Raw genomic sequence first — 68,823 nt, forward strand, 5'->3', positions numbered from 1 at the left:
TTGCATACCCATGGCTCCTCCTTATATGGACTCTGACCTATGAGCTGATGTCCCTGTCCCTGTGGAGGTGCCTGATGCCCTGGGCTGAGAGCACTGGGAAGGGCTGTAGAGGCTGTGCCCTGCCCACCTGCAGAGCTCTTCCGGGAAAGTTCAGATAAAGCTGGGAAGATCAAGGTCTGACTTCAAGATCTCAGCTATTTCAGAGCTCAGAGCAAGCTTCCTCAGCAGCTGCTGGGAATGACAGGGATATGCAAGAGCCTAGGGGATGGTAACGCCTTCAGTGAATAAAATATTGAAGTTTGGGTTTCTGCACAGCTGCTTTGATGTCTGCTCAGTGCAGCTGCAGGGATGACAGATGTGCTAAAGTAGGTCTGGCACCCCTGAAAAATCTCACCCTGCTGAATAAAAGAATGCAGAAAAGGAGGGGAGAAAAGGAGAAGAAAATTATTAATCAAATGGCTTTCATACAGTTTGTGATTCCCTGTTTGCTTTCAGAAATGCTATTTTTGTATCTCTTAAAACTCTAATAAACCCTTCCTATCTTCATGTAGGTTACTGGAAAATGCATCAGCATTATTTTGTTTGTCAATTAAGTGTGCAGTATCCTCCTTAAGTGTGGAGTGATTAATGTTAATACTCTGACTATTGCATTTTTATAGACATATGTTCCTAGAAATCATACGTTATCTTGTTTACACAACAATTAGACCCTTTTGAGCCTACCTGATTATGAAAATAAGAGAATACTGTCAGCAGCGTGCAATTAATTTTATTAGTATGAAAATCTATTGTAAGGACACCTGAACTTTCATAAACCCAACTTTATTTCTTACTCCATCAGGGACACTACCACAAAACATACATGTCAGCTTCCCAAGGAAGTGCAATCGAGCTACAGAGGTGAGTTTGACCTCAACTTTGAGTTCAGGTTCCATATAAAATGGTATCTCCTTAGTAAACTTACAAGACAATGTGTGTAACTGAAAAAAACTTGGCCCATACTTGAGTAGTTTTGGCACCAGTCTTTATACTGAACAATAGATTGAATGAAATGGTTGATAGGCAAACATTTGCCTTAAAAGTATACCAAATGTCCTATTAGATCCATTTGATCATGCTAGTCGGATTAATCTGTTTTTGTTGGTCTGTGTACTTTGCCAGACTGTTTAGTGTACAGAGAACCTCTGGCATGAAGTCATGCTAAAAACACCCTCCTGCTGCTGCCTGGCACTGGATGTGTTGGCAGAGAAGGACTTACTCAAGTCTTCCTTCATTGTAGAGACTTCCAGCAGCCATAATAGCTCTTTAAAGACACTGACAGGCAGCATAATGCTGAGCAGCCCCCAGGATGCCCTAAGTTACACCAGAGAGGCAGCCTGGCTGTGGGCCAGGCAAGGAGCAGGCATTTCAGTGCTGGTTTTTTTCCTCCATGTCTCTCTACTGCTTGGCCTTTTCTCAAAACTCCAGCTGTACCACACAAGCAGTCTTCAGACACTTCACCCATACACAAAATTTCTGCACAGTTCTCTTTGACAGAACCATTGCTAATTAAATCTATGACTCTCAGCACTCCTCCTGTGTCTTGGAAAAGCCTGCCTTGTTAGAGACCTGCTCGGTGGAAATACAGAGCAGTGTTTTGGGCAGACATCCCCAGCTGTGCACTAAGAAAGTGCTCTGATGAGGTCTGTTGAGCAGCATGCGGCCCGAGCTTCTTGTCTTGGGATGAAGAAAGGTTATACTGCAACACAGATCAATTCTGCAGTGTCCTCAAGAGTTCTCTTTAGAGGAATATTTGTTATCAGTGTTGTGGTGATACAATACTCTTGTATCGTCCTTAAACTGGACTTAGCCCATAATGTGCTTCATGAACTTGAGAACTGCACATGATACCTAACAGCATTCTCAGTTTTGAAGAAACTAATTTAATTGTCTTCATTTTCTGGTGATTTGTTTAATCTTACCTACTGTCATCATATGTTTAGCTAGACTGTAATTTGAATGGCCAACAATAGTGTTACAAAGCAAACAGTTTGAAAAAATGCACAAGACCAAAAGCCTTTTGTTGTGATCTCACAATTCCTTTTGTAAAATATTCCTGACAATTGTATTTGCAAAGGACTCATACTGCAGATAAAGATATGCACTATTGCTAGCCATACATTTTGTAAAATATTATCAGAGAACAAGAGATGTTAAAAGTTGTCTAAATAATATTAAGGGAACTAATAAGAACAGCTGTTTTTTCCTAGGCAGAATATGAATCCCATTCAAGTTCCATTCCATTTAAAATGTAATGTATGTATATGTGTCCTAGTCCTGTTTCACCCGTGGACAGTTTAACCCTAGCAATTAATAAATACCTTGCAGGGTAAAGGCAGCCCAGTGCAGAGATGGGCTGTGAGAAAACTGAACTCCATCTTTTTGGCATGCCCGTGTAAGCACCCCTCAAAAAGGTCTGACCTTCTGAAATGCAAAGCCCAAGGGACAGTGAAATTCTGCTTTTAGTTTCCCTTGAAAACCCATCTGAAAGCACATCCTTCTCTGCACTGCAATGAGAGGGCCCAGCACCTAGAGATCTGCTATGAAGCCTTTAAAATCCAGGGAAGCTAGGGAGCTTTCCATGGCATGGAGCAAGAATTACCAGAAAGAAGTTTGTTAATGGCAAGGCCATCTGAAGAAACAATTCACGTGCAGATTGTGCAGGAAGCCAGGCTCGAGGGAATGATGCATTTCCTTGGAAAGCTGGAGGAGAGAGGCCTATTGAATAAAGTTGAAGGTGGGGATGCAGTTAGTTTCATTGCTCCCATCTATTGTCCTTGGAGATCTCCCTGCAGGATTTCCTACAAGGTACTCTGCTAAAACAGTCCTTTCAGTGGGAGCACAGAGGAGGACTGGGAATGTGGAAACAAAACTACTGCCCCAATCTCCTGTCCCAGAGACAGAAGCCTGAGCATCTGTGTTCCGCCACTTGTTGGAGGCATGGCCTAAGCACCACTCAGTTTTCCTCCTGTTTTGGCTAATTGTTTGGATTTGGCAGCAGATTTCTGCTGATATTTATTTGTTCATACTTGCTAGACAACTTCCTAATTTTTGTTCCTTGATTTAGTTTACAACATCCACCTCCATTTCTGCAGATAACTTCTTTGCATCAAACTGAGCTCTACAAAGAAACATTTTTTAATTGGCTGCTAATATATGGATTTGGCTTAGCTTATCCCTAATTCAAACTCAGTCTTTTGCCCCATGGCTTGTTTTTTAGCATTCTAAGTACAGCTGGTGATGAAAGGACTCAAATAGCACAAACCAGCTTAATTTAGAATCTTGCAATCTTTTAATACAAAGCTACTCAGCTTCTCAAGACTTCTCAGAGTTTATGTAATTTCAATGGTATTCAACTTACAGCTGTAATTAGAAATTAAGCTTTCATCAGCATTTAAGGATAATCAGCTCTCTTCCACATCACTGTCCTCAGACCATTGTTCCAATATATCTACTGGCTCTTCTGTTGCTACTGCTCTAATAGCATGCTTCCACTACCACGTGAAGAATAAACTCAATATATTCATGTGAAGAATGATTCAATAGTGTCACCAGAGGGGTTTCACATTACTTTACAAACATGAATACATGTTTATATGCCATGTCTTCTGTACATAAAATATTTTAAGATTTTGCAAGATCGAAATGTTGTGCTGTCCTTCACAGTAGAGTAAGTCATACTTGATAAAATGAGGTATTCTAATTCTTATTAAAGTATGGCTAAAGAAATGAGGATCACAAGGGACTGCAAGATAATGGAACAAGTAATTCACATATCCTTTATCTTCTCTGCAATCAACATACTGGGTATGTAATTTTATAGCATTTTCCAACACTTAAGTAGTCTTAGTATTATAGAATTAAGACCAAGAAATTTATGGCTGCTTAGAGGCAAGGTGTACATTCCAAAAAGCAGGGTTTGTCTTCTGGGATTAAGACTCCCGCTTTGGGACGAAGAAAAGGCGGCTGTACCCTTTGGATCTAACCCATAATCCCCGAGACGCTTCGGGAAGCCTTTGGGATTTCCGTTCCCTTGTGTCTAAGGGCGCAGGGGCTGAGCGGGCAGTGCCCAGCCGGGAGTTCCCGGGGGTTTGCCCTCCGGCTGGGACAACAGAGGGGAGCGGCTGTCGCTCCCAGACCGCGGTGCTGGCAAATTCCCCTCGGAGCACCGCTGCTCCGCACCCACGCCCGCCAGGCCCCGGCGGCGTGCCGCGGGCGGGGGAGCGGCGGGCCCCGCCCCGGCCCCGGATGCAGTCGCTGCCCCTCCGGCCGCACGGCGCCCAGTTCCTGTGCGTGCCCTCGGCCTCCCGACATGTCGCTGGTGGCCGAGGCCTTCGTGACTCAGCTGGCCGGTGAGGGGCGGGGGCGGGCGGGACGCCGGGGCCGTGCCGGGCAGCGCGCTCCGAGCCGCGGGGTGAGGGCGGCGGCGGCGGCGGCGGCGCCGAATTCCAGGCCTCAGTCCCCGGGGTGACCCCTCGGGATGGGGCCGCGGGGAGGGAGGAGGCTGTGGTGGGCTGAGGGCGGGCCGCGGTGCCGGACGGAGCCCGGTCCCGCAGGACGGGGACAGGTCACTCCGCACGGCTCCTCAGCCAGCACTGCCGTGTGCCGCCACCAGGTCCCCTCCTCCGTGGGCTCCCTAACCCTGTGCCGGGCCGTGTCGTTACTTTCACTTAATAACTTCTTCTTTGAAACGACTTAATTTTCTTCAGTGGTCCAAAAACCCGCGTCGTGTTTATAATTCTGGCGGCTAGCGAGCTCGGTGCCGTGCCCGTGGGCCGCAGGTGTGCTGTGGCCCCGGAGTCCCCGCGGGGAGGCCCGGGACCTTTGCTACCTGCCAGTGCTCCCTGAGCCGCTGCAGCTGCGCCGTCTGCGCTGGCCGTGACCTTGAGATAAAACACAAGTGTGCGTCATGTGGAGTTATTTAGCAAAAAATGGTACTAGTATGCTGTTAAGGAAAAACAAAACAAACCAAAACGTGGATCTTAGATAATGCCTGGCTAGGAAGTTCAAGGCACAGTTTGAAATGCTTGAAATAAACACATTGGTCAATTTCTTCTTTCTTAGTCCCTGTTCTTGATGCAAACTCCCGGACAATAAATACTGCAGGGGAGCAGCATGTTGATGATGATTAATACTGACCTGTTGAGGAGGATGCCAGAGTTTTGTCTCAGGATCTGGGTCTTCAGCCACTTGGTAGACGCCTCAGCATAAGAATCTGGGTTGGATTCTGTATTATGAATGTACCCTGACTTGTAGGTCATGTGAAGGTGATGGGTCTTCAGTCGGGGTCTGTAGAGGTACCCACAGACAAGCTTCAAAGTTGTGCTGGCCTCTTGAGTTGGCAGTTGCTAATACATAGATTTTAGCACAAGCCATGCTTATGTTCTGAGGGCCAGAGCCCTGGATCCTTGGGATGTGGAGAATATGGTGCCATTTACTTTATGCCTTTATTATCTCTTTAGTATATTTTATTTATATTGTGAAATACAAGGATACTGACATACCTGAGTAGATCTTGATCTCAGTGCTCTGTAACCTTTATGAGTATTCTAGACTGACAGCTTGCTAATACTTGTTTTTTCTGGGATTACAAGTACAAACTCAAGACTATACTGGATGTAGGCATCTCATTGCTCTCTTATTCAAACAGCTGTTGTTTCACAGCTTCAAAAGCAGTTATGTGCCTTAAAAATAAAAGATACCTTTACCAGTGGGTCATGACCTTTGTAGCTTGTCTGTATTAAGCACCAGGTCCAGACTGAAAGTAATGTCAAAATTGCTCAATTTGTTCATATGAGGGATTTTTCAAATTAAAAGAAGGTTAACCAGGATCTTGACCCATACCCGCCACACATCTAGATTTCCTGAGATGCTAACACATACATAACACAGACATAGGGAGTATTTCTTTCTGGTACTAAGAAGATATAAATATCCTCCAAATCTAGGAATATTTGTGAGGAAGAAAAATGGTGTATCTGCAAGGAAAGAATACTGCTTAACAATGACACTTTTTTTAATAGCATCTTATCCCATATCTGTGGTTGTGAATGGTTGAGAATTTTTTCCATGCTCCTAAAAATGAAATTTCATTGGCTTTTCATTGGGAGTCCTGTTCATGAAGGTGTTCCTTTCTCATAGCAGTTGCAATGAGCTTCTGTTGCTCTTACCATACAACAGCTATAATGCATGGGTCCTTACGTACAAGTATTTAAGACAATCAGCTCAGCATAATTTGTTTTCTAGAAATGTTTTAAAAGCTGAAAACAGGATTTTAGTAGAGGAGAGGATGATAACTTTCTTTTACACACCAACTTTTTGTGTATGTATTTGGATATTTTTTTTAAAGTACTACCTATCTTCACCTTACCTGTGCCTAATGCATTCACTTTCATTGTCTCAGCACAAACTGAAACACAGAAAACACCATCTGAATGTAAGAATAACTTTTTTCAGTGTGAGGATGATTTGACACTGAAGCAGGTTGCTCAGTGCAGTTGTGGAGTCTCCATCCCTGTAGGAGAGTGGAGGTGGGCAACCTGCTGCAGCTTACCGTGGACATCCCAGAAGTGCCTTCCAACCCCAGTGGTTCTGTGCCCATCAGTTCTCAGCCTGCTTGTGGTGCTGCAGTAATTCAGCATCCTCTCTGTGCAACAATGTGGGGCACAGCCTGCTGCTCTGATGCATTAGTGATTAAATACAAAGTGATCACTGAGTTACCTGTGTGCAGTGTAATGCTTGCATTAGTGACATTCAGCCATTTGTTCATTCAGAAATGTAAAGAGGTTGATGTTACGTCTCAAGGAATAATAAACAAATATTTTCACAGCTTCATGAATTGCAAGCATTCATGAAAAAGAAGCATCACAGTTTAAATCATCCATTTCTAAACTGTAGAAAATATTAATTGAATAATATGGTAGAGAATTTATTTAGAGTAGTTCAGCATCAATCACATATTAACAGGATAGGAAATGAATGTTTATACTGTGAGAAGAATTAGAGCGCCAGCTTTCAAGTGGTCTACAACATTAATCTTTCTAGCACTAGTAGTTTTGAGAAGCTGACTACTCAAATAGTCTCTAAATGACTTGAAAATACATTTAATTGATCACTAAATTACTCAATATGCTTTATTCCCCCCCCCTCCCCCCAATACTTTAGATTTAGGTCAGTGATCAAAAGAGAGAAAATAATAAATGTTTGTCTTTTGAACTCTGGAAAACTACTTTTGTTTACTGCTGTCATGTCCAAGGGTCTTAGGCTGGTTTAATACTAAGGGCAGTGAATGCAGTGTGAGAGGCAGGTGCCCTTCTGCCATGAGGTATTTGATGTTCATAGTGAGTCTCCCTCCAGTGCGGCGTGCCAGAGTACAAATAAATCTTTGACGTGCATGTTTTATGTACTGAGACAAGCTTCAGTCTGGCTGATAAAAAATTCATAGGCCACCCAATTCTGACCACCTAAATTGTTCCCATACATAAAGATGCGATATTTAAACTGAGTGTGCATTTTGTGCATGAAAATGCACATAGGTAAATGTTAGCGCTTCCTCCATGTGTAAGATGAACAAAATAGTTATTCTTGCTTGCAGTAGGTTGTTGGCAGCAGAGATTGTTTAAGCCTGCTGCAGAAGTTCTTGTAGTGAAAAATTTCAGTTTATTTGAAAATACCAAATTTGTCAGGCTATATGATTTTATCTTACAGTGCTTTTTACATGTGTGCTTTTCATTTTCAGTAATCAAGCTGAAAGGAATGCCTTTTAACTCCTGTTCAGTTTCAATATGCAAGTTTCTTATGTTGCTCCTGCCAATTTATGCTCAGACATGTTTCATGACTTGATTTGGACAATCCTTTGAGTGGATGGCTTATCCAGTTTATCTTTTTAGGTCGGGGAAAACATTACTTTCACAATTATTGTAGTATAGTACATATTTCATTTTGAAATATTGTTATTTCTTGTTTTTAAGCAGCAGCATAATTACAGTTTATAATAGAGCATGCTTCTGTAATTGTTTCTGTCTCCATTAAGACAGAAAGACTGTAAAGCAGTCTTTCTTTAATCAGCATTTTATTGTTGCATGTTTTCTGCTAAAGTGATGTCTTCTTTTCTCATTACAGAAATGAGATTGCTCTAGAAATAACATTAACAAAATTAGTAAACCAAATGTAGCACCTATTTTGATATTGTCCAGTCTGAATTTCAAGTAAACTTTCATTGGCTGATGAAACCATGACGAGTGGTTTGGATGAGAGTGCTGTTTTGGAGCCTCAGTTCAAGAGGTCATAGAAAAAAATAGCAAATCATGAGAACGACTTTGGAAAGGAATCAGATTTTTCTTCTCTTTCTCACTCCTTTTTTCTCCCTGGTCCTTGAATGCTCTGTTCTCTGACTGTCCTCAGGCATTGATCTGGTCTGTTCCTGTAGGTTTGGACCAAGCGAGTTACTTTTTTTCAAAACAAGAATAAATGCAAGAGCTTGATTGCTGTTCTTTGCTCTGGTTGAACAGGCATCACATGTTGTACACTGCTGGGCATTTTCAGCTGTCTGTTTTGAAAGTCAGTGAGAAACTGCAGCTGCATGCAAGCCATGGTGAGGACAGAGAGAAAGTACACACCATACTCTCAAATTTTTATTACCTTTAAATTCTAGTCTTTAGTTATTAAGAAGATGACATAGATATCACATGAACATAGATGTTTTAATACAAACTGGAAGAAGTTATATGTAGTAATAAAACGCATTAAATGCTCAGGAGGTATTGGAAACATCAAAGGAAAAAATTCCAATGATGCTGCAAAGAATGCAGGAAAAGTCTCATTGGGGTGGATGGGAGCTCAGCTAAAAAAATTGGTTTGTACATACTGAATTAGAAAGTAAAAATGCTGAGAGATGGGAATTTTTACAGTTCTGTCTTCTAGCTGTGGTGTAATGACAGTGAAGCCAATGTAATGTTTGCATTCCTAGCAAGAACTTTCAAAGCTCAAATGTGTGTGTGTTTCTTTTTGCATGTGAATACCATGTTGGAGAAACTCCAGATACATTGAAGTGTTCTCACTGAAAGCCTTTGAAAGGAAATGAGGGAGACTGTGAGGGTATGATGAAGAGAACAGGATAAATGTTTTCAGGTTTTGAAGCAGGCAGTCTGCAGTGTTTCCCAGAGGTGAGGGAGAGCGTGAGAGGTGCTATGGCAAATACCACGGTCTGTTTTGGGCTGACTTAAACACTTGGAGCCCTAAAGCAACATCTTCCCCCTTGCTAGCAGCAACACTTGTCCAGCTGCACCAGTGCTGTTTGTATTTCTACCCTGCAGAACTCTCTTGCCTGGAGATCTCAGCTCATCTTGCACCTTTGCAAGACTGGTGCTGCTGTGCTTAGGGCTGTGGGCAGGATAGGGAATGAGACAATGAAGGGGAGCCTTAATGGAAGGCCAGAGGGGCCAGGGCTGGGTGAGCTGGAATTGTGTGTGGGAAGCAGCTTTTGGAGTAGGTATGGGATACTGAGGTCCTGTCTGGTGGGACAGATGTGTAGGATTTCTGTTCTGGACCAGAGCAGGGATGCTGTGGATGAGAAGGCAGGGAGCTCCTTGGGGCACTCTACAGAAGTGATGGCCAGATTGCCTGCCAAACATCTTTAGGGGAGAAGGAGTTCAGACTGCCACAGAAAAGAAGAGTCTCAATCTAGGAGAGCTTTCAAAGGAATGATTTAAAAATGTACATATCTACAAATGTAGATGTCATGGCTAAGAAATGCCTCAGTCCAATAAGGTATTAATAAGTCCTGTTCTTCACAGCTCCTGTGCTTGAAATTTGACTTACTGGGTTAGGGCCAAAGAGGAGCAAGGGAGTTAAGCAGCACAAAGGGAAGGGATTGATTTAGAGACCTACAAAAAGCTAATTTTAAGAATTACAGAGCTTTTTTGAGATGGAGCATTTATGCTGAATATCAGAAATAAGTAAAATAACTCCAGCTTGTCAGGACTTTATAAATAAATCTTTTGAGATCATTTAGCTGGCACACGCTTTGATTTTTCTGAAGATATCCAGATGTTGATTTAGGAACAACTTTTATTTATGGATTTGATTTTGTTGAGATTTTTTGGCCTCATCTCCTGTGGCCTGCCCTAGCAGCAAGAGTGCTAAGCACCCTAGAGGACTGAACCACAGATGTGTACACTCTTGAAAGTCAACTCAAAGACAGTAACAGAATTGGGCTAATGCTTAAATACATGCAATTAATAGCTTTATTGTGGGGTGAAGAATCAGATTATGTCATGTTAAATGGCTGCTGCAGTAATGTCTCATGCTGACTCTTTTAGTGGTACAGCTACAGGAAACTCAAGATTGAGAATTGCTGCTGAGATTGAGTCTTTACATTGACTATCTGCTCAGTCAATAATTACTGAACAGTCATGTTTTATCTGAATTGTAATATCTCTACAGAGGAGGCCAGGGACAGATTTAAGCAAATGATATGATTATTTGATGCATGATTTAATGCATAGTGTTTAACCAGTGTGAAAGTTGGTTTTCATTTGGCAAGGCACAATGAAACATGTTTTGGTCCTTTGTCAGCAGAGTAAGGGAGTTGCTGATGCTTTCATTTTTTCTTGGCCCTTGTTAGTTTACAGGATCAGCCAATTACATGAAATTGATGTGTACTCAGTGTGGGTGGGTTGAACTGGTGGGTCTTAAGGAAGCTAATTCACAACTTTCTCATACTTCCTTTATTGATCACTCTTAATGTATGAGATACAGACATTTAACTGCTTTGGTTCCAAAGTGGCTGTAGCTTCACTGTATTAATCAAAATGTACTGCTCCACTTATTTCCTGAACACTAGAAACGCATCAGTTCTTGGCGTCTTCTTTTTAAACAATGTATTGCTACTTGACAGTACAGATTTGTGTATTAAAATAGTATGAACTGCTTCTTTTTTGATACATTTTAACATTGTTTTATAATCCTCCTTCCTTCTACAGTCTGGGGAATAGCTTTCCATGTGTTTTTCTTTTGGTTACTACATTTAGGACATTGTGGTCCCTTCCAACTCAGAATATTCTGTGATTCTCTGATAGTGAGCAGCAGGTCCCCACCATATCAGCAGTCTTTGGAAACCAAAAAGGGTAACTTTTCCTTCTGGTTGTTGTGATATTTGCTTCATGATGTTCAGAGACATGTAAGTAATATTACTGGATATAGATGTTGCCCACATGTAAGACTGAAATTCTTTTTAGTGTTTACTCTTGTGAGAAAGCAGTTTTGAGAATCCTCATTATATTTTAATCAAATCTGTACCTAGGGAGAGGCTAAAGGAAACTATGTGAAAATAATGTGTAAGTTAATCTCTTCAGCTGTAATACTGCAATCAGTGATTCAGATTAATGCCAAGTATTTTAGTTTGCTTGTTTTTAATGGAATATATCTTGCCTCTTGGCTTCTGTAGCAGGCCTTTAATGCCATGTGAACCAAACTGGTAAATACAGATGTTTTAGCTTTCCTCCTTTTTTATGTAAGTTTAATATCATAGTATTTAAGAAAAATGTAACAAAAAGGAAAGTGATCCATGGAAATGTGTTGATTTTAGAGAAGGATTAGTCTTTATTTTTCTATGATCCATAACAACTTCATAACATTTCATGAAATTGCTGTGTCTAAGAAGGTCAAATATTCCCAGGTCCTAGCCTTGCCTACACAATAGCGCACAGTGAACTGTATGGAAGAGATCATTACTCAACTGAATACTGCACTTACAGAAACAGAAAGTATCAAGGAATAAACTGGTGGCAAACTGAGAATACAGTAAATTTCAGTTTAGAGGCAATTAGGGGCAGAAATTATCTTGATTTACTATTTATTAGCCTTGATTCCTATTAGGCATAGTCTACTTTTATAACAGAAAAATATTTCCCTCTGCATTGCCTTCCAAAAATCTTGTCCCAACAGAATTCTGTAGTATTGCTGAGAGCTGGGAACAGTCTGATTTCAAGTTGAGTGTTTTCCTAAAACACTTTTAACTTGTTGATGACTTCATTTCTCATTCAGGAGTGAGTATCTTGATGCCTGGGTCTAGAGGTCTCTGGCTTTTGTAAGTGGCTGGTATTCAAGAATGCCACAGCTTGCCAGCAAGCTGAACTAGTGGCAGACTACAGGGCAGATCACACTGCCTACCCTACTGCTGAAACTGGCTGTTCATACTAGACCACTGAAGTGGCTAAATTGTTGCTTAGCATTTTTTTAGCACAATTTAACATGCAAAGTATTTTGTCTTCTCACTTTGACAGTCAGTGTCTTACTTTTTAAGTAAGAGGATTAAAGAATAACTGCGAACCATTTATTTCATTACATCTCTTTCATCGTCATGAAGCTGCTTGGGGAAGGTGGATAAAAATTTCCCCTGTACATCCTGACAGCACTGACACAGGATGAAGAGTTTCCCAGTAATTCAGAGTGAATTCTGAGTGTAGAAGTTGAAACCAAGTTTTGTGCACTCAGATTCTGAGCAGCCCAGACAAGGAATTTCTGGAGCTGAGGCACTGTAGAGTGTCTTGGCAATGTGGTGCTTCCTCTTGCACAGAGTTTACTGGGGGAATGTTATGCAGCCTCTCATTCTTTGAATTAAAATTCACCAATGTGCAAATGTAGTTATGTCCTATTTTGAGAGCTTTAGTTCAAAGTGAGATGTGTAGGCTTCAGGTGAGCTGCTGATACCCTGCTGATAGTGGGATTCAATACTCTTGAGTGTGTCTTCTTACAGCATATATGTGTTCTTTTCTCTTACTGTCCCAAAAGTATTTGGGTAGATAAAGTCTTACTGAAATGTCAGTCTGAAACATCTGGAAGCATTGAAATCAAATTGCTGATTGAATGTCTCTCTCTGGTCTTAATGTTGATCAAGTATAATATTTCACACAATGTGAAAATCTGAAAAGTGCACCTAATGCAGTACACCTTTAGTGGCAAAGAATTTGATGTGGCTGTCATGACTCATTCCGTGCTTTGGAAAGGTTTTTTTAAGAGCAAAGATTATGTTTTTTCTAAACAAAAACATAATTTTCTCATATGACATTTTTCTAAACAAAAACATTTTCTCATATGACAGGTGAAGAGTTAGGAATCTGTTTCAGTACTTACAAACCTGAGTACTTAAAACTCTACTGGGAACATGCAGCACACCAGTTCACAGAATTTTCCTCTAATTTGACAATTAAGAACCCTGTTATCACTTTGAAATCTTTAGCATTTTCTATGCTAAACTGTTAATAAGTAAAACACTTAGACTAACAAATACATTTAGCTTAGTGAAATTTTCATGCATTTTTAGTCATCCACAAAACCAAAGAAGATCTGGTGTAGGTTTGCTTGTTGTTTGGCTTCCCCACTTGTTGGGGTGCTGTGTCTGCTGAATTCTCAGTGCCCAGGAAAATAAGGCTTATGTGTGGTGATGTTGTCTGTGTCCATGTCCTTTTAATTCTCATTTTGCTGTTACTTTTGAATTCAAGCCCTTTTCAGACAATGTTAATGGAGGGGGGGTACAGAGGGGGAATAATCCCACAAATTGTTTCCCATAGGCTGTTTCCTATAACTGGCATTATTGTTTTAATCAACAAGCAGTGTGGTAGAGGAGAAGCAGGGAAAGACAATAGTATGAGATTTGATTGTCCTGAACAGCAGACAATCCACATGAAAGACTAAATATTTGAATTTGTTAATCATGGGAAAAGTTTCGGTAGGGTGGGAAAACAATTTTTACTAAAGACTGCAAGCCTGAGAGACAGACCCATTGAAAACCACACAATAGTAATTCCTCTGATTATGGAGGCAGAAGGAAGAATGAAATAGTTGCTTATTCCTAAGAAATGTAGAGAAGTTCTTCCTGTAAGGCATGCTTCCAGGCAGTTATTTCATCGTGTGAGCAGCTAATGATAAAAATGTCTGTTGCGTAGGATCTAACACATAAATGTGATTCTGTGTTGAAAGCTTCTGAAGCTGAATTGACATCACATTTGTTAATTTTCTCTTTATATACCAAGTGCCACAGTAGCCGTGGTTAGCAGGGAAATGAACATCTACAGACCAGAAGATTATAGTTGCCGAAGGATAAACTGGATTTGACTTCATTAGTGCACAAATGATAAGTTTGTGAGGAGTTATTATAGCATTAATCAACTTGATGGATTGGAAATATGACAGAACTGAAGCAGCGTGTAATATTAGTGCCTATTATTCTACAAATTATGTCTTCACCTACATTCATAAGGCAAGAGTCATTGCTGCACATTAAGGATGTTACACACTTTCTCCTCTTGTGGAGACATGTGACAACCCTTCAGTGATTCCTCCTCCTCTTTTCCCCAGCAGGGCTCTGGTCTCTCTTAGCTGCATGTTTCCATCTTGGAACTAATGGAAGGCAGCATGGGAGCTCGTGCTTGAATTTAGCTTGTGTCTCATGAACCTGGACCTCTTATGTAGCAGTGTGTATTTAAACTTCTTGCTTCATCAGAAATAAATGTTTCATATTCTAGACGTCTTGGAATAGGGAGTATGAGTAGCAATTCTAAAGTATGGGACAGATAGTGAATGGGTATTTAATTATTTGATTTCCAGTGTATTGCACATGTATTTGTAACTCTGGTATTGCTGAACACGATCTGCATTCAGTTCTGAATGCATACTGCAGAATTTGTTTATTTTCTAGGATATGGATAATAACATGTGAATATTAATGGGAAACTGATAGTTTTAAAAGCCAGTCTGTATAGAAATAGTGAAATCATTTACCTTTGATCTGCTTTGCATGCAAAGAACTGAAGACTGGTAAGGCTTGTGAGCATGTGTCTACCTTATCCAAACATGGTCAGAATTGTGACCTCTCTCTGGAGACTGTCAGGTGCCAAGTGCAGGGTGTATTATTAATTTTCTTAAAACTGCTGAAATTTGGAGTTTAAGGTGTACTCATAATGAAGGGTGAGATTGTCATTTGGCTGCTTGTCCTTGTTTCACTTACTCATCACAAACACATATTAGTGCACAGGTATACTGTGAATGAGTGAATGCAAAGGCTTTAAAGTACCCTTGTCCTTTCCTTCCTTCCTTCAAGTTGGGTGTCTGCTCTTGTGTACTAGGACTGTGGGATAAAGACTTGGTGTCATCACTAATAAAATTAGGGTCCACAGATACGGTTCATGAAAATACGTATGTGTTAAGTGGATTGTGGAAGTAAGATTTAAGCTGAAAAGGGCAAAAAAAGATACAAACAATCTTCTACTTGTATTGTAGTTTATAGCATGGATATGGCATGCCTTAGCAGCAGTTTTGGATTTGGTTTTGGATTCTGTGTGCCAAGAAGCTGGTGTGTATGTGATTATATCTCTCTATCATCCATGGCTGCATATAGCTTAGTGCTATATGCACTAAAATCAGACTGGAATTAGAATCTGAATTTCTTGAAACGCACCTATCTCTGTTGTTGGAGAAGGAAAAGCTTGCTTGATTTTCGTGGTCCAGAAATATTTCAGCCATGTGCTTGTGTAAAAAAATAGGCGATTTCCAGTTTAGGCTGGAATCCAAGAATTAGTTTTAAATCTGACATTTCAGTCAGTAGAGGATCAGGCAAAAAGTTTCAGTAGGAATGGGCTCATGCAATTGAAGCTCTCTGTACCCTTTTGGGCATGTAGAAAGGATGTTTTCACTGTCTAGCTGGAGCATTTACAAGATCACTGTAACTTTGTCACTTAGTTGCTTCTGTAAGTATCTCAGAGTCCAGAACCGGTAAGTTTGCTAAAATATAGTAATAGTAATAACATTCTTAATTTCCTCATTCCATTTGCTCCTGCAAGACTTCAGTGGACTTGAAGAAATGTATATTAGATAAATTATTTTAAATGCTTAAGATTGTAGTACTGCAGACACTATCTTAGTTTCTTTTTATTTAAAGATGTAAATGTACGTCCTCAAGAATTTTTACTCCAGGGCAAAACTTCAATGGCGGGGTGTAAAACCAATAGCTGCTACAATAAAACATAAAACATTTTTTCATGACACTTAAATGTGATTAGTTGCTTTCTCATGCCCATACTAGTATCACTGTGATGGGCTCTATGCCTTAATGTTAGAGGCAGTGACCTTCACAAAATGTGTACAGTGTTTTAAGCCTTACATTCTGTGTGACTTCCATAAAGTTAATACTTCATGAGTATCCAAAAGGAATGATAGTTAGAAAATCATGCACTTTTTTAGTTTGAGTTCTAAAGGCAAAGATGCAAAACCTTACTTAAGCCAGTGACATACTTATGCTTGATCCATGCATGGCTATTTATAGACATTATTGTTTTAAAAAAATAATTTACATGATTAGCACCTAAATTTTGTTCACAAATGGTAATTTTGGTAGAAAGCAAGGTTTGAACTGATATTTAAAAGCAGATTTTTAATCAGACATTAACAAGGTATGTAATGGATACAAAAAATGTGATGAACAGTACACTAATGCTACCATTAACAGTAAATTGGTACTGATTATTATTTTTGCCTTCCCTCACATTCAAATGGTGTATGATTGATTACATACAATGGTTCTCAACTGGAGGATGTGATTGTCTTTTATTTCCTTGCCTCATTTTTTTAACAACTGCTCAGCTGTTTTGAGCTGATGATTCAGTTTGTTGAATGCGTATTGACATTCCCATTTTAGGGTTGAGCAGTGCATAACTTCAAGCAATAGGCAGCTCTGGTCATCCTGGTGGGCAGAGTTCTGACATGTCCTGGCTCTGTGCGTGTTACATAGGACCTTGAGGACACAACTTTAAAAGGCAAAAAGCTTTTCCATTTCCCCAAAGCATTCTTCACACTTTGTTTGGAGGTTTGTGCCTCTCTTCCTGTGTCTTGCTCTGTTCTCTCCGGAATATTTTGTGTAGTACCTTAATAAATAGTTGTTCTTGGGAGTTGCCAGAATTAGGATGGGAATGTATGCAAGGATATCTTTATGGTGGAGGGAAAATAGCTTCATCAGTTGCTTCGGAATTACAAGGCCACTCTGTAAAATAGCTTGAATTTTAGCTCTTCTCCCAGCATTGCATACTGGGACTTTTTTCTCAGTGATGTCTCCCTGTGAGCAGGAGAGAAGTACAGGAGGAGAGAGTGTCAGTGGGACATTTTTAGGGCAGGTTAAATATTGCATCAGCACCTTTGCTGTCTGAATTCTTGCTCTGGGTAACATTTGTGTTCAGTTAGCATTTGCAAGCAAATTGGTATTCAGCTTGCTTAATTAATTTCTTCTCTTTCCACAGCCGCAGAGCCTTGGCCTGAAAATGCTGCGTTGTACCAGCAACTGAAGGGTAGGTACACCGGTTTTGGCAATTAATAATTACTTTATTTTTAGAAAACACATTAAATATGCACTAAGATAATTAACTGCAAGGAAGCACAGAAACTGTTAAAATAATCTTTTGTGTTTTTTGTTTGGTCAGAGGTTTTAGTTATGCTTGCATCTGCCAATATAAACCAGCTATTCGTGGCCTATAAGGTCCTTGGTTTATTATTGACTCATTATATTGGCTGCTGTAGCCAGTGTAAAATGATGTGGTTGCAGGCACAGTTGGCAGATTTACTGCACCAATAGCTGAGGCAGCAGATTTTTGAAGTCTTGTGGTAAAGTGGGCTCTCAGTAAAAAGGAACTGTTAAAATGTATAGGCTAGGATGGTTCACTCTCCCTTTAGCAGCTCTTCATATATCATCAGATCACATTATGGCCCCCATTTGGGGCTCAGCAGCCTGCTACAGTTGTCAGAAGACTGCAAAGTAATGAAGACTAATAGGTAGCAGCTCTAGTCTTCTAAGCATGGAATTTTTATTGCAGTGAACTTGTCATCTTTCTTTTGTGTGACAGACCTAGACACAGTGTGCAATATTAGCTGCAAGCTGCTTTTATAGGTTTCTGAATACTTTTACTTTTTAGCCAGAGGAGGTATGAAGATACGATTTTATTTAACTTTGATTAGAAGGAGAGTAATTGGCATAAAAGGCTTTTTTTTTTTTTTTTTTGTAGTGTTTTTTATTGAACATTGGTGGTAATATATGATAAGTGCAATTGCATTTGCAGGAGAAAAATTCCTAGTATTTTTTTTACTGTTTTTTAATATTAATATCATAGATTTTCTAGTCCAGCTGCATAATAATTATATATTTGGTCCTTGTTTTATGCTTAAGAAATGCAACCCAGAATGGTTTACAGTTACAGGTCAGTTGCTAAATGGGCACTGTATTTTTTGTAATTGTGTTGTTTATTTGTTTCTTCTTTTTTTTTTTTCTTTCAACAGAGGAACAAATTTTGCTTTCTGACAATGCATCTTCCCTTGCTGTTCAGGTAAAATACCATATTTTCTAAACTAAAGATGTTAATGCAGTTTTATTTTTTGAATTATTATCTAGCTAACGTAACTATATTTAGTGAAAAGATTAATTTAAGAATTATTTCTGCCAAAACCAGTGACTTACTTCCTGCCTATCATTTGCTTTACATTGTTATTGAAGTGCCAGAGCCTAAAGGATTTTAGGGTTTTGAATGTAGAGTGCTGCTCCTTGTATTCCTCTTTATGTTGGTCTCTGTACAGTATCTGCTTGCCTTCCTACTCTGGGAGCTGTGCATGGTTCATAACTTTTGTCACTTGCTATGCATGTTTGTCTCGTAGCATCTTGCATGATGTTTGCCAATCATTTAATTCTCATAGCTAATATTTCCCCAAACTCAGGGCTTATTTGCTTCATGCTGTGAGCATCACCTCTTTCTATGTCTCTGGTAGGTTTTTTTCAGTTTCGTCATGTGTACAGTCTGGAGCTCCAATGTGGTTTTTAGAAATAGTCCATATAATTGACAAACTTGCACTTCTAATTGACTTAATAGCACCTCTGTGGCTGTGAAGTCCATGTAATCTCCATTAACCTGTTAGGTTCAGTAACCCCAAATCTCAAGGGGACGTTTTCCCCATTAGTAGCGAAGGCCTGGCTGTCAGAGTGGTGGGGAGCAGGATGTCTGAAAGATTCCTGTCCTTCAAAGCAATTTTGTGGCTGATTTGCTTAGCAGCGAGTTGCACTGTTCTCCTGCTTCTTGCTTTTTGTGTGTGGTCCAGCTCAGAGAAGCTTCAGCAAGCAGTCTTTGAGGACTGTCCAAAGAGGTCACATCTCATTTACCAAAAATAGGACACTTGGAGATTGTAACTAATGTTACTGGTAGAAAGGTTAGGATCATTTAGTCATGGTAGCTACTTCCAGGATCTCTTAACTTTTTTCCTTACTGTCTGGCACTCTAGGAGATAGCTCTAAGTGTAAATTTGATCACAGCAAGAAGATAGTTTTGTCCTTTGCTGGAAAGAGGAATCATCTCTGATACACCTAAGAAATGGGACAGTGTTTGTTTGTTTGAGTAGTATGCTTTATATTGTGCTTCACAGCAATATTTTTTTCTGTTGCTTACTTGATCTCAGTGTTCCTTTTTACCCCAGCAATGGTATTTTTGGGGGTTCTCATGAATTTTCTTCCTGTCTAGTGATACACGTATGCGTGGCTTGTATTTAAAACACAAATCCCCCTCCAAGTCACCAACAAAATAACCTTAAAATTTCCTTTTCTAATGCATCATTTTTCTTTACTGTTTCTAGTACATTGTTATCCTACACATGTCACTTAGATGATAAATTAACTATAATATATTAAAAATCCTTGTTTTTCTTCAATATTCTCTAGCTGGATAGCTGATAGTAGCCATGACTATAAATATGGCTCTGGTCGATATCTGATCTTAAACTTTATAGAATAATTCTGTATTGGGGAATTGTATCAATTTTTAAGAATCTGTGTAACATGATTGTGATGGTGAAAGAATAGTTATTCTTGGTGTCTGATCCATTTTGAAACGATAGTAGGATATGTGGTGATCAGAGAGGTTTAAATACATCAGTGTGTTTTGTGTAAGAAATTTGCTTTTTGTTTTGATGAGAGCTTGTTTGTCTGGGTTTTTTTGGTTTTTTTTTTAAGGGGGTGGTGGGAGTTGGGGGATGTGTGTCTTTCACAAAATTTGGGAATGAGGGATAGGAGGAGAAATAGGAGCTGCTACCTGGGACTTCTTTCTTACCACGGTCATTCTTTTTCCCTCTGTTATTGATTTGGGGCACATCAATATCACCAGAGCAGATACCTAGCTTGTTTGTGGCTGTTGAACTTCCATCTGGTGAAAACATCAGAAATTTGAGTCAAAAGAGCATGTGGAATCAGCTGTCAGATCTTTAAAGAACATGGTTTAACAGCAAGACTGAATGTGCTGCAGCCAGTCTTTCAGGTATTTTGTAAAATCATCTTGTAACACCTTTTTGTAAAGCTGTTGTCAGGTCTCAGAGGGACATACATGCTGATATGTATGCATAAAATAGCACATACAATCCAGTGCCGTAGTAATTAGAGTAAAACTTGACTGTTTTAAAGTTGCCAACCCTGCAACACAGATGGCATTTCACATACTTCTTGTTAACGGAGCAGATCAAGCAGACAGCAGAGCAAGTTACTCTCACTGCAGATGTAATTAATGAGTAGAGAGGGCTGCAGGTTGAATACAGGAAGTTGGTTGAGTCTTGCTGTTTTAATAATGATTGGACTTCTCATTGTGCAGTAAAATCTGGACTCTTAATAGCCACATGTCAGATGAGAGAAGGGAGGACAGAATCTTCTGGGAATTGCTGAGTAACTGTGCTGGTGCCTTTAGTAGTTAAAAACCAACCAAACACAAAAATCCTTCTCGTCTTGTGGAACTTCTCTGTTGATTCTGGTAGGGTTGTTTATTTTATTTTGTTAGTTTGTTTTTAATTCCTCTTTTGCTCATTGTTTATTTGGTGTCCTGGGGTGACTTTATGATACTGGTATCCCCAATCGTCTGGTTTATGTTATATATTAAGTTCTGCACCTTTAAGACTGGCTTTGAGAGCAAGAGAGGGAGAAGAAGAAGCGCGCAGTTTGTGTTAAGGAAAAACATCACTCCCACACATCCCGCTCCTGGACTGTGGTGTCTGCAGAACGGACAGACAGCGGGACAGAGCTTCTCTCTGGCTTTTTAGTTAGCTTTAGCTAGCTGAGGCAGAGGAGTTTCCTGGACCTTTGTTTTTTTCCTTTTCTTGGATCTGTGCAAACCTGCTTTGGACTGAACACCCAGCCAAACCCCGGGAGCTCACGCCTATGGCCCACCGGGGCCTGGGCCTCGGCACTTTCCAGTGCTGAAAGGACTGATAAGAACCTGAGCGAGCCGAGCTGCACCACATGAAAAGGACTTTTCTTCCTAGACTTGCCATCCCATCGAACAGCAAGAGGTTTTATTATTTAATATTATTCAATTTCTGTTAAATAAATAGCTTTTTCCACTTCTCTCCAAGGAATTTTTTTTTTTTCTTTCCCGGACCAGTTGGTGGGTGGGGGCATTTCCCTGGGGAAATCCCCATTTGGAGTTTTCCTCCCTAATTTGCCCTAAACTAGGACATTTGGAAACAGACTTACTTAGCAATTTCTTTGTTTTTTACTGGGTTCAGTTTCTTTGTATTTTCTGAAAATACAACATAACTTCAAGTATCAAGTGCATTATCTCTGGTACATATTTGTGTTTGTATTCCTTGTTTGTTAACTTGAAGTAGTGTATTATACAGCCAAGTCCACGTGATGATCTTGGGCTACAAAGCCCTGGTATTGAATGAAATCTTCTTTTCATTTCAAATTAATTGAAATCAAGGGAAAATACTAATCAGTAATGATTATCCAGCTATTGAAAGGAGATTGTAACAGAATGAAGGCTCTGTTCTAGTGAGACACTCAGCCCTCTTCCCATCAATGCTAATGGAAACACACATCCTGGGTAACACGACTCATGGTTAAAACCATGATTTTATTTTACAAACCACATATTTATTATACAGCTACCATTATACAGCATTCCTGCTTATCAGGCTTATCACAGTAAAAAAAGCCACCAAAACCAATACACAAATATATCTCAATAACAAAACAATGCCAAAGCTTTGAGGAGGGAAAAATAGAGTTTGAAGTAGATTAAAACTGAATTACCATAGGAGAGTAAGTATATTTCAGTCTGAAGCCTGTCCAGGCTCTTGTCTCCTTATTGGTGCCTGGTGCAGGTAAAGCCATTTTGTTTAGTGCTGTGGTGCAAATAGTGTGGCCAGGTAGGAGGGAGGGGGTTAATACAGCTGCGCTCTGCCAGGCCTCTTGCCTCAAATGGCAGCTCAAAGCATCTCTTGCACTGTTCCAACTTGTCAGGAAGAGGAATGTGGATGTTGAGACTGCCTCTTTTATTACAGGTTCTTCTGGAATCTTTATGCAGTTAGTCTCATAGTCTTGCTCAAAAGGCTGTCTAAAATGTTCAGAATTCTGGAAATTCTGACAGCCATCCTGAGGTTAGAGAGCCTGCAGCTCATTTTGTTAAGATATGTATTAATTGCTTGTTCAGTCCGTGTCCTTGCAAGTGGTCTTAGCATATTCCAGGGAAGTGCTTTTAGAATTGTCTCTTCTTAGCCCTGAATGACAGAAGGAAGTTTGGGCAATTTAAAATTGTGTTACACAGAACAATTTCTTATTTATTTCAACAAGTAATCAAATAAATGTGTAAATCATACATGATTAATTGCCCTTGACAGGTTTGTGATTTTTTTTTCTCTGTGTCTGTGTGTGTATGAATTGTGGTTTGGTTTTTCCTCTGGACAAAACATTAACAGAAATTTGAACTTGTTGCTGAGTCCTAAACAAAAGCTTGGTACTGAAATGAAAATCTGCCAATCCCTTTATTTTAAAGAGAATAAAAGCTGGAATTCTTCATGATGAGAAATGCAGTATCAACGTAATCAATCTAGCAGCATTGTGTTGTTGCTGAAAACATGCTTAAATCCCAAGCTATACAGGTACTGTTTGTGAGTGAAACATATTTCATATAGTTCTAAGATGAAATTACCTCTGAATGAATAGAATCTTCATTTATCTTCAAAACCTCTGTGCTACCAGTGAATCTACTCTTTCTACATTTTACAACAAGAATTACATTATACCATTAGAGCAGTGCCATGATGCAGTATAAAATAGATTGTTTTGGAGAATGAACGTGGCTTTGCTATAAATTACATTCACAGGTACAGAGGAATTTGTTATTTTGTTTAAAATAGTCACAAATATAATTAAGATCTTAATTTATGTTAAACTACACATGTGGCCATTACCATAACTGGATTAGGAATTTAATCTGTCACTCAAGCAATGATACTGAACAGTTTTCATTTATAACCTTAGACACGCTATTTCAGTTACAGGGACTGCAGCTGTTTGATAGGAAAACTGAATTATTCTGTAGATTTGTTCATGGGTTTTAATTTTAAAATGTGTTCCTGCAATAAAGTGGAGAATAACTCTTTAGTTGTCATCACATACTGTCCATTGTATGCTCATGAAATAGCACAAAAATGAAAACAGAAAATCCATTTCACTCTTTCTTCCTAACAGTATGTTGTGTGAGTGCCTTTAGAAGTGCTGCTGAATAAGAGATGGCTTGGAATGGCTTGTTCTTTATTAAAAACTAATCATGAATGTATCTTCTTCAAATGAAGCTTGGACTGTGCCATCTGAAAGTAGTGTTCCTTATGTGGCGACGTAAATTGTGAACTATTTGAGTCTTGGCGTAAGTAATTTCATTCTTGCCTCTGATCTCAGAAACTGCAATCTGGGTATGATTTACTTCAGGTTGTAACTCATTTTTAATGAGTATATGTGTTTGCTTATATGTATTTTTCTGGGAGGAAACTGTAGGGGAAGAGGAGAGCATTGTGATGGAGCTCTGACAGGGTGATTTACTGCCCAGTACGTGTTGTGTGTCCAGCTGATGGTGTCCTTAGCTGGGCAGGGCAAAGAGGAAGGGAGAGCAAGAGTGAAAATCACACCTAAACCAATTAACTCTAGGAATAAATAAAAAACTCCTGCCTCCCTTCTCCTATGCCTTCCCATTGTATTTCATGTACAGTCACTTTCCATACTTGTCATCAGAGGAAGACACAACGGCACCCCTTTCTTGCATTGTTCTGAGGGTGGCAGAAGTGGAGATGGGAATGTCAGTTGAGAATGTCAGTCATGTGAGGAAGAAGGGAAGAGTGGGGTGAGTTGTCCTGCGTCTGACTGTGGTGTTTGGGTTCTGGGCTTTTGAACTATGCCAAATCAGTACGAAGATGATTGCTCTGATGGTTTTTTAGATAATTGAAATCCAATATCCTGCTTATATTTTGAATTTTAAATTCTGTGGGCTATGAGAAGAAGCAAGTCTTACATGGATTGTGTCCTTTAAGCAATGCTGTTGTAAATATACTCCATAATTCTGGCAGAAGGTGTCACCTGCCATGATTGAAATGAATGATAGGCATAAGATACTTGATTAATTTTGTAACAAGTGTCACCTCAAAGCTTCCTATCAGCCCTGTTCACATAGTTACCAATACCTCATTCTCTCATAGCAAAAATATGAACTTGCTTGTTCCGCCTGATTTTGAAAACAGAGAGGCTCATGCTGTTCTCTGTGAGTATAAGGCAGTGCAGTACAAACCATAGTCCTGTGTGGATCATATGCAGTGGGGCAGGAAAGGCACTGAGAGACTTTCCCATACTTTCTTCAATTTGTTCTTCACAACTCTTTCTTCCCTACTCTATAATGGTAAATATTGGGAGGGTAGTTAAGGCATTATTCATCTGGTTGCATCTTTTTGCCTCCCTCTTATCCCTTTCTCCTTGTGGATGTGCAGAAACCTTCCACCTCTGTCTACAGCAAAGTCTTCCATTAAAAGCAAGATGCACAGGGGCAGTAGCAGCACCGTAGACTCCATGGTTTCAGTCTGGAAAAAGAGAGGTATCATTGCTAAAAATGTATTTTTCGCATTTCTTCCTTCCCTTTATGTGTGTTAGGTAATGCTACAGTTAGAGAGGCTGGAAGAATGTGAGAGAGGAGACTGTTAGACTGCAGGAAAGGGGCAGAGAGCATGTGTGGGAGAGAAGCTGACAGACTCTATTAAGCCAAATCTTTATTTTTTAATGCCCTTATCTGTTTCTTACATTAACCTCATCCAAAGAACAGACACACTTTGTTCCTCTGGTGCTGGAGGAGATCCAGGTTGAGGCCTATAGTGTCATCCTCTTCGTTCTTTGATATTACACTTTTTTTTTCCAGAGAAGAAGGGAGCTGGAAATTTAATGCTGTTATTTGGAACTGTAGGCATGTTTGTGAGGTAGGACAGGCTGTGCTCAGTTAAATGTCTTGTTTCTAGTTTCGCTGTTACTGTCTTGCTTGCTATTTTTCGGTGAATTTTCACAAGGGTGTCATTAACTAGCTTGTGTGTTACTTGGAATTCAGTTTGCCTCTTTCAGTCCTTTTTTTACATTGATCAGCCAAATTCATGATGTTAGCATAATCTCTGGTATACTAGAATAAGACTGGGCCCTTGATCTTTCAGATTGCTGAGCTTCTGATGCTGTGTCTTTGAAGGGGTGTTGGTATCTTCATAAATCTCAGCAAAACTGCACTGGGGTGGTTTCAGCCTTCAATCTCTTGCCCAAAAGCACTCAGAGGAGCTGAGCACACTCCCATTTGCTCTCAGAAAAAGATTTCTCTCACAAGAAAAGCAAGGATAACTTGCCTGCTCAAACTGTGTATGTGAGGTACCCAAAGGGAAACAAGATGTTCTGAGCTGAAGTAATCAGTGTTCCATGGCATCTTTTATCAGAGTTGGAAGCCATGGTGGTCTCATACCATCTGCACACCAAATGTGTTGGTTCTTGACATTCTGCGTGAGTGGTCAAAAAGGGAACAAATCCTCCCTTGATCGCTGGGCTAAAGCATGTAATGAGATAAAGACTCAGAGAAATTGCTGCTTTGTCCTATATTTTTTCTCTAGGATTTCTTTGATCTGCTCCAGTTTCAACTATTTTGGTAATAGTTCATGCCACTTACTGTCTCACATCAGTTATTGTCTAATATCTAGCATACCTACTTGGATGAGTCAGAAAAAAATGTCAAGATTTTCTGGCAGTGGATATTTATAGGAATGCATTGGTCACAATCCTTGTCCATGTTTTTTTCTAAAAGAAACTCTAATTTCCATAAATATGGAATGCATTCACTGTGCTTGGAAAGTCAAAACCACCTGTCTTATTAATGCTAATAATTTCCAAAGCCTGTCAGTTGCATCAATGAAGCAATGTAAGTACTCATAGTAATGCAAATTGCAAGGTTTATTTCTTAGGCTGAGCCCTTCTAATCTGGGATGGTACTGTATTCTTTTACTGATTGACAGGAATTTTTTAGTTAACTTGAAGGGTGTCCAGTGGACCATTAGTTTAAGCTGAAGCAAGAAGTAGGTACTGGCCTACTTCTCTAGTTAATTAGTTAAGCAGTGTAGATTCAATAAGGATTAAATTTGTCTTATACTGTGGACCTTTCCTTTATTTTGCTGTAGAAATTATGTAAGGAGCACTTAAAGTTGAGGAGGTCATGCTTTGGATACAAGTCGCAGCTCATAACAGACAGACATAGTGGTCTTTTTAATCCCTGGGCTTCTGTCTTTTTAAAGATGTAATAGCAGGGATTTTAAAAAAATTAATTTCTTAGGTTGATTGTATTTTATTTTTAGGTTATACTATTAATATTACATCCTATATTACATATTTAGGTTTATTTCATCACTCATCTTAAAGCCAATCCTAAATATATACGAAAACTGAAGTGGAACAGGTCTTGGCATAGGAATGCTGAAGGGGGTTGCTGGAAGAAGCCTTGTAAAGCTGTTGAAGGGGAAGCTCCAGTAGTCAGTGGTCACTGTTTCAGAATCTTGCAGGAAGACTGATGTGGTAAATTCAGTACTAGATGAGTTTATCCAGTTCTAAGCCTGAATCATTCTTCTCAGTGTCAGTCCTGGTCTCCCATTTAATAAAGCATTCATTAGAACTGAAGATGAATATTCCAAGGAAGTTTTCTCAGGTGTATGATTTGGTGTTTACTTTAAAGTCCTCCTAAATTTTTTTTTTTAATTTTGATTTTTTTAACTGGGGGTAGACTAAATGATTTCTAACATTACTAGAATCTGTGGTCTATTATCAAGAGTAACAAACATGTTTATGTAGTTAATATTTATTTCCACAGTAGAGCTCAAATCTAATTTATCCTTCTCTCTCCTCTTCACAAAGTTCAAAAAGGCACATGAACAGTTTATTTGCATTTTTGAAATCACAAAATATCAGCATATTCTCAGTCCTCTTTGTACTAGGCCAGAGACTGAGGTGGAATTTCCCCTCCAGTGTAAAAAGAGCTGATATTCCTTGGAGGATGATTATTGAAGAGAGAGAAAGTCAGATGAAAACTAGTGTAAACTCTAAACTGAAAAGATTTTCAGTCACAAACTATTTTTTGTGGAAGTCTTGTGCTACATAGGAGCCTATGTACAATACAGTGGGCAGGAATCTGAAGCAACTTGTGTGACCCAGGTGTTCTGTGCAAGCATGTCTCATTTTTGATATGCTGATATGAAAAAGTAAAAATAGTTCTCTGATTCACCTCCTGTTACTTAAATGTGTCTCTGCACTTGCAACCTTTTAATTTATTCATGTGTTGCCCTAACTCCAGTGCAATTCAGACTTTCTTCTAAACTTGCAGCCTGAATAGTACACGGCAGTTACAAAATTAATTTCTGCAGAATTGCAGAGTTAATTTAGTGCCTTACTGTGAAAGAAATTAATTCAGTAAGCCTGGACCAGTGATGAAATTCTTCGGAGCTGTTGTTCGGTGCCTTCTGTTCCACTGCAGCACAATACTGTTGGGAATATGGTGTTAGCTACTGGTAGAGCTTTCAGAAGAATGAAGGCTGTGTACCAATTGAGTTGGTGTATATTTTTGGTGTCCAGCAGTGGCGTAGGAGCATGTATGTGATATAAACCAAAGCCTGCGTTGTCTCTTAACTGTTTCTGAAGAAGTTGTATATGAAGCTCCAGTTTGGGTGGAAGACATGATACGTGTAACAGCAGCTGGACATTTGCATGGACATTGCCAGGTCCTGCAGAGCCAGCAGGCAAAGGACGAGATCTAGGACTGAGGCAGACCAATGCCTTAAATTACTTAAATTACTGAAGAATTAGTCCTTCAGGTGTTCTTACTGTTTGCATGGAGTTTGTGGTACCAAGGTAGCAAGATACTCAATTTTTGATGTATTCTGATGGGACCACAGACTTGGTAATTGATGCGCTGTCAAACGTGGCCAGTGCCTTTATATTTTCTTTGTGATGACTGTTCCTTAAGCAGTAGTAGAGGTTCTGTTTAGGATGAAACACTCTGAGATTAATAGTGCAGGACCTGAATTATTTGGCTGATACTGACCATGACTACTAACTACCCTCTCCTTATGTATCTATGTCTCTGTCCGTATGTGTATCTATAGTAATAGGCGCCCTAGCAGAGCTTTTAGTTAGTTAGGCTTAGTCAAAAGATGTAGAAATCCATGTTTCTGATGTATTTTGTAGAGCCATCATAATTCTGAGGTAGGCTCTTTTCACCTGTAATGAATATCTTGTGTAGCAGTTTGTGACTATAATTTCTTTCTTTAAATTGAGATTTGCATTTAAGTCAGTTCATCTAAACGTGCAAGAAGCAAATAACATAATGGACTGTGCAATTCTTCAGTTTGGTGGGAAAAAGACCAAAGTTTTTGTTTTTTTTTTTTTTCCCTGGATTGGTTTACAGTTTGGATATTAAAGCCTTGAAGAGCACAGGTGAGAGGAGAGGAGCTGTTTGGGTTATTTTTTGCTTCCTTGATACTATAGAAACCACAAAATTAGGAACAGAGCTGATGACAGAGTTAGATCATTACTTAAGGTTTCATCTGGTGCAGAGATGAGCAAATATTAAGGTTTAGGTTGCTTTCATGTGTGTGATTCGAATCTGAGCAGCTAAAGCTGTGAGAGTGTGTTTTACTGCCAGATCCTGCAGTCGGAAGAGCAGGGAGGACACTTGCGTAGAAAGTGCTGTGTTACAGCAGCATTTTTCGTCATGGTGGGAGTCTTATTGCTCTAGGCCTTTTGTACCTCAAGTCACAGTGTATAAATGGGCAATAGAATAATTTTGGAATATGAAATTGTGACCTGTCTTAATTGCAGAGATAAAAATGAAAGGACAGAGCCGAGTTGTGAGAGTCTCTAGAGATTAAGAGATTTTTTATTTGCCATGTTCTGTCCAAACTGCAAATATTTTTCTTGACATTTTGGAATTTCAACAGAAACAGCCTATGGATTTTGTGGTAGGGGCAGGTGCTGGCAGAAATTGTTATCCTTCTGAGAAAGCTTTGAATCTAAGAGCACAGATAGAAGGAAACAGTAAATTGATCACTTATGGTCTCCATGAATCCCATAAACTAAAAATTTGTCCCAAACCAGACTTGTGCTTTGACAGCATCAATGAGCAACATTTCTGGCAGCTATTGTAATTATAATGTGGGAAGGTGCCATATGTGTTTGCCATGTTACACAACATTACCTTGACTAGCCAGCTTTAGCCAGGAGAAATGAGTACTGTGGTTTTCAAAAGGGGCAAAATGTCACTCAGTTCTTTATAGACACAGCACTAATTGTGTCTGTCAGATATTGCTTCTTTGCCTGTCTTGAAAAAACAGCAAAAATAGATGAAACTGCATTAGAAGAATTCCAGTCAGTGTTTGAATGATAAACAGCTGTCTAATGAAGTTAAAATGCCTTTTTTTTCTTCTTCTTCTTTCTTCCTAAAAACAATATGGAAGGAACTGTACTTCATAAGTGTGTGCTAGGAACCATCTAACACAGTCAAATGTATTGAGAACACCACATTTGTTTGCCACTGTATTAATGCTTTTCAACTGCGACTCTTTGTTTCCAGGCCTTTCTGCAAATGTGCAATCTGCCAATCCGGGTGATTTGCAGGGCAAATGCCGAGTACATGTCCCCATCTGGTAAGTGTGGCCTTCATTTAGATTACTGTGTTATACCTCCATTTTGATACCATGGCAACTCTGCCTTGTCTTTCTGATAACAGTCGGGCAGTGCTACTGTGTGTGGGTTGCCTTTCCCCCTCCTCCGCAGTTTCTCCTCTGCAAACAATCAAAACAGTGAAATACAAAGCAACACTGGCACAATGTGTACAACAGAACCTGAATAAAGTGTTCAGACAGTTCAGTGCCTGGTGGAAACCTCTCAAATGTCCTAAAACAGAAAGACATATGTGTCCAAAAGTGGCTTTATTCTGCATCCAGGGAATATTCCTGGACATGCCATTATATTTTCCTATTGCTGGAATGAAACAATGCTGGAGAAAGGTTCTCTTTTTACTCTGTCTGGGAGTTGATTGCCAGGATACAGGAGACCAAAGGGTGCATTGTCAGTATTAAGGGTGAGAGGCGATTTTAAATCTTCCTCGGATCCATGAGACTGTCTGGGAAAAATCCAAACCCACCACCAAAAAGTTAAGCATTAGAAAGGTACACAGCCTATTTTTGTTGGAAGCGACTGCCTAAAAATGCCCAGATGCCAGCTTGAGAATATTGCCTAAGAATCAGAGAGAATTATAGCATGCTGGGTGCCGAAGTCTGGCATCCTCACACTCTGTCCCAGATTTTTGCTGTGTGAGGGGGTCCATATTTACTGATTACCTGGCTCTGGCTGTTGACTGCCGTATGGAAGGGCCTGTCAATCAGTATACATGTGCCAGCTGTATGGATTCTACTGCTTGTACTGGTATTTTTTGTTCAAACAGTGAAATAAGGCTATTTAAAAAATACCCCAAACCAACAGTTGCTTGATAGGAGTGAAAACCCAGCAAAATATGAAGGTATATGAATTATCTGTTAGTAAATAGAGTTTTGAAATGCTGAATCCAGGCATACAGGAACATCTTGCATGTGCAGAACAGGACTGGTGACAGTTACATGCTGTGGCTTTTCTGCCACTCACACCTCATGCCCACACTTGCTGGCTTCTAATGTAATTTAGGTCTGAACACTTACTTCTTCTTCTAAAAATAAGGAGCACAAGAGGGAAAATGATAGCGCTTCAATTTTAAATGTAGGCAGAATTACATGTATACTTTTTGCCCTTACTCCTGGAGTCCTTTACTGGTTTTACTCACTTTTACTCACTTACCTCATTTCCTTTCTTTATATTGGTTTAATGATAATTCAGAGATAATTCCCTTCTCTCTTCCCCATCACCCTCTGTCTCATTACTATAAGACATTTCTCCTTTTACAGGGAAAGTACCCTTTATTCATGTGGGAAATCAAGTGGTATCTGAACTTGGGCCCATAGTCCAGTTTGTAAAAGCCAAGGTAATTGTACATTGTTTTCATTAATTAGTGAATGTTAATCCTGCTTAGCATTGCTCTGATTTTGTGTGCTTTTCTGGAATGTTACTGAATTTGTTAAAACAATAGTAAAAACAAGGAATTTAGTGCTGGATTAAAAGAAAGATATCGTGGAACAGGAATTTGTGAGGTGGACATGTTTTTCTTTGTCATTTCCTCAAATCTACAAGTAAATTCTATGCAGGATAGCTGCATATCAGTGCCAGTTTCTGAGACTGTTTTTCTACATGCTTTGTCTCTGGGTCTCAGAGGTCTTAAAACCCAGAACTGATTGTTTTAAATCCTGGAATGTTCCATTCAAATTTGCCCTTATTCTCCCACTCCGTCTTTGGGTCATATGTTGCTGAATACTCCAATACTTGTTCTTACATGTGTGTCTTTTTTCTTTTCCCCATTAGGGCCATTCTCTCAGTGATGGATTGGATGAAGTCCAAAAAGCTGAGATGAAAGCCTACATGGAATTGGTCAATAATATGCTCTTGACAGCAGAGGTACAGCAAACCTTAGTAACTCCACACACTTACATAAGTGACTGTAGGCAAGAAAGCTTTAGGATTTTTCCATGTAGTGGAAATAGTGCTGTTCTCAGATTAGGTCATCAGCTTTTGAGGTGAAAGGAGACAGGAATAAATTCTCCTACACTGTGGGTTGCTTGCTGACCTGTTCCTGTAGCCAGGTGTGATTCCCCTCACCTATGTCAAGTGTAGAAGTAACTGACCAGGAAGTGCCAGTGGTTGTTGGGGTCCTATGGCACGCCCCAGCTGGCATAGCTATGGCACCCCGCTCTCACTGTCCCCATGTGCATGCCGTGCATAGGGGAAGCCTGGGATCCTCTGTGCTGCCTGTCTGTGTCCAGTGCAGGTGACTCAGTCCTGGTGGGAGCAGTGTTGGAAGTGCTGGGAGATGCAGGTGACTCAGTCCTGGTGGGAGCAGTGTTGGAAGCACTGGGAGATGCAGGTGACTGAGGAGCTGAGGGCTGGTCACCTGTGCCTTGAGTTGGGTGTGGTGTGGGCAACAGGAGCAGGCTTTTGGTCTCACCTTAGTTTTGGTGATGCTGAAGCAAGAACTAGAAAATGGGCTTTTGCCTTCCAGTTTTAATTTCTTTTGTACATCAAAGGTCTAAGAGAAGAAATGAAATGGAAATTTTAATCTAATTTAGAAAAGAAAATTGTGCTAGTGAAAAATAATTGTTTCTGTATTCTCCTTTATTAGGAAGTTTTAGTAAGTGTTCTTTCTTTTCCTAGCTCTATCTCCAGTGGTGTGATGATGTTACAGTAGAGGAGGTGAGTGGTTCCACAGCATTTATCTTAATTAAAATTTAATGAGAAAACACTTTTGCTCACAACTGCAAGTCCCTACTCATAAATGAAACATGGGGGTTTATACCATTAATGATAAAGTCTTTCCACTTTAATTTCATTGCATACGCATTTTAGGGAGGCCGTGTTACTGGAGGAAGCCAGTTGCAGAATAGATACAGGTTTTCTTTATGTTTCTGAAAGAATAGTTTTAAACAGTTATACTTCAAACAGTAGATTCTGTGCAAATAGTTACAGCATACACAACTGCTTTTCTCTTCTACAGCTTCTTTTCTGAAAGAAATATTTAAATACTATCTGTTTTGTTCAAGAGGTATGTGTATTTTCTTGTAATATAATGCAGTACCTTTCTGTTTTTCAAAAAAAGATTACTCACCCAAGGTATGGCTCTCCTTATCCGTGGCCTCTTAACCGCATTTTGTCCTATCAGAAGCAGTGGGAGGTTAGGCGAAAGATGAAAGCCATCGGATGGGCTGGAAAGACACTAGAACAGGTAAGTGTGAAAAGTGAACCTTATTTCTTTACCCTGATTTCCTTTTGATTTGTTTTCTTTTATTTTTTTTTTTAATAGGCAGTGGAGAGTAGCATGTTCCTGAAACAGATGTAGTGAAATATATATTCTGTACTTTAAACATCATCATGATGTTTAAAGTTTGCCTTCAGCAGCAATAAATCATAAACTATGTGCTGTCCGATGGGGTGGGAGGAAGGATATTTTGCCATGAGTGTACAACTCTGTCAGTGTTAGTTTAGGCCATAGCCCTGAAAATAGGTTCTAAGTTCTGTGCCCTGCTTCCTGTATGATGCTGATAGGCACTCTTTGTGGGATTGTGGCAGGTTGTGAGGTTTAAGTCAGTACCTTTCATTAAACTCAGTTATAAATGTTAGGGGAAGCACTTAATCAGAATTGCCTTGCATCAAATGTTAGATTAAGTAACACTTTGCTACCTGCCTGCTGTGTAGGTTTGGCTGACTTTAACAGCTTTTGATATTCCATCATGTTACATTCTTGTTCCCACTGTGGGTGCAAACAGAATAAAGTTATTTCTTGCAATGGTGTTACTTCCTGACAATATGGATCTTTCTTTCTTGTGTGTTTTGATAGGTGCTTGAAGATGTAGATCAGTGCTGTCAGGCTCTCTCCCAGAGATTAGGAACACAACCATATTTCTTCAATAAACAGTAAGTTACTCTTCATTGAAATACTGCATCCAGAAATACAAGATATAGGTATATACCCACATACATACAAATGTAGTTATATAAAACTCCTATTTTATATTAATGCTGTGTGATTAGTTGCAAAAATACAAAAGTGACTGGAATCGAAACTTGAAATTTCAGAAATAAGTATTTTAAAAAGGTTTTAAAGGGAAAGCTTCTGTAAGTTTGTTGTATTTATGATTTTGTTTTACTCCTGGTTGTCTTCTCTACAGATTCTACCACAATTTATTTAGGCTACAAATGTACACTTTGATATAGTTAGTTTCTTATTAAAAATGATACATTTAAAGCTTTACTTGTATTTCTTGTGTAACATTCTCTGCTAGAGGACTGAATGTATGCTGTGCCAACCTGATCAGGACAGCTTATCATAACACCAGAAGCAGTTCTGAATGAACTGACTTAGAATGAGGGTGCCTGTGAGTTCTAAGAACTGGGGGAGAAGCTGGCTGGTCCACAAAGAACCAAATGCAAAGTGAAAACCAAGATTCACATTGCCAGGAGAGAAAAAAGAAATTACCTGACCTCCAGGGAATGCCCTCTGCTCTCACCAATTTCTTTCAATTGCAATATGCTCTTTTAATTTTTTTTCCCTCTCCAATAATTCACTATTTTTGAAATGTTACAGACTTAAATAACATCATATTAGCTTCCTCTTGTCTCCTGTGCATAGATCAGTCTAGAAATGCTCAGGTCTGGATTTCAGTTTACTACATTTGAACAGGGAGATGTCTCCAAATGGCAGTATTTGGTTACTTTTCTGCATTGTGTCTTTGCCCCTTAATCTGTTCCAAGCGAGACTAGGTGGGTAGTGTTAATTCAGGGGATACAGAAATATGCCTTATAGAAGATGATTTTGAATTGTGTCTTCTCCTACAATTATTAAACATAGTATCTCTTAAATTTTCTTTCTGTATTTCTAAAGAATTGTAACTTGAGAAATTTGTGTTGTTGGTTGTTAACCAGGCTTTTTTTGGTAGTTTCAATCTTTAAATTTTTTAGCTGTCTGAAATACTAGTAATGAAGTATGTATTTTTAGTCCAGTAGTTTTCAGTCTGTGACTTCTGTGAGTCTTTGAGAGGTGAATAAGAAAAGCAGCCTGTTTCTGACAGATTCAAGTTTGTTATGCAGGGGTCTATACCTCCACTGGAGAGTGCTTAGTGATCCACAAAAATAAAAAGGTGGAAATTTCATCAGTTAGGAAAACTTCATGCTGCATATACTGAACGTTAGTAAAGCAGGACTCTGAAGTTATTAATACATTCAAAAAAAAATTATTTTTACATGGACTGCTTATATACATGGACTGCTTTAAGGTCCAAGGTGACAATTCAGAAGGGTCATACCTAAAACATTCCCAAAATACCTGTTTTCTCAGAAAAGAGATGTTTCCAGCTGCTGCCACCGTGGAACTCTCTTTCTTGTTGGTTGAATAGTTCCGGATTGTTGCAGAACACAAAAAAAAGGAATGGGAGTCATAAACTTCTGCTCATCTCCCTTTTTTTTTTCCCCTTGGAATATAATAGTTGGATTTTTTTAATACACATCTGCAGAAGAAAAAGAAGAGCCATAAGCATTTGCCCTTGTTACAGGACTAAAAGGTGGAGCATGGCTTGAAACTAGATCAGTAAGTCTGTCTGATCTAAGAGATGTTATTTCCACATTTCCAAGCTCCCTAAGGCAAGGAAAATGCCATCCTGAGAACAAGCAGGTTTCTTAATATACCCTATACACAGATTTCATACATTTGATTTAGCCTTGCTTGATTTCATCCCAGTTCTTAGACTGCATGGTTATATAAAGCTTACTCAGAATGGCATGGTTTTTCTTGATCAGGACTTGTCTCCCAAAATACCTGGGTTTTTTTTGGTGTTTTTTTTTTATTTTTACAGACCAACTGAATTAGATGCTCTGGTGTTTGGACATCTGTTCACAATCCTTACTACTCAGCTAATCACTGATGAACTCTCTGAAAAAGTGAAGAACTACAGTAATCTTACAGCGTTTTGTCGGCGAATAGAGCAGCAGTACTTTGAGGGTCATGACAAAGACAGCTGTACAGTTTCAGCCCAATCTTCCAAGAGATCATCCTTGCTCAAATAAGCATGGTGCTTAGGGTGGATCACATTTCAGTTTTGGGTTTATCTTCGTTAAATAAATTGATTTTGGGAATGGAATGGCATTTTGAAGCTGCCAAATTGTTCTGGAGTGAGAAAAAAATGTTAGCTACAGTATTTGTGTTGTAGAATATTATGTACACATTTAAGTTGAAATGTCTGTACGAATGTTTCTGTTTTATTAGCCTGTATACCACTTACTGTAAAGTGACCTTGGAAAAATATTGTATCTATTTAAAAAAAAATAAAACACTGAAGTTGATCTCTGATCTTTCTAAGTGCCTTTTTTATTAAATTTAGTGTCTCTGTAGCTCACAAGTGGGATCCTTTTGGCAAGACACTTGGAATAAAATTGTAAACTAGTTAGAATTATTAGGCTGGGAATGAAAGTATGCATTAGAGATCTTAAAGTTTGTCTGCCTCAGCTAAAACTTATTTAGAAATCGGGTGAAAAAAATGTCTTGGACCTCTGTAGCACACAACTCATGTGATCTTATTCAGTCAGTTCCTGTTTTTGTGTCAAAGTTGCTTCTGGCTGTTAGTCCATCTTGTGTGTGTCTTGCCTCTGGCTTTTATCTCATTCACTTTTGGTTTTTTGATTATAATTTTTTTTCTTCCTATAGTTTCCCAGTTTTAATCCCCAGCTTGTCCTACTATTTATTTAAGAAACTAACCTGCTAGGTAAGTGTCTGCTTCACTGCTTCCACTTCCAGTATGTTAACATTGCTTCTGAACTTTGATCTACCAGATGTTCTCATAGAAAAAGGATTCAATGAGAGCCTGTGGCTGGCATGTCTTGGTCCTTCTGCCTCCACATGATTCTTGGTACATGTAGCCACAATGATACAGAAGTAAACAAAGAAGTATCACTGTGGTGCTCCAAAAACCCTGGCAACGCTGAGCTTTTCAAGGGAGAGTTCTTGTGTGTAGGCAAGGACTGATCTGACTAGTATTATTCCAAGTGCATTAAATAGTACTGCTCTGTTCTGCTGTGTCAGTTGTACTTCATGCTTTTCCAAAAGCACCACCAGGAACATGCTGCTGGCAGAAACAAACCTTGTGCTCTCAGGAAATCATGGGTACAACTGGGAACAAGCTCAGGCTGTTTGGCTTGCTGGAACCATTGTGTTCTTATTTTGAAATATGTTCTTTTGACTATATGCTTTAGTGTCAGACCACTTAATGGCTTAAACTGGTTATACAATGGTCATGAGGTTTTGGCTGCCATTTCCTTCTCTCTTAAAACTGAGCAGAAAGCAGCTGCATGCCTTGGACTGGCTGTGTTTCCCATGACAGGTTCCTGAACCACTCTTGCTTACTCACTGCTTTTGTGGGGGACCACTCTTGCCAGCTGGACTGGAAAATAACTGAATTCTTACTGCCTGTTTTTTGATACAACAGTCCTAAGTCCTACTGCAGTCAAATCCATTTAGTGTGTAGGGGTGTCTTCGTATTTCATCAAACCACTCTTGCCAGGAGGGGTAAATTACCCTTGTCCTGCATTTGAGTCTTAAAAATTCACATCTCTCTGTTGAACACCTTTTTAAACTAAACCTTGCCAGCTCTTAACTGCTTAGTGACCGTTTCTACTATCAAAGCAGTTGTTAGCTGAGAACTCAGATACTTCTTTCAAACTTGCTTTTCTGCATGAAATTCAACCCCTGAAAACAACTGGAGAAGAATTTGTTGTGTGTTGGTTGGGTTTTTCTTTAAAAGTTTGGAGAGAACATTGCGATACGTGCTACTTTGAGTGCTCATAGACTAAAGTTAGTCTGCCATGGTGATGGGGAAATCCTTTGTGAAAACTCAGGTATCTTAATCCAGAGTAATTAAATTGGTCTTTTACCCTCTTGCTATTTGCAGAGCACCATTTATGAGGAAAGATTTTAAACTAGCTTCTGTTGTTTCAGCAATTCTGCTACCATAGACTGAACTACAGGAGTAATTTACTTATTTACTTAATGGATTTCTAAACCTACCTATTAATTTTTATGCAGTCTGAAAAAGTGCAAGTGGTTATGTATTCCTCCTCTTCCAAGGCTGCAGTGGCCATTAGCCACTTTGTAACCAAATTTCAGTAATTGCTTTGAAACAGCATTGAATGAAACTTTTTGTATTCTGGCAAGGTGAGGCAGAGCAAGCTCTGGTAATACAGTACCCTGAATACTGAACAGCAAGTTACTGCAAATTTTGTGCAGTAACATACAGCGAGCTTTGTAACTTCAGAGTAGTGAAAAAACCCCATAGAGTGATATGCATTAACCTGCTTTGAATGTCTCATCTAGAAAATAAATACTGTGGAAGTGGTTGGGCAAAAGATACTGATCTCTTGCAAACAAAGTTTGTGTAAATCCACCTGAGCTACTCAGACTTCACTTAAGGATACAGAGACAGGCAAATTACGTTGAGTTTTCAATATTGAAGTTTGAGGACAAGCAGAGACTGAGCTCTCAAGTTGAACTAAAGTTTCTGAAAGTTTTAACCACACATCATTCCTTGTGTATGACTGATAATTTCATTTAAATGGAAAAGAGCATTCCTTACTTCCTTTACTGAAGAGGATTCTTTCTGTATGGCATGTTTGCTACAGGGCTGGTTTCTAGTTCAGGCTGCAACTCATTCTAGGTGATACCTAAGTTTAGAAGGAAAATCTTGGCTTTGCTACCTGCATTGAAAATAGCTATTAAAATCCTAGCCAAATGACATTCTTTGTACTTCATAAATACAAGAAACCATTATGCTTTTTAAAGCGATGCTGGTAGTGTGACTGGTGCTGTGTAGCAGATTGGGCTGAGCTCCAAGGACCAACACTTGCATGGCAAGCTGTGCTTTAACTCAGTGAAGCTGCAGCCCTACAAAGGACACTAAAACAGATTGCTCATGAAGTGCTGGGCACGCTTCAGGAAAAGGAATGAAAAGTTTTAACAACACCAGCAATAAAGCAAATTAAGGGCTGAAAAAACCCCAAACCAACCCAAACCCAAAAGCCTTTCTTGCAAGGGAGTTGAGCAAGGACACTGACCTGCCTTCTCCAAAACGAAGCAGTGAGGGCTTTCTGCTGGTCTGAGTGGCCCTCTAGTAGACAAGGCAGTGCATGTGCAGTCTGTGAGAATTTTACTCTTGAGTTGTGGGTGTTTCTAGAAGATCTCCCATGACTGAAGCACAGCTGCTGCACTAGAGACAGGAATTGGGCCAGGAAGGCCTATGGTTTGTTTATCTCACATAGCAGGACAGTGGGGATGATGATTTTCTTTCCTAGCTTTCCAGGCTCACAAATACAAGGTCCCTACAGGCTATTTTGAGTGAAGAGAGATGGCTGGAACTTCTAAAGTTTCCCCAAATTAAGACAAGATGTAGGTTTCTAACGGAAAAAAATGTCAGAACCATGGATTATCATTCACCAGGAAGTGTGGGAGTTACCCAACTAAAACAGCCCACAAAGTCACGAAAGCTGTCAGAGCTATGAGTGAACAGATATAACTGAGTTTGAGTACTAATCACTTGACCATTGTGGTTTGCTTCTCATAGACTTTTCATTCCACAAGTAATTAGCTTCGTAGGCAGGTTCTCAAGTTGGAAAGTAGCAGATACTTTCTTCACCTGATGGAGCTAAAACAGAAAGTCCTGCTGAAAACAGGACTGCTTCTCCATTCCTAAAACGCTTCTTTGGGATTGTGGAATGGCCTAATCTTGCTCAGCACAGACCCCCCTCAGCACAGTTACCTGCTCGTGTCCTTGCTGGATTTTGGTGTCTGCCCCTATCAGAAATACACATGGTGCCAGCTCCAGGTGTGAAGGTCTCATTTTCCTGACCAGCACAGCACTGTACACACAGCTAGATTGTGAATCCTGTGTGCCCTGTGCTGCTCTAAGTGCAGCACAGGAAAAGGAGCAAACACCCTGCTCCACCACAGGCTGTGGCAAACCAGCCGGTGATTTGAAAGTGCCAGGATCTCAGCCACAGACTGATTTATAGTATAGGATCATTGTTTCCAGCTGACAGTCCTCCCTGATCTTCTGGTTTTCCTGTCCTTCTCTGAAGCAACTTCTCCTTGAATGGGTGGGTAGCCTCTTGATGCTACCTTTTGTGATGTGATGAGATTTCAAGGGAGACATGTGAAGGGGCTTTGGTGTGAGCAGCTTTTGCTAGGATCCGTCATTTTTCACCTATCAGTTATAAAAGTTTTAGTATTGAGTGGTGTTAATGAGATATTAAACTGCTGTTTTCTCTGCCTTTTGTTTTATTTCTCCTTTTCCTCCCCAGGGAAAGAAAAATAACCTGGCAATCTCCTGCCTCTCAAATGTACTTAAAGCTCAGTGTTGTGGAAAAAAAGAGGCTACCATAGCCCTACACATGGAGAATGCTGCTGAGCTGCACTTAATGATGCCTCTTAGGATCAGCTGTGCTGCTAGAAAACACTTCATTTCCTGTGGCTTTCTTTCTTTATAAGCAGAGTGCAGCTCCAATGGCTCTCACAACAATTAGCACCCACTTGTTCTGCAGGTTTGAAGTTTTTTGCATTAGTCAGGTTGAGAAATTCATGGTATTAATCATGACTGAAGTTGTTATTTATCACCTGCTGGGTGAGAAATAATAATTTTGGCACTACTGGGGCAGCAGGCCAGAAGTACCAAATTAAGTAAAACATCTAAACACCAGCAAGGATCATTTCTCTGATTAATGAATTGTTACAAAGAAAAACTGCTACTTGTTATCTGATCTTAGGATAAAAGTAGGAGTAGGAAGTAGAAAGTAGAAAGCATTAGCAAAGTCAGGCTCTAGCCTGATGCGGTTTGAAACTTCCTGGCCGATCTCCTCTGTCATTTGCTGACTAACACACACTCATCTGCTTCACAGGTTTGCAATACTTGGCTCACATCCCCAGTGCCAACTTTGTAAAAAACCAGCATTTGGCAGGGAGCTTGAGGCCCGTTGTGTAACCGCCTCAAAAGAAATGAAAGACTTTAAGCTTCTAGGGCTTGTCTAGGCTGGAAGGTTTTGCCACAGGAGCAGCTACCAGCCTGGCAGAATACCATTGTGTGAAGGCAATAACAGGCTTGCAGGAAACAGAATCGGTGACATCAATAGAGTGAAGTTCACACCCAGGTAGCTGTATCCATACTGGGGCCATTAGGCACTTGTGGGATTGAAAGGGCCCTCAAATTACAGCTGCCTGCTCAAGTGTATTTCACGAGTATCTCACATACAGAAAGGGTTGGCCTACACAGAAGTGGTTGCATTGAAATGAGGTCTGTGTGTGCTGCTACAGCCCCAAGCCACCAATTCACTGTGACACCACATCTCCTCCCTGACAGGCCATTGTGGGGAGCTGAGGAGCTACTTGTAGCGGTGCCCACAGAAGTGCTAAGTCCTGAGTTCATAAATGAGATGTGAAAATTGAGTGTTCGTCTTGACTATGGTCAAAGAACTCAGCCTGGGAAAGATGCCTCACCTCTGAAAACACTTGATTCTTTGCTTGTTGAGACTCAAAAAATTTCAACAGTGAGCGCTTTAGAGACCCCTTTTGGCTCCAAGTAATTCATAATCTAGAAAGAAAGGACAGGCTTTTTCCATAGAGAGTATCAACCATTCCCATCAATTGCTGCAGACCTCAAATTTGGTGCTAGTTGAGAAAAAGAACTTTGCACTGTTGACACAGATGGACTGCCATCCATGGCACACATGACATCTGTGGCAGCCAAAGCAACTCCTGTCTACAAGCTGGTATGCTCAGAAGCTGACTTGAAACAATGAGCTGACATGAGAGGTCAACATGAACTCACCTCTCTCCTGACAGTAGCTGTGGGTTGACAGTAACCCAGTTTGTTAATAAAAATGTTTTTTGTAAGTAAGCACTGTGTTATGTATATGTTCTCTCATCCAGATTTTTTTTTTAAACCTAGAAGTTTATTCTGCATTTAAGAAAATTGAAGATCTTAGGAATGTAGGGCATAATGGTCACCTTCCCTACAATCACTGCTCAAATCATCAGTCTTCCAGGGGTTGTGTTCTCAGTTCACATAGAAAGATTTGAAACAAGAATGAAAAGCATGATCATTTACAGAAAATATAAGCAGCAGCAAATGGCTTGCTGCAAACAAAAGACCATCTTCTGAGGCTAAGCAGGAAGTCCCCAGAATGTATCTGAATGAACCTTGTTGTAGGGTACCATGGGGAGGAACCAGTGAAGCTTAGCCATGACAAATTCTGTAGACCTGCAGAAGACCAATAATCACCCAGTCCCCAGAACATCTACCTCTTCCAAGGCTGCCTTCTCTCAGCATGAATTTACATTTTCTATCACTTCTTCCTGTCAAAATTTGTAAACAGTAGGTCTACCTCCCTAGCCATACATCTCAGGTTGCCATACTCAAGGTGGCTGGTGACATCTCTTTCGACTTTTGGCTACAAAGCACAATTTTCTCCCAGTTTCTTGACTTGAAGGCATCTGTTTCTGGTTACACCATTCTCTCACTGCTGAGATCAACAGCTTTTTCACCAAAACACAGGATTATTAAATGAGATTATCTTGTTATCACTCGGACTCTTAGATAAGAGCTAGCCACTTTCTTTTCTTGCCAAGACAGTGAAAACTTCTCTTTAGGTCCACTGCTGTTTCTAACTTAATTCCTGTAAAGTCCCTCTGCAGTTTTTAATGACTCCTTCCCTCACAAATGTGTAGCACCTTGAGCTACAATGCCTCCTAGCAAATAAGTGTATAACTGAGATTACTGACTATCACCGTGATCTCTTTCATTTGCAGCTTGAAGTCTGTGTTGTAGCATGTTTAAGGAACCAGTTGATGAAGATCAGTAGTTTGGGGGCATTATGGGAAGGGTAAGTTTTTATCTACTTAAATAAGCTTTCCAGCATATTTTTTCATAGGTTATAACATTTTGCAAAAGACAGGTAGGTCTGCATGTGTGTGTAAAAACCACAGGCCTGACCATGACTTGTGTATTACATGCAAGTGTGAGGGCAAAGGTCTTGCTGTTGTGCCAAAGCACATTTGAGGCAAAGCCCAAAAGCACTGCTGTGGGAAAAGCTGCCTGTCATCTGATGGAAATGCTTTTGACACACACAGGACAGCTCCTGCAGACCTGTTTCTATGGAGGCACTTTCATTTGGTTCAGTGCATCTTCCTGGGGCCCATCCTGCTGCCCCTTCTCCCTGATATCCTTTGTGATTCTCCTGCCCTTTCTGATGCTTCAGGGTCTTCCTACTCTGAGAAAAGGAAGGGTCCCACTCCTGGGAAAAGTTTTCACACCTCTGGACTCTATTCCTCTCTCTGCTTCGAAAGAGATTTCTTGTGCCAGTAAAATGCCTTTAGCACAACTGGAGAAACAAGCATGCTTTCAAGGATTTGTTAAGGCACCCCACAAGCGTACATCCCTCTGCTCTGTGTATCTATAGGGACTCCAAAAGCTGCTGCCACAGAAAACACATTGTGTTTCCAAAAAATTAAATTGCCTGAAATTTGCTTTCTAACTTAGTAATCACAGATAATTCCAATAACAGGGTAATTGGTGTTAACTGGTATTTTTTTAAGACTGACAAAATTCAGCATTGGAAGAATGGGAAGTCAGATTAAAACTCATATATATAACACACTTCTTTCAAATTTCATTGGCATTTATGTCTTATAACATTAAAAATTATCAATGTAGTCAAAAATTCTGATTTACTGAGAAACAGGCTGAGGAAATCAGAAGGGCAAGGAGAAGATTCTTCATTCCTGAGGGGGATAAAAGTGCAAAATGCTTGAATAAGGCTTCCAAAAGGGGAAAAACCAGTAGCAGAAAGAGATCCCTTCCAGTGCTTAGCTCAGTGACTTTGTCAGTGCATTGTCCTCCTCACCACAATGATTTGGAGCCATCTCTTGCACTGAAGCCAACAGAAACTATTTGACACATCTTATGTGAAATGTCACTGATCTGCAATCAAACGAGTGATTTCTAGCTGAAGATTATGAAATACTTGGTGAATTTAACCAACTGGATGAGTCACACAGAAAAACCTGCCTGACATAAGTCAAGCCACAGCAGTTGCAAGTAATTTGTCCCAAATGTGAGCAGGGCAAAATCTAGAGCAGGAGGCTGAAGTCTGGTTTCCCAGCTCCACGCTCCAACCACCACACTGCATTCCTTGCTGCTTTTTTAACCACAACAGCCTCTGAAAATCACCCTTCAAAGGCATTTCTTGGTAGTAATAAATGAACCATCAAAACCTAAACAAAGAACCCGGCAGCTGAGATGATGCAACTTAACAAACAGAAATGACTAAGATTGCCTTGTCCTCTGCTTATTTCCAAAAGAATAAAGCCCAGGTCATTTATAAAGCCCTCCCCCTTCCCCTCTCTTTTACATCCCCTTGGGAGTCACCCAGGAGACAGCGCCACTTTCTTCTGCTTCCCCATCTTTAAAATATATTCATTCCAGTTTTCAAATTGCTATTTTGTAGTGCTAAATCTCTACCCACACTAATTTCTCCAGGTCAGAATCTGACCCTGATTTGAACAAAATCTGGAGTCAAATATTCACACCAGAATGCTTTTGCCTTGCTGCATGTCAGATGCCATCTCCCTGCAAATGTTTCACACACCTTGGAGTGCAGCTTGTGGAACTGATGAGGTGAAGAGCACTGCAGAGCAGCTCTGTGCTGGTAATCACAGGACTGAAGAAACACATACATCATCTGCCACATAGGTTGGCATTTCAAGTAAAAAACCTTCACAATGTGTAAGATGTTGGACAAATGATGGCCATATGCATGTTTGTCTCTGTGCAGATGTCTTTGCATTCTCAGCTAGGAAAGAGCTGAGGTAGGCTTTTTTTTGCCGACAGTTTAATATTAGTGACACAGTTTATGTCCTCTGCAAAAACAATAATGGAGGATAAGGTGACATAAATTATTTGCAAATCGTTTGACATATGCAGGGCATTGTCCTTGCAATAATCACCATCAGTCTGTCAGTTTAAGATATGAACCGTGCCACTGCCATTTTATATCATTGTGTTAAGCTTTCACATGTTGTAATTTTACAGATTTGTTCTTTGGAGAACACTGCAACACAAATCAAATTGTATTATGTTTAGTTATATGCTGTGTGGAGCACCTCCCTGCAATTAGGGGCGGGGGAAGATGAGGAGCAAGCAAACAGTCCTAGATAAGAGGCAGCTCCTCAAAAGTTCGGATATTTCCTAGATACCATTACTCAACTTTCATGGTCATTATTCAAAGCAAGAAGAATTATTTAAATTCATGCTAACATCAGTTGCTGGCTGCATGAACAAAGTGAGCATTGGAAAGAACCATACTGACAGATTAATTTAAAACACCCTTGTCTGTTTTGTTTTGCTATAACAGTCAGGCACAGCATTTGATTCTTATGAATAATGTGGGCTTTTCTAAAGTAAATAAAATGATTTCAACTCACAAAAGATCCCTCCGAGATGCAGTAGGTACCGGTAGTATTAACTCTGCTTTCCACAGACGTGCAGAATGGTTCTGGAATAGCAATGAACTCAGGCTTGTCTCTTTTATTCCTGGCAAATTAATTCCTGTAGTATAGTTTAAAAAAAAGACCTAAAGATGACCACTTATTTTTTGTCTTTTGTTTTTTAAATTTGAGCTGTGGGAGTTCACAAGTGTATTCTAAACATATTCAGTGCCAGACACCTTTGATTAACCATTTGAGAACTGTAAGCATGCTTAATTGGTGAAGGACTCAGTAGGAAATACTGTAATATACATTTTGGAGTATCATATTTCAGTGATTTTTTACTATATTTTGAATGGAGAAATGTGATTTGTTTTCCCCTGGGAAAATTCCCCACATTCAGTTGTCAGCAGAACAGAATCTTTCTGCTTCCAGTGAGCCCTTAAAGCAGAAAGATTTATTGCACTTACACCCTTGAAAGAACATATCTTTTTCTTTGAAGGCAGCCATTATCACCATCCCATTTTATATCTTTTCTGATAAGTGCAGGCAGTAAAGCAGATAAACTCCTTGCATACCGATTAAAGACACATGCACACTAAGACACTGTATACTATCAGAGATGCTCAGAGTAATATTCTTCCTAGCTCAGTAGATATATCTAAGGAGTTTGACTTTTATTATTCTCAGCTTTGCACCTCTGACATTTCTAAAACCATGGAGGAAATTAATGAATTCTCACTCAAGGCTCCATTGTCTAATCTTGCCTCAGTGCTCATGAATTATGGAAAATGACATATCAACTGATGACGTACAACAGGCTATTTTAAAACTACCCTTTTTAACATAACCTGGACCACAAAAGGTTCATCACTGAATTTCATGCAGTCACCCGACTTTCGGCTCATGTAAATTGATACCTTAATTGATACCTTGCCTCACTTCCTAGCATCCAAAACACTGTGATCAGTTTTATGCACAAAACATGAAAACCAGACTGCTGAACCTCAGGAAACCTCCTTTTCTGTTTTTTTTTTTTCTAATGCTCAGACAGGATGCTGAACCTGCAGCCCTAACTCTTGGCAACCTGCCTTGGAGTTTTCTGTTTTGAAATCTCCATGGGGAAACAAGGGCTCAATAATATTTTAAAGTTCTTAAGCACAGTCTCCTCCACCTACCCATGTAAGTGCTGCTTCTTCAAGCAGCTTTTCCCAGGCAGAGAGAAAGGCCTCTGCTCCCTCTGAGCAGTGAGACCTGGGGGATTTGTGTGAGGAGGCTCTCTCCCCCAGCTGAGACCACTGGAACACCCAGCTGTAAGGGCTGGGAGCAGCTGCCAGCCCAGGGCTGGCTGCTACCATTGCACTTGGCAGTCAGAGGCCACCCTGTCCCTGATGCCCTTGGCTAGGACATGTCCCACAGCTTTCTGTCCCAGCTGGGGTGGCAGCCACTCCGCTGGGTTTCTTTCCAAGTAACTAAAAGCCCCCAAACATTTCCACAGGCAGACAATGGCAGTAGTGCCATTTTGCCTGGAGGAGAGGTTTGGGCAGCCCTGCAGGGCTGGAAAGCCATCCAGCAAGGGACTGCTGGCACTGCTGCCAGCTCCAGGCTGCTCCCCAAGCACCACACAACCAAGGATCCCCACACACTCAGCTGCCTGCTCCTTCTGTGCTTCAATTTAAAACTATATATTTACTCAGGACAATTTTAGATTGATTAGACAATTTTTAGTTAGATAGAAAATGATCTGTCTGCATTATTACCTGTGAACTTCTTTTTACCTCTCCAAGAATCTCACCCAGGGTTTTCCCTGAGGAACAGCGTCTCAGCACAATGACTTCCTTGTGCACAGTGGCTAGACACCAGTTTTCTGTCAGGGTTCCCTTTAGATAAGAAACTATGGAAAGCAATATATCTCATTCAAAAGATCTGAAAGAGCTGAAGATACAGAAAGCACTAATCAGTAATTAATACAAATAAAAGAAACAATCTTTCATGTATGTGGTAATAATAACACTCTGGAGTTTGTTCTAATCCATCTTTTTGTCAAATGAAGCACCAGGGAATTTGTCTGCAACAACAGTATTTTCAGAGCTTCTGCTTTGATTTGCAATATGGGGTTTAAGTCCTGTGTTAACACAGAGCTCAAAATAAATAATCAAAGAGAATGGTTTTAAAATCAATGATCAAGGCTTTAATATGCAGAGGAATTCGGCTATACTTTTACACCCTGCTTACAAGTCAATTTTCCAAATTAAGAAGCTCTCTTTTCACTTTATACAGAAATTGCAAAAGCATGACAATATCCCATTGCATAAATCCCAGCAGCACCCTTTCTTCCATATTAAACCAATGAGAACAGCTGGAATAAGGGACTTCTGCCCTTTCTCTCCAGAGAAACGCTGCCTTCCAGAACATCAGACAGCCTTGAAATTCTTTAAATAGCCCTGTATTCGTTATATTTAATGACAATTACACAAGTGACTTTGTGACTGCAAATATGATTCATTACTCTGCAGCAGAAGTAATACCTCTAATAGACTATGCATTGAGCTAACCCAAAATAGCTGCTGAAGAACAGTTTTTGCTGAACTACTCCATGGATAGATTATAAAATTATTATAATCTGATATAAAAAGAATAGATTATCCTGCCATGTAATTATTTAGCACTACTCCTAAATCTTCATGTAAACTAAATTTCAAATGTGGACAGCCATGAGAAATAGGGAGATTTTAGGAATGATTTGTCTGGAACTTGCCAGGAGTTATAAAGCCCTATTTTAAATAAAAGAATCTGCATTCAATATTTGGTCACCCTTCAGCTTCATTATTTCAATCACTCTTCAAGTTAAAATACAAGCAAAAGACTGAGAGAAAAAGAGAAATTCAAAAGAAATTTTTCTTACTGGGTAAAGTGAATTGAAATCAGGTATTTTCAGTCCTGCTAGACCTGAGAACACAGCTGCAGCTCCCTCCCCACCTGGAGTAAGGCAGAAAGCTTAACCCTGCTGAGAACAGCACTACCCCAGGGTCTGCAAGCCCATCTTTAGCAGAATGATGCTGCCCTGCTCTTGATTTTGATGCCTACACAGTGCCAAACATCAGGGCTTCACTGCAGGGTTTCCTTTCTAGGAAAGCCTGGAGATGATCTCAAAGGATGTGTCTGCTTCCCTACATGAAGACATCCCCATTTCACTTGTGCACTGTCACTGTCCTCCAGGACACAGCCAGATCCATGCCCTTGCTCTCAGGGCAGGCAGGAAGTAAAGACTAGGGAAAAATCTGATCTCACTCCCTCTCTCTCACTGATGCCAACTGCAGTTTACCTGCAAACTTCAGAGAGCCCAAAATTTCACCTGTATTATTCAGGATTTCTGCAAACAAGGCAGCCAGGTACATTCTAGGGGGAAACTCAACCATAACAGCTTTCAAAAGAAGCCACAGAAATATCCCATTGCCTTCATACAGATGATACTAAACACATGTGCACCAATCTTTCAGTTTCTCTTTCATTCCTTTTTGTGGCAGATGCTCCATGCAACATTCCAGGCAACAGCTGCTGCCAAAGAGGAAGGCTGGGATGCCCGAGCTGTGCTCACTACAAAATTATCCAGCTGGGTGCTCTCAGCTCAGCTTTAACATTTTTATAATTTTTCCAGCTTCCTGTCCGAGTGTTGTCCCTGCTTGCTTGCTTAGAGCAATAGCAATTGAAACCAAACCTCACAACACACAATGGCTGTTGCCACTGCTGAAATACCTCACTGAGGCGGTCTCAGAGTAATCCCAGTGCCCCAGCTCACTGTGAATCTCTCTATTCTAGCTTGTAAAATGGCATTCGACAATACTGGTATGTAATCTAAAACCCATCATAAGTAATAATTAAAGATTAAATCAGATTATTTCCAGGCTTGTTTGCCCTTGATAATAATACTATTAATCCTCCAGAGGCAAAAATAAGATCATCTCAGGAAAACAAAGCACAAATAAAGTCAATAAAATGCAGAGGAAATATTTCCAATATTAATTTTGTAATAAGGAATATTCATTTTGCAATACAGCGGTGACATAAAATGTGCAGCAGCAACAGAGGAAAGCTGATGGACTGCCAAAGCTGTTTCTCCTTAAAATGCACATTGCTCTGGAGCAGTTTGGCTTGGTGCTGAGACAAGACTGCCTAAACAGGCATTTTCAAAAGGCTCTTTCAAGGCTGATGTGCCACTCTCAGCTCTGACATGTGATCAAAATTACAAAAACCACAAAAACCCAGGCAGGCTGTGGGACAATTTTGGAGAGGAGGGCTATAAGAGAGATATTTCTGGTCTCGTGGGGTGTTGCCATGCCTGCTGCTTTCATGTCAGCTCTGTTTATACAGATGGCAATCTGCTGATGCCAGGCAGTGATGGCTGTGTGATTTGAGGGTGATGAGGCACTGGAACAGTTTGCCCAGAGAAACTATGGATGCCCCATTCCTAGAAGTGTTCAAGGCCAGGTTGGATGGGGCTTTGAGCAACCTGGTCTAATGGAAGGTGCTCCTGCCTGTGGCAAGGGATTGGAACTGATCTTTAAGGTCCCTTCTGACCCAAACCATTGTGTGATACATGTCTGTTGGCAAAATGAGCCTGCCCGTGGGTCACCATGGACTCTAATATAAGTAAATAATAATAATAATGTAATAATAATAACTCTAATATAAGTAAATAATAAGTAAAGGAGGATGCACTGCTGAGTCAAGGTGACTTTCGAGGGAGCTGAGAAGACAGCAATCTCCACAAGAGCTGCAAAGCAGAGCAGATTCATTTGACTGCATGATGTTTAAATTAATGGCCAGGAAAAGAGCTCTTCTGGTGCCCTCACTCACAGGCTGCTTCAGGGAACTTTAGCTGTGCTACCTGCTCGAGTGTGGAGCAAAAGCAATGCACTCCTCAACACACAGCCAGCCAGGCAGGAGCACAGCTGGGGCAGCAAACCTTTCCTGGATCAATTTTACAAGGCTCAGTACCTGATACATAATGAATGCTCAATCAGCTCAAATACAAATAGTTTGCAAGGAACAGGCTGTTAGTCAAACCAACACTGCTCCAACTTTTGAGACAGTTTTTTTTTCTTATTTGCAATGCAGACAGCAGAGACAAAGCTAAGCAGGGCACAGTATGAATTGCAGCACCGAGAAGCTTTGCCTCCTGTCTTCTTTGCATCTCCTGGTTTCTGAGGCTGGGAAAAAACTCACTAATTAAATCCTTGTAGCTCCTGGGAAGAAAGGGGTGGGGAATGATTGCTATCAAATAGCAATGGTCCAGCATGTGTTTGACACGTGGGAAAACCTGGTTCAAACCCTTGGTGCTGGGGGGCACTGTTTTGGGGAGGGGAGAGGTCTTAATTCTTGAGAGAACACTGTCATGCTATTCTTGGTGCATGTAAGAAATCTGGCTTCCTTCAGGTTTTCAGTAACCTTACAAAACTGGAGCAAGTTCCAGAGCTAAAATTAAATCCACAAGCTGTAGCAGGCTTGCAGGCTGGAACAAACTTGCAAGCAATAACCTGCTTTCAACATCCCATTTGAATGCAATGCTTACACTTCTAAGCATTTCAGGATCACAATGGACTGCTAACTAAATGGAGCTAGCTCCACACTGGAATCTGCCCTGCATGCCTCACATCGTCTCTCTCCAGGTTTGCTTTTGCGGCAAACTCTGCTCTTGAGACATTTCCACTAGTAAGTGAAAAAAGTCTCAGGAAAGAAAAAACGAAGGCAAGAAAAATTACAAGCCAGCTTTGTCCTGGTTTCCGATTTCTTACCCCAGAAGTCACCAGCAGTCTGAAGTTCTGAACCTGTGATTCTGTTGGTCCTTCTTTGCTTCACCCGTCTGGAAATTCAGATTACAAAGTCCTTGGTCACACGTCTCTTAGGAAATTCTCCCTAGAGCATAAATGCATTTCCACGTTTCCCCAAGAAGAAACAGCCACTTAGCCAATAATGGACACTACTCATTGAGATCTTCTTTCCAGGAGTTCAGTCAATAGTCTTTGTAAGTGGATATGTGAGAACTGCTGCAAATACATACACTGAGCAACCAAATCACATTTGTGTGATGAAGATAATCTGTATGAAACTGTTAGCAGTCATTTCAATATTTAAACTAGTAGTAGATCACACAAAGAATAAGAAAAGATAAAGTTTAATCAGATGGCCCATTTGTACTGAATGTACCTGTGGTGTTTCTAATTATATGTGAATGGAAAAGCATTTAGTTACTAAATAGTTTCTCACTTACAGGCATCGTAGGCTTAGGAACCAGTGATTTGTAGGTTATTTTATCTACAAGAGGTAGGTAATCTGTTGGACTGTGAGACACACAGAGAATCTCAACTGCCAAGCAGTTTCTCAAGCCCATGGGATACATTTTGCCGTTATGGATAATTGCAGAAATGGCAAGCATAGATAATGTTAAACAATTGTTTTACTTATGTTTAAGGGAATGCAAGTGAACTTGACTAAAGTACTCCTTGCATGTCTAGTCAAATTTGGCAAAATGTTCAAAGTATATTTTTTAAAATTAGCCTTAAGTTCCATGGAAGTTACTTAAAATTAGGCAGACGCCATAGTGCTCTGCTAGTTGAAGGTGATACATATGCACAGTTTTGAGTACTATTTATACATGACTAAACCATAAGCAGTATGATAACATGCTCATCAGTTATGACAATAAAAATATTTAAAATACCCGAATTATTGTTACAATCCAGCTGCTTCCTAAAACATACACTTTGCTCAATAATTTGCAGCACATATAAAATGCAGCTACACCACGGGGTCTGGGTCCCAAGACCACTGTGCAGTAGATGCTCACTTGTGTACTGGAGATGATGTTTTTGCCAGGCTCTGTGAGTGATGAGTGGAGTGACATCTGCAGAGATTGCTTTACCACAGACTACTGAAGCTCCAAGCTCAAATAAACTAGCTTATTTTACTGGTAAAAAAACAGGTTTTGCTGGTTTACTTGGAGATTGTTTTCACTCTGCTGTTGTTGAAGGCTTTGCTGATTGCAATAGATTTTTTTCCACTGGAATAGGAACAGACAGAGTAGCAGAATAGCAGCACAAGTACCCTCACAACTTCCCTGGGACAATGCATGGAAAAGTTTTTCAACATCTGCTTAATTTTTTTTAACATGAACAAACCAACCCATTTTTCTCTCAATTCCTTATCAGAAATGGTTAAACATTTCTATTTCATTAAGAAAATAATTTTGAGCCGCAGCAAATCCCAGCCATTCTGATTAAGACTTTAGAAGACTATAAAAGTTCAAACAACACTTTAATAATTACAAATCACGGGTGATTTTAACCCTTCCAACACCTATATGAGAAAAGCAGAAATAAGATGATATATCTTTTGTCTATTAGAATCGCATTTTACAGCTCCAGTTTCACTATGCTCATTTCTGAAATGTCCTGTCTTACAAACTTCCTAGAAGAATCCACAACTACTTAACACGTTTGGAAATATTTAATAAGAAACCTTCTCTGTTTTTACAGTGTGGCTTTTTTGAGACTTACCAAGCACTCCTGGGACACTTATTCACGGGCCAGAGCTAGTCAACTCAGCTTAAAGAGAGTTTGTGTGTACATGCATATTTGTACACAGACTTGGAGGAGTCCACACAGGTGTGATAGTCTGGAATAGCAAGAAGAAAACACAATGAACTCTCTTCAGAAGAAAGAGGGAAATATATTGGAAGGAATTGTAAATATGCAATGTGCTACAAAAGGTATTTCCCACTGTGCTGATTCATTCTCATTAAATGGTAAAATGAGCTTTGATATCACTCAAAACCTGTGTGGTAAATGCTACTTCACCACTAATCTGTTTTTATAAAATTAACTTTTTCTGGAATATTCAAACAATCTCTTGGAATAAGTGCATACTGATTTTGTTTTTCCACGAACACAAATGCCTTCCTAGCAAGTGGGAACATAACATTACAGTGAAGAAGTATTTAAAACTCTTCATTTACAACCCCACATATCTAAACAGCCAGCATTAGGACATGGAATTTATTTTCTCTGTGCCAATTTAAGCCTTTCTTCCCCCTTTTTATATGTCATGGCTCCGGGGCTCTTCACAGCAAGGCTCTGCAGAGTCAGAAACAAATCATCATTTGCAGTCAGTATATTCAGAGGTCTTGCTCCTATTAAGTCTGACTTAAGAGCAGGGTCCAAGTGCAGAGCTGAGTTTTGATCATCTTCCTCTTTCAGCTCCAACACCATCTGAGAGTCCCTACAATCACCAGATATTCCCTGATTCAGGCTGTTAATGTCCATAACGATACAGAGCTGGTGCTGACCCGCTTTTCATTCCCAGACACCCTTGTTACATGCTCCCCTGGCTACAAATAAATTCCTGCATACTTTAAAGCAATCTAGGGCTGATTTATTCAGTGCACCTGCACAAGACTTGAGGGAACACGCTGCACCGCCCAGTGCCTCCCAGGCGCGCACATTCCCTCTCAGACTTCTTGGTCATGACCCTGATCCTTCTCTCTCAGCTCAGCATTGCATATCTGAAATGCTTCTCGGGGAAACACATCCAAAGGGTGTTGGCTGAGTGGTGGGGAGATGGGGGCAGGATGTCTGTGCTGGCCCTGGTGACATCTGCTGCCGTTTGAGTCGCCTGACCCCTTGGTGTGCTTTCCCAGCCACGGGAAGTGCCTCGTGGCTTTCAGTGCACAGCAGAAGATGGAAATGCTGATACATATTCAGAAAGAAGGAAGGAAACTGGCAGCTTGGAAGAGAAGTAGGATTATGCCAAGTATTGTGGTTTTCTGAAATGAAAGCTGGTCGTTCCATGATGCCTTCAAAAAGGTATAAGTGTCCTGGAAATCTTACAGGTCCAGCATCTGGATCTTTCTTTCCTACATTAGGAATTTTGTGTGGATCAGTCAGAGAGGAATTCCCCTTGAGTTACCCAGAAAACCAGATAAAATGAGAGGCCAATGATCTGCCTGTACAGGCAGCACTTCAACCAATGTACACATGTACAAGGACACTGCTCCAGCAAAGGAAGCCAGAGGATCTGTCAGGCCTTCTTTGGACAACCTAGATAATCATACCAGTGTTTGCTCCACAAAGCTGTGTGTGTTACAGGCACTGTTCTCTCCTCCAACTCTTTTAAAAAGGAAACACTTATTTCCCAAGATTCCAGGTTTGGTCCCCTTCTGACACCTCAAATCCTCTCAATGTGCCTGCTGCTGCTAAGCTAAATGGTGGCATGAGGTAATTTATTTGGGACCAGGGTTAAAGTGTTAACGAGAATACCACATTTCCCTGAAGCTCTGCAGAATTGAGAGCAGCATTCTCAGCTGAGAGAAAGAAAAAACAAATTCTAAGCACATACTGGAGTCAAGAAGCATATGGAGCCATTTTAGGCCATGGTTGCATAGCTTCTTCTCAGGTTTCAGTGGAGCAAATCTGAAGGGCAGTTTGAATCCTAACACATGTGCAGGAAGTCCCTGCATTCAGGATTACTATAAAAGTAGGTTAATTGGAGCCCTTCTCCAGTGAGGTGCTGAGAGCCCTCAGCTCTGCTTGGAGTTTAGAGCACCAGTATGTTTAGCACCTTGAAGGATTAGGCTTCTAAATGTTTCTTCTGCTGATAGCACACTTGCTAGGAGGATTGATTTGACAAGGGTAGCAATGTATGGCCATTAAATTGTTTGCAGATTTGACCTATCTGTCCATAATAAGAAATAATATCTGAAGTGCCATAACTCTGTCAAACATTTCAAAGGAATGCTTGTTTAAAGATTGAATGCATTATGTAATCTCATAATGTCAGATTAGGACATAAAACTATGGAACATGACACAGAGCAGCATTACAAGACATACTATGTCAGAAACTGTATAAACAATTTCTTCTGGACTTCTCACATGTTATCAGTTTGAGAAGTGACTATGATGCATTTCAAATTTCTTCTGGCAGCTGGAGACAAAATGATGTGGCAAAAAAGTGACTGGAAATATCATCCAGGGGCTCTTAAAAAATAGTTTTTCTATAGCAAAACAGTACATACAGACCTGCAGATTTTGTCCTGATGTGAGAGAACCTATGGGGAAAATGGGAAGAGAGAAAGAAGAGCGGAACAATCATAATCAAGGAAAAGTAACAGAGCTTAGTCCCATGCACCAGTAACTGAACCATAGTTCCCAGTTAACAGCCCCAAATCAATTAATAACAAACTACATGTAAAAATCTGATACCTAGAACCAGTACAAGGTTAAGAGTTATCTAACACTTATGCCTGTGACTTCATAAGCATCATTTTTCTCCATTTGGATTTATTTTTATTATATGCTATTTGCCTGGGTATGAGACTACCTAGGCAAGATAAATATCTTTCACTTTGAAAGATATATTTGGTTTCTTTTAAGTATAAAGCACTTTGGAATTTGGGGAAATAGAAAAGCAAAATAAATTCCCACAAACTAAATCTGAAATTGAGACAGATATAAAAAGAAACAGAGCTGAGAGGAGAAAAGGAAATAAACCAGCAATGAAATAAACAGTGATCGTTTTTTATGAGCGTCATAATAAAGAAAAATTATTCTTACTTTCCTTAAGTGACAACTAGTAGAAAAATAGGTAGCAGTTAAAAAAGTAACACTGAGCATGCTAGGCTGGTGAACATCGGCAGGAGTTGCTTTTTCTGTGATTTTCCTTTTATGTTTAATCTTCACAATTTTTATGACCTCATTCAATTCAAAGTGTGTATAAACATATATATGTATATAAAAGTATATCTGAATGTCATATGCAGCATTTTTGTGAATTAAAATTTAATCAAGCAGAAGCGTATGGTGGGCACCTTCAGCAGCATCTGCCTTGGTCAGTGCAGAATAACATAGCCCACAAATCAGTGATGGGCAAAGTTGTGATTTTCACTCTCACACCCCGCCTGCACTCTGAGAGCAGCAGAGGGGGTACAGTGCAGCCGTGCCAGGGTGCAGAACACCACTGTGTTCTTGTTTTCCCTCTGCAAAACAGAGCGTGCCGAGGGGACTCCAGCCCTCCAAAGCCCTCAGAAATGAAGAGTTCGGGCCTGTCACGGCAGCACTGATGTGACACTTCTCCGTGAAGGGAACTGGAGTGCAGCAGGAAAGCACCGACCCCTGCCGTGGTGCTGTGCCTCGGGGGAAGGGGAAAGGACGGATGCCAAGACAGGGCTCTGCCGGGGACCAGCCGAGCACACTCCGGGCTTCTGCCTCGCTTGCCTCGGCACGGCTGGAGCCAAGCTGGTCCCGCACCCCGGGAGCCAGAGTTTCCGAGAGAAATGCAAGTGCTGCTCTGCTTGGCACAGCGGATTTTGGATGCGTTTGTGTCCCCCTGTGCGCCATGTGAAGCACAGAGCGCACACGAAGGCTGCGGGAGCTGTGAGCTCCCTGCGCGCCCCGGGCCGCCCGTGGAGCTGTGCCCGCTCCTCCGCGCTGCTGGCAGCCCGCAGGCGGGACTCGCTTTGCGGCAGGACTCGCTGCCTGGGACCCCCACTTCTGCCAGGGGACAGGGATGCCTTCCACCCTCCCCTCCCTGTGTCTCTCCACGCAGGAACTGTGAGGAAGCAGTGGGACCAAGCTGTGCTGAGCAGCCTTAGCCTGTGCAGGACACACCGCTCACCACCAACGCTCGGTGACGAGTCCCCACGGATGACAGCTCTCCGAAACTTGTCAGCCAGCACCTCCACATCAGCAGATGCTAACTGGGTCAGTATTATGTTGCATTAGATGTAGTAATGCTTTGTTCACTCCTTTTCCTTGCTAATAACTAGCTGCTTCCTTACATCCCTTCTGGTCAGCCCTGTCTGTCAAATGACAAGTCTGTCAAAATATACATTATTCAAAAATGGACCTGTTGCCTGCTCTGTGAGGCTGGGGGATGGGTTCCTGTATCATATCACTCTTCCCTTCCATACATCTCAATTTCCTGCTTTCTGCATGATTAATGCACATTTGCTTCCCTCTACATAATGTAGACAGCAAAGAATGAATTATGCTGCTTCATTACATTAACAGGTAACATGTCTTTCCATACCTATATACACTAATCACTGCTTTCTTGTGCCTTATGTTTGTAAATGAACTAGATAGAAAGAGTAAATACAGAATAATGGCATGTTATGCTCCTGTAATGGAATAGAAATCAGAGAGGGGCAAGAAGGCATTTCTCCTACTACAGGGTTAGGTCAGTATATTTTCATAATTTTAAAGTCACCACTATCCTCATAACACTGACATTCGACCTTTGATGCTGAGCTTCAGTAAATTTTTCTAAATTCAAGGAAAAGAAGATAGACCTTTGTTGCAGTTGATAGGAAATGGACATGAGAGACTGAAAACAACTAATCTATGCATTAGAAATGTAGACTACAAGATACTGTTCATTATATGGTTAATCTCTGCCAAAACTTAATACTAGATAAATAAACCAGTATTGGCACTCTCAGACCGACTCCAGTACTGCATCTGTAAATAACAATATTATGCAGACTTGAATGCATTAGTAGCTTGAAAACAGAGAGCAATATCAGATGCCATAAAATACACAGAATCAATTCTCTCTGGGCATTTATTGTATTAATACTATTTTCAATTTATTTAGCAGCAAAGTGCTTTCATTAATGACTACTGCCTATGTATGAATGAGAATGTATGTGGGTATTGTACACTCAAACAAGTACATATTAGCTGTTCTGCCTGGCTTAAAAATTCTCTAAGAGGACACACTATCATGTTTTAACAGCATCTAGCAATAGGATATAATATGTCATACAGGTACAATACAAGAGAATAATGCCACAGGTCCAGTCATAATTTAGCTACAGGGGGTAAAAGCATTATTAACCAAACACAATTTGATTGGAAAAATTAGCACTACCTACTGATCCTTGAGAAATGCCATGGGATCTTTAACCAGAACTAAGAAAACAGCTGTTGGTAGTTGTTTGTCTTTTTTCCCCTCTCTTCCTTCACAGAGCCTCCAGAAGGTTATGTAGAAAGAAAATCAATTAAATAAAAATGGACTATGATAAAGAAGTCAAGAGAGCAATTTTAAAATCAATACATTTCTTCAAAAGAAGCTCTCAAGGTGGTTGCAGAATATGGAACAGAAGCCTGACATACCAAGCAGACACAATGTCAAGAACTAAAGGAAGATCCCAAAATACTTTCATATTTATCAGAAAGGATGGGATGGAAAGATTTGTAATAACCAAAGGTCAATCAAAACAAATCCTCTATTGCCTACCCTGACTCTGAGGACAGGTAATGAAGTTTCAGACACCAGGCCATGTCTTTAAGTGGACAGTGTTTGTGTTTGAAGAACCCAGCACTTACAGAACCAGCCAAGAATGAACTTTTGTGGCAGCAAACAGCAGAAATATCACCAAATTCTGCTCTAAGTACAAGACAAATTCTGCTCTAAGTACAAGACATATTTATGCAGTTTTCAAATAAACATGTTATACATATACCCCCCCAATGCCACATTTAAACAATAAAACTCTGTCAAAGCGAAATATTCCATTATGCATGCAATTTTCTCTCCAAGAAGAGGACTGAAGAAAGGACAGGCCACAAGTGAAATGTTAGCAATTAGTCATGGATGTTAGTTAGTTGTTTGATGCACTTTTGGGTGGTTCTCAGTGTGGCAAGGACAGTAAAAGAGCTTATATGGACTAGTGGAGAAATCAAGGGAAAAAAATCTTCAACAAAAAAATGAACTTCATCTTAATGCTTGCTTACAAGCTGATGGGAAACTTTATGAAATCATCAGAGATCAAAATCAAATAATCATAAAATACAGTCATGTCAAACCATTTCACTTGAAAAATAATTGACAGAAAAGGTTCTTAAAAAAATGAACAGTGAATTGAGCTATGTTTTAGTGCTGCTTCTAAATTTGCAAACAGTAAAACTCAGTCCAGAATATATCTTGACCTCTTTTTCTGTGTCAGATTAAGACAAAATTAGATGTGACTCAAGTAGTCAGGCAGAGTATTTAGATGAAAAATTCTTAGCCATATTCACTTTTCATTTCAAAGCCATTTTTGTTTTACTGCAAATTCATGACTCTGAAAACACAGTCAAAAAGACGACTTTAAAGAAATTACTTTTTTTTTTTTGGTGCAGAACATCTGTGTAGTGATATACCATGACAAGCATGAGGCGTGCAAACACATCTCAGAGCAGCTGGCACTTCTGTCAGCACTGAGAGCACTGATGTCATTTAGTATTTGTGGTAAGCCCCAAATATTCCTTCTTGTAGCACATTTGTTGCCTACTTCCTATGGAATTTCTGAGCAGGAATCAGGTCCAGCTAGATCTGTTCTATTCCCCTAAACAAGGTTTTCTTTTTTGAATTCTTCAGTATCAAATGCTCTCAAGTTCACATATGTACTTAAATATTTGGAAGTCTACCTCTTCCCAAAACCGGACTTGTTGACTTTTCTTTTAGCTATTACTATTTGCAGATTTCTCATCCTTGCTGATGTTGATGAAACAAAACAATGTTTTAATATTCCCTTTAACCAATACAGTATCTTCATTAATTCAGTCAGAAAAAATTTGTAATGAATTTTTTTAAATTAAATTTTTATCTGTGTGTAAGGTATACTTCAAGATCATTAACGCTGAACCTTTAATACAGTCACTATGCTTTCAGAAGTTGACACCTCACCAACATAACTTGTTTTTCCACAGGCAGTGGCCAAATTCTATAGTCATTGATGCCTTTTTGTGGCTACCTGAAAACAGAGGCCAGACAAAACTGAGGAAATAAAAAGCAGTTACAATTCAAGATACACATTGCAGATACTTGAAAGTAATATTCCCTCATCCTTTGCGTGTAGACCTGTGGCTAGCATGTAAGAAAAGTGAAAACCCAACAAAAGGAAACAGAACAAATTAATAATCCTTTCCTTCAGCAAGTTAAATTTCACTCTGCTAAATTAGTTGATTTTCAAAGTTTACCCCAGGGGAATAATATAAGTTTGGAGGGTTTATCTCAAGAAACAATTATGAAAATGGGGATGAAGGATGTGAGTGGCCCAGTGGAGTGCATGGGCCCAGAGACGTTTGTCTAGTTACCTTAAGGAAAGTTCTTTGAAAGGAGGAGCTATCACCATCTCTACATTTTTCATGACTGATTAATTTCTCAAAGGGACTTAGACTCAGCAAGAATGTGTGTGGATAGAAGGAGGAATTGCTCTTCACAAAGAAGCACACCACACCAGCTTGGACAGGGAACCAAAAGAGAAGGCAATACAGAAAGTAGCTGTTTTTTTCAAGATGGTCCAAGTTAAGGTACAGTGAGAGCACTGCCTTGCTGACACAAGTGGTCCTTAGAGTGAACAATATTTCAAACCACCCCAGACACATGAACTGAGATTACACAGACATCTAAGAACTGTAGCTCAGCTCCAAAGCTCCATCTTCTCTCTGGTCTTCAGACACACACAGGATTTCTGTCACACTGAACTCTTACAGCTGAAGAGTAAGAAAAGGACTAGATCAAGTAGAAAAGACAAATGATTTTGTGTCTACTTTAAAAATAATTCTTTTGGAGTCGGGATGGAGTGTTACCTCCCATGGCTAGGGATCATTTGCTCCTGCAGACATACGGTCTATTGCCTTACCAGAAGGCATTCAGTGCCCTGCCATACAGACCCTCCTGGAACAAACACTTTTTCTTATTTTGTAGCTTTTACTAAGGTGATTATTGCTACACAAATTTCTAAAATTTATGATATGGGCTACCTGTGCAAGGGTTGATGGCTATGATTGAATGAGTAGACAGAGGTACATTAAAAAGACTCCCACAGTTTCTCAAATAATGAAAGTATAGAGTTAGTCCCCAGTACGAAGACGACTCAAACACGTCTCAATGCAGAGGTAACTTTGCTAACAGCCACAGGCAGATCCTCACTAGTACGGTTCTTGTGACATGGTGATCTGACTAATATCTGAAGACACTTTACATGCTGGCTGCATTGATAGAGAGCAGGAAGTGTAACCTTTGACCAGAGAGTAATAGCAGGGTGAGCTTTTCTGCAAACAAAACCTAGAGGAATTAATGTCCAGTATCAGTCACAAAGTGCATTTAGGACTCTCTATAAATCTAACTGAAGCATTTAATGAAATTATCATCTTCCTGTGTAATTTGAAACAGCTGTAAGAGTTTTGCCAAAACAAAAAGGATGTTTAAACTCCCAGAGCACTAGGATTAGAACCAAAAGAGTGTATGACACTGAAGGGCTTTCACAGGCTCTGATCTGGTGTCTCAAAATCATATGTGGGACTTCAGTGTCTGGAAGAGTCACCTCTGGCTGGATCTCCCAGCATCATCATGCTGAACAGAGGCCACTTACCTCCAATCATTTGGAAGTACTGAGGAGAGCAGGCTTAAGTTGTCTTTAAAAAAGAAACCACCATAGATTTTCCGTTTTGTGTGTCCTTTTGTTTTCATACTCCCCAGATATATCACAGTTAAAATCAGAAGATTTTTCTGCCTTATGAAAAGTTTAGATTCAGTTTCCTCTAACTCTTTCTTATCTGAATGATTAAAAATCTCCCTGTTCCATTTGCCAACAGTCTCTCCAAGAAGCATCACAGCAGGATTGCATCTCAGTACTGTGGTATAGTCAATGGCTACTACTGCAAATAGGAGTGGCTGGTCTTTTTTTTCCCACTGTATGTTCTGGTAGCAGGCATATCTATAAAAACTACCTCAAAAAAAAAAAACCAGCTTGCAGGCTCAAGTACATAAATATTAGTAAATAAGAAATAGACCATCAAACATAAACTGTTTTCTATTAACTAATTTAAGATGGCTTATTCTACTAAAGTGTTTGGAGTCAGCTAGGTTGTTTCTTCATTTGAGGAAGATTAATTTAGCTTATTTTCTACCTAAATTTCACCATGATAGTCAATTTTAATTTTGATTTTCTATTTAATCTGCTTTTATCATGACTTTTTAAATCCCCATATCTGAGCTCCCCTAACGTGAAGTTTTTTTATGACCTTGCTGAAAATCTCTTTCTGATGTCAGAAGCCCTGTGTGAGCAGGTGTTACATGCTTTGGCAGTGATAGAATAATTCTTTCATAGTCTACAGAAGCTCTTAAGCTGCCTTCATCCCCATAGCATCTAAACTGCATTGAGTAGCACACTAACTGACAAGACTAACATCCATCATCTCTCCTCTCTTGAAGAAGTGTGCATGTAGGGCCATGTATGGTTTGGGTGGGGTTTGCACTGATTTATTTTTAAATGTCCCTGCCTCTAGGTACGTACCTCGGAAAAATTCTCCTGTCACATACAGCAGAGGCTGCAGAGAAGTTCCTAAAGGTCTTTCACTCTTGCCATTATTTACACCTGTGTCTCCAGTCAGTCTCTATCTTGTCCAGAAATGAAGTTTATAGTGAGAAATGTTCCAGTACAAGCGTTAAACAAGGGCCTCTTTATTTGGAGCATTTTATACTGATGAATCATCTGTATCTATAGTAGAAAGTGCTTTCCAAACTTCAGATTATTTTTGTACTCTGTCCCAAGTACGCATAACACTTGTAGCTAGAACAATTACTCCTTACATATACAGATGGTATTACATAGAGTGGTAAAAACACATCCAGCTGAAGCTTCACCAGTGAGTAAAAATTTCTTTTAAAGACCATCTTTAACTTTCTGGCTTACTTGTGGTTTTACTCATTTAGCTTGATATTCTAGGAACATCTTCAAGCTAAGGGCATGATAATACTGATGATAATGGAGCAGTCCAGTGCGAGGGCACTCAACCTCAGAGCTGCACAGTCACTCTGTTATTAAGAGATGTCATGAAAACAAAATATAATTGCAGATGAATATCTTGGCAGTGTAATCATGCTGACTTTGAAACCCCTGTAGAGGTAGCACTCCCTTACCACACTTATAAGATGGATTAGGAAAGCTGTATTACTATCCATCCATGATGTGATTATCCTGTGATTGCATCCCCTTATCTCACTCATGGTTTTAACTTCTAGGGCACTCCTCCTCAGTCTTGGCTCCCTGCCTCTCTTCCTCAGGGAGAGGAGCTGCCAAGTCCTCTGGCACTCTGTAACCCTTGTGGCAAGATACGGCATCGTATTAAACAGGAAACAGACCCACTTCAGCGTGCCATCAAATATACAGATGATAAAATGCTCCTGGACCACAGGAGTTTTCATCTAATCTAATACAGTTTGTGTTAATCACAGTCCAGTGAAATACCAAACCAGATGATTTTTTTTTTACCAGTTGTGGTGCATTCAAAAACCTTCAGTTCTTAAACTCTGGGGATTTCTTGAAGAACATAGACAAATTTTGACATTATTTTCTAGCTCTATGAAAACAGGATTCAAGTATATAAGGCATCAAAACCATGAGAATGCAAAGAGAACCCAAAATATATAAAAGATAATTTCAATATCTGCAAAAGGCTTGCAATTTTTGAACTCTTAGTTTTGATATTGCTGATGTTGCCAAGTATGAACTAGTCCATGCTGACAGGCCTATCAGGAGAACTTGAACTGGAAATGGTCATACATCTCAGTTTCCCCTGCTTTGTTTGGAGCAGGTCACTTTTCCTCCTCCACAAGAAATCCCCATTAATTATCCCACTCACTCCTGCCACAAAGACACTTGTACCATTTCCTCTTGGATTTCACCCTCCACCTCCCTGTGCAATTAGCAAAGGAGTTTTTATTCACGCTCCAATTTCTTCCCACTGCCGCTGTTCCTCTGCTCTCTGCCCACCTCTCATCGCTCCTTCCCTTTCTTCTGCTGTCTGTTTTTTCTCCATCCCCTCACTGTCGATGTTAACCCTCCTCCCACACCTTCTGTGCTCTCCCTCCCCTCCATTTTGTTTCCCTGTCACTCCAGCAGCAGAAATCCAGCGACCATCCCTGTGCCTCGATGGAATTTCGGAGCTCCGGAGCCGGATCAGTTCCGTGCGCTGCAAGCAGAGGCAGGGGATCCCTCGGGCAGGGAGCAGCACAGAGGGCACAGCGAGGGGGCTGCAGGGTGAGCAGGGGATGCTGCAGCACTGCCAGGGATGCTCCACATCCCAGCTCCAGGAACACCGGCTGCTGCCGCTCTGGCCATCCCTTCGGCCCTGAGCACCAGAGCCCACTCGCTGCTTTACAAATACTGGGATATCCTGAAGATGAAAGGAAAAATGCACACTACACTTACAGTCTTGTAATTAGCACTTGGCACCAGAGAACCCACTAAAAAAGTCATGACTTTCCTGTGAGCAAATACATACTGAAAGCACAACACAGCCTTTGAATATTACTGACCGAATAGTCCAAAGAAAACAAAGAAAGAAGTGCTTTAACTTCTCATGAGCTGTGATGTGGGAGCTGCCAGTTACACTCCTGTGTGCTGGGACTCTTGGTCTGTTCACTCTGGCCTTGGGAATCTCTGCCACAGGTGCATTTCCAAAACTTCACTCTTCTTTTGTAAAGAGATCACGTTATGGTGAACAGCCTTGATTTACAGCAGCAAAAATACACATTGCTGAGAATGTCTTGTATTCCACTGTGGAGAATGCTGACTGGATGTTTCACTGGAATGAAGACCCTGCACTGTGGGTTATTGTATCAGAAGCCACACATCCCACAGGCTGCTGGCAGTTTGTGCACTGACTCACTGACATCGATCTTGATGTTGTTCCAAGCCCTCTCAGTATGATCCTGAGCTGTCATTCCAAATCACACATGGTCTTCCCATCACCCCAATCAAGTAACCTGCCTACTGACCCACTAGATGAAAGACACTTCAGGAAAAGGGAAAATGAATCAGAGAAAATAACTAAATTTTACATTTATATCATTGTTCTGCTAGATGCATACAAAACTGAAACAGCCTTAATTAAGGCTCTATTAAGCAGCCTTTCCATAAAGGCTCCTCTCCTATAAAGAAGAGGAAAAATGCCTTCTGGCCAATAACAAATTAATCTGTAAATTTTGCTGTCACAGAGGATATTCCACAATAATCCCTGATATAGGGTGCTGGGAAACTGGCATTCAGTGAGTTATGATCTATATTCATTTTACATATAATTTTCTGTGGAATTCTCTGTTCTCATGTAATCTGTAGGGAATCCAACCAAAAAAAGTGTCAGAATTGATTCTCATCTAGGCCAATACCAGCAAACAATGTTAACTCCTTTTAAAGTAGCTTTGAGTTTGGCCAGCTTTTCTGGAGACCAGCACACAGCCATCACAGCCAAGATCAACCCTGTGTGAGTAGTTCTTCAGAACTGAACCCTGAAACAATCAAGGCAACCTGTTATGGTGTTTCTGGATCAGTGTGAAAAGGAAAATCTAAAGATCACTTTAGAGAATTCCATGTGTTTCTGAAGAGGAAACTCTCCTACCTGGAAAATCTGTGAGAACCAAGGAAACTCAACAGAGGTCTTGCTTTCTCACCATCCTAGGTATTGTCAGTATAAGCAGGTTTTTTTTGCCTAGCTCATGTCTTTTATGTGACCTTGCTATGTTTGGGTGAAAAAAAGTGCCTCAGTTGCATGGTAAGCCTTGCAGAAATATAGTGCTCTGAATGGCTTTTTTTAACACTCTACAACGGTCTAGATGACATGAGAAGGCTTAAACTTTCCCTTTGTAAAAATCCAACAGACTGTTTATTTTTAGTACAAAATCTGGTAACTTATTCAGATATTTATCTTGATACAGCTACATTACAAAAATGTTACTTTTCATTTTTTTTCCCCTTTTGATAAATTTCCTACAGATTACAAAGTTAATGTTAAGAGGGAAAATTCCCTCACCTTCTTTGGGCATACAGGGGAGTCTGGAACTGATAATGTGTTTTCTGTTACAGCTTTTCTTTTCTCTTTATCAAATCTTATTATGTCCAACTCTTAGGATATCTTAATCCTAGGGAGAATTTCATACTCATCAGCCTGATACATATATCTGTCTTCAGCCCAGTGCAACAGATGACAGAGTTTCTCCAGTATCATTGCAGTGCTTATACTCCTGCTTTGGCCAGAAGCAGCACGTTGGTACTTCAAGATGCAGAGAAGTCCTGACCACTAACCTACATTCTTAATATATTTCTTTTTCTTCATTGAAACCTACAGTGCTGGGGAGGTAAGTCACCTTCTGCAGACAAAAATGCAGCGTTGCACTAATTGGAAATTACATGGTCACTAGTAAATAACAAATGTACAAGTGCTGTGATGTATCAACACTGCATTATCTCTATGGGGATATGGTACAAATGCACAAAGGAAGAGATCTCTGACACCATTTAAAGCTCATTCAAAATACCATGTCAACCTACAATACCCACATTTTATCAAATGGATATTTTAAGATGAAGTCCTGAATGCCGATTATGTTTGCAATGTTGATGGGATTGCTCTCACTGTGCAGTCCTGTTCTGCTTTGACTGGAAAAATATTTTAGGCTGAGTTCATCCTCACTGTCTCTAGAAAAAAATTAACATTAAAGCTAGAGCCTATTCTTGGCCTATTTGTTTTGATTCTTGTTTTAAAAAATAGAGTGCATTTTAGAGATAGCTGCTTCCTCTATAAGACATAGCCTGATAATGAAATCATCATTAATCTATAGTATGGAGACAGATAGATCTGTGACAAAAGGCCTTGTAAATGGCTCTAACAGAGTCATATTGACTGATTCTGTCAATACTTAGTAAGGAATTTGTTGCAATATCACAGAATTATAGAACAGTTCAAGTTGGAGGGGACCTCTGGGACATCATCTGATCCAGCCTCATACTCAGAACAAGTTCAGCTAGATGGGTTTGCTCAGGGCCTTGTCTTGCCAAGCTTTGACTGCCTCCAAGGAAGGAGACTTTGCCTCTCTGAGCCCCTGCTCCAGTGTTTAACCACCCTCATGGTGAATTATTATTAATTAATTTTTTTTTTACATCTATTAAAATTCTCGTGTGTCACAACTTGTACTTGTTGCCTTTTGGCCGTATCATTGTGCACCTCCAAGAAGAGTCTGTCTTCTCCCCAGCCTCTGACTGTCATAGGCAGCAGTAACACCCCCTCTCCCTGTTCTTTCCTGAAGGCTAAGTAAGCCCACTTCCCTCAGCCTCTACTTGTACATCAGCTGCTCCAGAGGCCACCCTGGTGGGCTCTGCTGGGCTCATTCCAGCATGCCAACATCCAGAAAGCCCAAAGCACGAGACACACACCCTGATGCAGTGGGAACCATCACTACTCTTGTGCATGTGGCTAAAATCTCCCTATGAAGGCACCAGTACGTTGTCGGCCTTATTTATCAAAAAAACACACTGCCGGCTGCTTTTCAGCTTTTTGTCAGCTGGGATCTTCGTGCCGCCCCGCTCCCCCTGTCCGGTCTCCTGGGACTATTCTGTCCTACTTGCAAGGAGTTGCTCTTGCCTACACTGAGACCCCGAGGTCCCTGCCAGCCCCTGCTGCAGCTCAGGCTGCGAGGTTCCTCTGGACAGCATCCCCGTGCTGCAGCACACAGACTGCTGCCCACAGCTCTGTGTCACGCACAAGCCCGCAGCTCACGCCCTCCCGGGCTGCTAGGGATGTTGAACCCTGCAGTGTCAACGCCTGCTAGCTGCATCTTGCACCTCTGAACACAGCCCTTGGAGCCTGCTGGGCCAGCCAATTTTCCTCTTGACTATAGATCCATTTATTCAGGGAAAAGCTACCATTTCCCCTACAAGGATACTGCAGGAAACTCTGACACAAGCCAAAGCCTAAGCAGACCACATCCACTGCTCTCTCCACATTCACATAGTTATTCATCTTGCCAGATCAGTCAGACTTCTGCAGGTCAGAATGACTGTTCTTGTATTTCAAAGAGGTTTTCCTTGAAGATAAAATATTAATGTCAATTAAATATTTGTTTATGTATTTTGAACACTGCTTAGGAGTGTACACTCAATTTATCATATTTAAATAATTAAGAATTGGAGGACTTACTCCAAGGAAAGTTTTTCTTTGGTGTGTCTGGTGCTGTCTACTGGTTTCTCATTCAGAAAACAGAGGAACAGCACAAACAAAATCAATGCAAGCTTGTCACCAAAAACTGCAGATTCATACTGTCTTGGGCAAAGGCAGTTTCTTTTGGGGACGTTTCAGCAACACTGCAGGTGCTGACAGCCACCTGGAAAAGAGAATTATTGTATAAGCTTTGAGCAGTAT

General features: G+C 40.3%; 1 protein-coding gene across 1 annotated transcript; it reads left to right on the forward strand.

Moving 5' to 3' along the window:
- The first annotated feature begins 4,279 nt into the window (after window positions 1–4,279).
- MTX2 (metaxin 2) lies at window positions 4,280–36,403 on the forward strand. The gene is made up of 10 exons (XM_005519836.3): window positions 4,280–4,391; window positions 17,328–17,375; window positions 18,358–18,404; window positions 30,003–30,075; window positions 31,369–31,445; window positions 31,880–31,972; window positions 32,726–32,764; window positions 33,168–33,293; window positions 33,906–33,982; window positions 35,917–36,403. Exons 1-10 carry the CDS (start codon window positions 4,352–4,354, stop codon window positions 36,125–36,127), a joined length of 831 nt encoding a protein of 276 aa, XP_005519893.1. The 5' UTR covers window positions 4,280–4,351; the 3' UTR covers window positions 36,128–36,403.
- The last annotated feature ends 32,420 nt before the right edge of the window (window positions 36,404–68,823 follow it).

Source organism: Pseudopodoces humilis, chromosome 8 (genome assembly GCF_049639895.1).
Source record: "Pseudopodoces humilis isolate 2021_Gansu_Grassland_sample_001 chromosome 8, ASM4963989v1, whole genome shotgun sequence".
Taxonomy (NCBI): domain Eukaryota; kingdom Metazoa; phylum Chordata; class Aves; order Passeriformes; family Paridae; genus Pseudopodoces; species Pseudopodoces humilis.

Coding starts and splice junctions, on each gene's coding strand:
- MTX2 (XM_005519836.3), top strand. CDS start 4,352: ATGTCGCTGGTGGCCGAGGCCTTCGTGACTCAGCTGGCCG. Junction 18,405..30,002: donor CATCTTCCCTTGCTGTTCAG/GTAAAATACCAT, acceptor CTTTGTTTCCAG/GCCTTTCTGCAAATGTGCAA. Junction 33,294..33,905: donor CTGGAAAGACACTAGAACAG/GTAAGTGTGAAA, acceptor GTGTTTTGATAG/GTGCTTGAAGATGTAGATCA.